Source organism: Anabrus simplex, chromosome 5 (genome assembly GCF_040414725.1).
Source record: "Anabrus simplex isolate iqAnaSimp1 chromosome 5, ASM4041472v1, whole genome shotgun sequence".
Taxonomy (NCBI): domain Eukaryota; kingdom Metazoa; phylum Arthropoda; class Insecta; order Orthoptera; family Tettigoniidae; genus Anabrus; species Anabrus simplex.
Genome location: NC_090269.1, coordinates 138,705,791 through 138,777,879, shown reverse-complemented (window position 1 = coordinate 138,777,879; position 72,089 = coordinate 138,705,791).

Here is a 72,089-nt window from a genome sequence, read left to right as displayed (position 1 = left end):
TCACCACACTACCCAATAAAAAATAAACTCACTAGCGCATAACTATCAGATCTCATTATCAAGCCAACAAGCACCTCATTGCGAACACATTGCCAACATTTACGACAGCAAAACCAAAAAATAAAACTGGAAATGCGGCAATTTGCGGTATACAGCTTCCTGTCAGTGGGTAGACTAGTAGGCCAGCGCTCCAACGGCATTATGGTGAAACTTTCCAATTACAGCTTTATGCTGGGCTTCACGAGCGATTGTCAAGGCCGGTATAAGGAGCGCAGCGAGGTATCCAGTCGGCCGTGCTGTAATTGGAAAGTTTCACCATAATGCCGCTGGAGCGCTGGCCTCCTAGTCACTGACAGGAAGCTGTATAAGGTAACTTAGGGAGATACCGACATGAGGGAGAACTCGACACTTTTAAGCTTAGCGCCACTGGTAACCGCAGTACTCTACAGGTCAAACTTGTAACTACATTTAATGGAGCCATATGGTTTTTGTGCTCATGGTCATCCTGTTATCTGAAGATTATCACTATAAATACAAGGCATATGAGCACTTGAAGGTGAGTAAGTGATATATGATTTAAAAGTAACTTGTTATAATATAATGAGTAGGTTGTGTAACGAAAAAGGTAGATATGCGATAATTTTAAGATACTGTTTGAGGTTAGGTGCACAAAGCAAGTTTTGGAGGAGCGGTTATGTCATTTCCAAATCGCCAAACCTTCAGCTTAGTAATTTCTGCCACCTCTTGCCTGCCAATGAAACTCGGGAAGATCTAGACACGACAAGCTGGGAGATCTCGACACCCTGAATCTCTAAACCTGGAAACGTTTTTGGGGACAGGGTTTAATGATGCATTAATACTACAGTTTTAGGTTTGTTCAGAGGAATGGAGTTAAAAATCATATTTATTAAACAAAAGGCGATGGTTGGAAATGACTGGGTTTTGCAAGAGCCTTCTACTATTTTCAGTGCTGATGAAACTAGTGTTCAGCTCATATTTAAGGCAGGGAAGATTATCGGTGAGAAAGGAAAGGAAAAGGTGTTTCACAGCACCACGGCAGAAAAGGGATCTACGTTAACAGTAATGGCGTGTGCTAATGCTGTTGGATATGCTATCCCACCCTTTGTTACAATGAAAGGGGTAAGATAAAGAGACAGTGGATCAGTTGTTAAAATGTCCGAATCAGTGTATATGACCACTGAGGTCTTTTCATTATTCCTTGATCACCTAAACCGTTACAAACTACGGGGCAGGATTCGGTTGATAATCAACGTAGACTCGACGCACTGCAAAGATCCGAATGTGCTTGATAAGGCATCAGCTTTAGGAACAGAGATGTGGTGCCCCCCTCCCCCCCCCCCCCACACTGCTCAACGCTGCCACCCGCCAAATGTGTCTTTCTTCAAGAGCTTCATACAATTGTACAATGAGCCCACCAAGAATTTTGCTCGCGCTCACCCGGGAAAAGGGATCACTAAAGATAATTTTGGAGACTTTCTAAAGCTGGCATAGGACAAGTCGGCAACGTCAGGAAATTTTACGGGCCGATTTCGCAAATGTGGCATTTATCCGTACAATCCCGATATCCTCCAAGACGACATATTTTAATATGACCTTGTGCTGGACGAAAATGGTTCAAATTATTTAAATGTTGGAGAAAATATTACTGTAGAATATAATACCAATAGTCCTACATTATCACAGGAACATGAAGGTTCACCTGCATTAACCCCTCTCAGTTGCTCAGTCCAGGAATTGTCTCCTGTTCCGATATTAAGACTCCCATCTGGAAAAGGAAGAGGAAAGAGAACGCAAGAAACTGCCACGGTGACTTGACAGGATTACCGGGAAAATTTTAAAAAGAGGAAACGCGAAAATGAAAAGAATCCTTCAAATCGAAGGACAACAATGACCTCGGCGCGTGCAATGTGTTCGCAATGAGGTGCTTGTTGGCTTGATATTGAGAGCTGATAGGTGTTGCGCTAGTGAGTTTACTTTTTATTGTGTAGTGTGGTGATTCTATTTTTTAAATTGTGTTTACAAATCTTGAAATTTTTGACATTAATGTGCGCCTTTTTGTGCTTCGAGCAGAAATTTTCCGCAAACAAGAACAAATGTAATGAGTGTAACTTCGTCCTAAACAAGAATTTTAATTTATGCGCTATTTCGTTTTTTTTAATGGTGTAGTGATTTGCTTTTTTTAAACTGTGTTTGGAAATATTCGAATATGTATTGCTGTGTGCCTATTTGTATTTCGAACAGGAAAACAAAAAACAAAGAGACACTATCATTTCACGAACTCTCTGTAGACCAGTACAAAACTACGGAGTGGCTCAAAGCAGTTAGTGTACCGGGCGGTACACCTCCGCGCCGCTAATTTAAAATTTGCGCCAGTTGAAACTCTCCTACTGGAGGAAGCCTGAACTTTAACTACAGTGCTAATTCTCAAGTTTTTCAGAAGATGTCACTACTTGTAAATTTTGAAGTTTCTGAACTGGGTCGTTTTCGATGTATTTTTGTTTTGCCTGTAGTAAGAAGTGTGAACATTCTCTTCTAGAGGACACTACTGAAGAACTACAATGGTGCACCCTAGTGCGAAGTGAAATAACTGTGTTTTTGGAGAAATTTTGAATTCATAAGTTTGTTCTTTGTTAAATTTCTTTCAGTCATTGTTTAAGTTGGCAATATTAACCCTTTCTTTCCCCTTGTTTTGAATTTACCAATCCCGAATTTCTCGAATTAATTTTCCACCAATAATGTGTTTCTTCTTCATCTTGTGTAGGGGTTCTCTTGGTTAGCCAATAAAATTCTTGTGGGTGGGTGTTCTCATTCTTGAAACGCCTCGAACTTTCCGCGAAAGTATATAAACTGCTGATTTTCGGGTCTCCGCGCCACTTCAGTAACATCTTTCAGTGTGTAAAGTACGTAGCAGGGGGCGGGAAGCGCCTCTTTTTCGGGCAGCAGTTCATCCACAAGGTAATGGCCGTTTAATAACTTCTTTTCTTGCTAGCTCAGCAGTTTAACTCTCGGGGCAGGTCCGAAGCCTTTTACCATGTAACTTTCCCTTAAAATGTAAAGACACTCGCTATCAATTCTATCTGTTTAAACTATAAATTGGGATAGAGAGTGCTTAACCCTCTCGAGTTCCCACTCATATTGCTTCGAGGTGAACTTATTTTCTCAACCGTTTCTTCTAGCGTAATGTAAATTGTCTTCTCATATAAGTCACCTCTTTAGTATGGGATTAGCCCTTGCATTAACGGCCTAGTGCCAAGTAGGTTTTAAACAAAAAGTATTAGGAGTGCAGCTTCGCCTCCTCTCAAACTGGTATTGTCGAGGCCATGTAATATTTCTGTTTCTTCACTTAATAGGCCTCAGTAGGTTGGGTATCTTTTTACCCCTGTGTCTATGTCCTTGGAGGACAGCTGGAAAGTCGAGTTTGGTGTGGCCTTTGATAGGCTTAAACTTTGAGAGCGGATTGCTCTTTTGAAATTGATTTTGGGTGCCTCGAGGAGGCTTTATTTTGTAATTGGGAGCAAGTGCTCCTGAACATGATTGGGGTCTTCTGCCCCTTGGTCGAAACTTGTTTTTGGCTAAAGTTGGGCTAACTGCTCAAGAATTGTGAGTCCGGGGCTCGAAGCCCAAATCTTGTGAATACCGTAATTGTACATTTGTTGCCTTGCTACTCTGTACCTGCCATTCTTGTTATTTCTTGATTTTGCTAAGAAAATATAACCTTGTTAAATTTTATCTTAACTTTAACTTCGTATTTTGAGACCTGTTCACCCCCGCACCTTCTTTCACCTCTGCAAATCCACGATACTCCGTAACAGTTAGCACTTTCATCTTAGGTTTCCGTTTCTATTTCGGGTATTTATCTTCTTCCTCCTTTCTTTCTTTCTTTCTTTCTTTCTTTCTTTCTTTCTTTCTTTCTTTCTTTCTTTCTCAATCTGTTTACCCCTCCAGGGTTGGATTTTCCCTCGGACTCAGCGAGGGATCCCTCACTACCACCTCAAGGGTAGTGTCCTGGAACGTGAGACTTCGGGTCGGGGGATACAACTGGAACGATGACCAGTACCTCGCTCAGGCGGCCGCAATTGCTATGCTGAACAGTGGACTTGTGTTGGGGTTGGGAAGATTGAAAGGGATAGACAATTAAGGGGGAAGGAAGCGCCCGTGGTTTTAAGTTAGGTACCATCCCCGCATTTGCATGGAGGAGAAGTGGGGAAACCATGGAACACCACTTCGACGATTGCTGAGGTGGGAATCGATATCCTCTCTACTCATTTGACCTCCCAAGGCTGAGTGGACCCCGTTCAAGCTCTCGTACAACTTTTCAAATTTCGTGGCAGAGCCGGGAATCGAACCAGGGCCTCCGGGGGTGGTAGCTAATCACGTTAATAAGATATGTTTTTACCCTTAATTTCCTTTAATTGAATAATCCTTTAGGCGGAGTCATATTTGCCCTATGACAGCAACACAACACATTTTTATCCAAGATAAACGGAACGTTAACATTTAAACACTGACAAGTAAGAACCTTTACTGTTATGACGGTAAGGCCAATGTATCAAGTGTTGTTACCTGAGCAATGAACAGTTTACAATGTATTTACTCAAAATACTTTTCTCTCACTGAATTTTTATATAAATTCTTCTTCTTCTGCTTTTTGCTGTTTGTTTTACGTCGCACCGATACAGATAGGTCTTATGGCGACGGCGGGATAGGAAAGGGCTAAGAGTGGAAAAGAATCAGCCGTGACCTTAACTGACGTACAGACTGATGTGAAAATATGAAACCACGGAAAACCACCTTCAGGGCTGCCGACAGTGGGGTTCGAACCCACTATCTCCCGGATGCAAGCTCACAGCTGCGCGTCCCTAACCGCACGGCCAACTCGACCGGTATTTAAAATTCTAGTGCAAGGTATTAATGAAATGCGTAGGTGGATCAAAAGGTTAGTTGCACTAACGCGCCGCAGCAGCACGTTGTGTGTCGCAAACGTGGGCACCGCGGAGAAAGGGACAGACACTGTCCACACTTCTGTTAGGCAGGTCGCTGTGGTGTCTCATCTAGTATTGTGTGAATAGCGGCCAAATGCAATGGCGCGTCAACTGGACGTTCACTGCAAATATGAGGTGCGTGCGACAATCCGATTCTTATGGGCCAAAAGGAAGAATTACACGGACATTCATCGTGAAATTAGTGCTGTGTATGGGGAACGGCCCATTTCCCGGCTAGGTATTGTAATGTTTTGTCAGCAATTCGAAGCCGTACAAACGGATATCACGGATGTCACCATCGCAAAGGCAGGCCCGCAACGTCTAGGACCCGTGCAAAGGTCAACAGTGTGAATGCGATCATTAGACAGAACCGAAGCATTAAACTGATAGAATCGCGACGCAGCTGAACATGTCGTATGGCAGTGTGTTCGCTATTGTTCACGAGGACCTTGGATATCGTAAACTGTGTCAAAGATGGGTCCCACGTCTTCTCACCGATGATCACAAGGGACAACGTTTCCAATCTTCCCTGGCATTTTTGCAACGCTATGCCACAGACGGCAACGGGTTTCTGTGGCGAATCGTCACAGGCGACGAAACGTGGGTCCACCACTCCACCCCCGAAACGAAGCGAACATCAAAGGAATGGGTGCACCCCTCATCACCACAACGAAAGAAGGCCAAGGTTCAACCTTCAGCCGGTAAGGTTATGGCGACAGTGTTCTTTGAAATAGAGGGTTTGCTGCACGTGGAATTCATGCCGAAAGGAACGACGATCAACGCGGCGTATTGTCAAACGTTGCACCGTTTGCGTAAAGCGATTAAAGAGAAGCGCCGGGGGAAGTTGAGCGCCGGTGTGATTTTGTTGCACGATAATGCAACACCTCACAAGCCCCGTCAAACGAGAGATTTGCTGCAGCGTTTCAAGTGAGAGGTCTGGCAACATCCACCCTACAGTCCCGATCTAGCGCTATGTGACTTTCATCTGTTCGGTAAGCTCAAAACGGAGCTCGGTGGTCGACGTTTCCAGATCGATGAGGAGGTGAAGGCCGCTGTCTCCGAGTGGTTGCAGAACGCTGGAGGAAATTTCTATGCATCCGGCACCGACAAGTTGGTTGTGCGTTCGCAGAAATGTTTGGAGTCTCTTGGAAACTATGTGGAAAAGTGACGTTACAGTGTATGTCGTTATAGTCGTGTTGTTGTATAGGTGGTGTAATGAATGGCCATAACTGGGAAGTGCAACTTATATTCTGATCTGCCCTCGTATAATCTGAAACTATATATATTGAAACTGAAATTTAAACATGTTTGAGTCAAAATATTTATCTTATCCATACAACGAATATCGAAAAAAGTAAGCATTTTATATTTCTGAGAGCAGCACTTGAAGAATTTTAAAACTCTAATTTAACAATGACTCCTAATCTCAAGATTAACATCAGAAGATAAAAGTATTGTGGTAAGTTCTGCTATGTATCTAAATGCCATGATAATAAAAGCGATTACTATTATTCCTCACAGTTAAGGAACGTCAGTTGGGCTACTCCGTCTCACCACAGTTTCATTTCACGACTTTATTTTGGCAAATATCAACGATAACCTGTAGGACTAATCATTTTAACAGTATTAACCTATGTAACATTCTCCATAACTCTAAATTGCGATAAATCGGCAATCAAAGTCAACATATTTTCCATTAAAAAAGGATGCATTCCTACCGCAAATAGTTAGGCCACCAGCGCCACGTGTCGAGCTGTGTAACTACTCCGATTACAGTGCGTGGAACCGATTGTCAAGGCCGGTAAGGAGCTAGCTAGAGCGACTCATCAAGTCGGCTGTGATAATAGCTATGGAGTTGTTTCTCTTCCCGGTAGATGGGGTAGTGTGCATTTCACTATTATCAGTTTCTGCCTGTAGTTTGTAACTCCTGGTGGAAGCTTCATGAGTGTGTCTGACAGATGTCGCAGCTTGTCCTGCATGGTAGCTTTTATTTCTGTTGTCGCCACTAGGTTTCATGTGGTGCATGGTTTTTGCCGTAAATGGTGCTGTGTGGTAGATTTCGGGAATCACGGCCGACTTGATGGCCGCTCTAGCCAGATTCTTGGATCCCTCGCTGCGCTCCTTGTACCAGCCTTGACAATCGGTTGTGAACTCCAGCATAAAGCTGTAATTGGAAAGTTTCACCATAATGCCGCTGAAGCGCTGGTCTCCTAGTCACTGACAGGAAGCTGTATACCTCAAATGACCGCTTTTCCAGTTTGTTTTGCTGTTGTAAATTTTGACAATGTGTTCGCAATGAGGTGTCTGTTGGCTTGATATTGAGAGCTGACAGGTATGCGCTAATCAGGTTATTTTTTTTATTGTGTAGTGTGGTGATTTGATTTTTTAAACTGTGTTTACAAATCTTGGAATATGTGATATTATTGTGAGCCTTCGAATTGAAATTTCGAACTGAAATTTTCTGCAAAAAAGAACATCTGTAATGTGTGGCTCAAAGTGATTTCTCGCCGTAATTTTAATTTATGCTCTCATTCTTTTTTTTAAATTGTGTACTGATTTACTTTTCTTTAACTGTGTTTGGAAATATTCGAATATGTATTGCTGTGTGCCTTTTTGCACTTCGAATAGGGAAAAAAGAGCAAAAGGACACTGTCATTTCATGAATTCTCTGTAGACAGGGACAAAACTACGGAGTGGCTCAAAGCAGTTAGCACTTTCATCATAGTTTTCCGTTTCTATTTCGGGTATTTGTCTTCTTTCTTTCTTAATCTGTTTATCCCTCCAGGGTTTTTTTCCCCTCGGACTCTGCGAGGCATACCACCTCTACCACCTCAACGGCAGTGTCCTGGTGTGTGAGACTTCGGGTCACGGAATACAACTGGGGAGGATGACTAGTACCTCGCCCAGGCGGCTGGAACTGCTATGCTGAACAGGGGCCTTGTGTTGGGGATGGGAAGATTGGAAGGAGTGGACAAGGAAGAGGTAAGGAAGCGGCCGTGGCTAGCTAGCTTGGAGCGACGCATCAAGTCGGCCGTGCTCTCACACATTAGTTTCGGGCTTTCCCCTCCAATGCAAAATATACATTAGAGCCATCTAACGATCGAAGAAAAACCTTTCTCAGTATTTCAAAAGTTCTTAGTTCTTAGCTGCTATCAGAGATGGCCATAGAAGAGAAGGCGCACAAAACAAACAGGAAGGTAATGTACCTCTGGTATAATGTTATCCAAAGTTTTCGTTACCTTTGGTTTTGAAGTTTGCCATGTTTGATGATTTGAATTATTTAATTGTAAGTCTATGACTCGATTCTGTCCGGCCCTGCGGTGTAGGGGGCAACGCGTCCGCCTGTCACCCGGCGGCCCCGGGTTCGATTTCCGGCCAGGTCAGGGCTTTTTAATTGTAAATGATTAATATCCCTGGCCTGGGGACTGGGGGTTTGTGTCATTCTTAACGTTCCTTTACTCACATTCAACACTTTACACTTCCCTTGCTTAATAATGTGAGCGCGTAGTGGTATACGTCATTTGTAAAATGTGCTTGGTGGTTTGATTCTGCCTGTGATTTGAAACTATTCTATTTTCGCATATGTGGAATCAATTTAGTGCTCGTACCTACGGGATCTTGGTTTTACGTTTTATGTTGTCTACTGTACACACCTAATTTCCACGCAAAGGTTGATTTGTGGGGTGTTAAGATGTGGCGGAGGCAAAAGGTTATTTCTGTGAGATCATAATATTTTCGTGAAAGGTTTTCCTCGAATGAATTTACACTGCAGTTAAGTTTCCTGACTTGGGTGTCGAACATTTGACTTCCTGGATGTGTTATTATGTTGACCGTGGTGTATTTGGTAATCGCTAAGTGTTACCCCAGTCAATTAATTTGGTACTGCGGGTCTCTGAACGTGTCCCTGTGTGAAAAATCGACTCTGTGTGCATGTTCTTGACGCAAGAAGAAATAATAGATATACAATCCACACTGTATACACTTTTAAAGAAATATATTCAAAGTCCACATTAAAGAGTTTAATGTGGAGAGCTTTAAGTTTCTTACAGACGAATGTCCATCTCTTCCAACCTAGAGAGTGCCTCACGGATCACACGATGCATGTCCTCGATAGAACTAGCCAAAGCTCGCAGAGGGCATTCCTTCAGCATGTGCACGATGGTTTGCACTCAGCACCACAGTCACAAGCTGGAGAGTCTTTCCAGACCCACTGATGTAGAGCAGAAGCACTTCTTCCGACGTCGCAATGTATCCTGTTAAGTGTGGTCCAGGTGGAGGGAGGAAGGTTGAACCCAAGCAACTTTGTAGTAGGATATTTGATGTTGCCAATGCCGTGAGGGTGTGATTGAGACCATTCGCATTTCCGTGTTTGATCAGGTTTTAAATGTGAATTGACTAATTCCTTTGTCATCTTCAAGGCAGGTTTCCGTGATTTCAGTCTCGTTACGGCATTTTCATCTGTATCCTGATGTATTGGGAGGTAACTGTTCTTCATTGTCCTGGTCCACAGTCTAACAAGAGCGCTTTGCCGTCTGATGTGAGGAGACTGAATGTTCCTCAGTAATGGTAACCATTGAATAGAAGAAGAACGCAATGAACCAGATATAATTCTCATTGTTTGGTGCAGTGGGACATCAACCAGACTGGTGTGGGTGCTATTGAGCCATACAGAGGAGCAATATTCAGCTGGTGAAAATATTATTGCTAGAGCAGTTGTTCGTAATGAACATGTGAAGTACCAGCTAGTCTACCCAGAACGTCGTTAAGTTCAGCAGCCAGCTTGTCAAGATGGCGTCGGTAGGTTAACATTTAAGTACCCTTCACGTGTCCTCTGGGTGGTGCTAATAGAACAACAACCAATAAGATGCCGCTGTACTGCACTACTGGGCCTCACGTCCATGGCAATCGAGAAATCAAATTAAATAATTTCGGACTGCTCCCTGGTGTTGTATTATATTATCCTGGAAGAATGTTGATATTCAGAATTTGGGCAAACTGATCACAGTCAGTTATTCCTTTTAATCATTCTGAAGTTGTCAATACTCTGCGCCTAACAAATGTAATAAAACAAAGCGATTGCCCAATCATTTTTCCCCTATCTAATATCCTGTAGTCCAATCAAACGAGTTGTAACTAATCCTTCTAGAAACATCAGTCGAGCCTCTATTTAAGGACAAGGTTTCTGAGTTAAGGTATCCTGTGTGGATTGACTTGTGTGTTAACAGCATCTGAAGGGAAGATAAGGGTGACCCCCAAGGGGGAGTGGATGCGGGGAAGCAGCATAGACATTGTATATAGATAAGGTATGGCAGCAACGTACAATGTTTAATTGAAATAAACTTGCGTGTGAAATTCGGGAAAATTTTAGGGTTTCTGTTAGTATGTAACTGCTAGGTGGTCCGTCCGTTTTCTAAAGTCATGTACAGCTTTAAATTTCCAAGCGTGAATTCATGTAGTGAGTTTGATGTACCTGAAGGTTATTCCCTCATGGGAACTTGTAAACTATAAGGAAGCACGGGTGTGGTACCCTCGTTTAACTTCCTACCTGCTAAAAAGTCGGTGACTAAATTTTTCTAGCAGCTAAATTTGGGTTTTCCTCTTTCGGAATATAAATTTCTACCTTTACTTAGTCACAATATAGTATGGATTAGCCTCTGCTTCGTAGGGCTGTAAGCCGAATTAGGTAACGTAAGCATTTGTTCATCTAGTTTTTCGGCCTTGTAAATTTAACCTTCTGTCTTTCGTTACTCTATCGGGAGCCACGGTTTCTTTACTAAATGGTTTTTATTTGCCTTGTCGAATGTGCGATCTGAACTAATTACTTCAATATCGAAGTGTAAGGACTAGAGTTTACTTTGTATAATTGTGAAAGAGGTTTGAGCTTTGGTGCTCGTATAGAGCAGGGTAGTTTGAGCCGTTCTGCCCTTTCCTAATAATGACCTGTAAGCTTTGGAACTCCATTGTAAAACTTAATTAAGAGCTAATGCTCACATCCTGCTGACAAACGTATGGTATTAATTTGCCTTGGGCATTTGTTGTTGTTGCAGAATCCTCCTGCTCCCTCACTTTTGCTGGGTTACTATGTTTATCTCGTGGTGAAAAGAAATAAAATATAGTATTCTCAAATGATATCAGATTTCTTGAACTCTAATTTGTGCTTGCCCAGTCTCTTATGCTCATGTTGATTAACTTACGAGGCCCAAATCCAGAATTTATGAAATTTTGGAACTGCTTTCGAAATGAAAAATCCTGTAGGAGACTACATCTTTCCAAATTTGACGAATCTTGTGAAGACAGTGCTCTGTTTACCACATTCTTCTGCTCCAACAGAACGGGCATTTCTCCTGCTGTTACTATTAAAAAGACCAAATTGTCCGGCTCCATAACTAAATGGTTAGCGTGCTGCCTTTGGTCGCAGGGGCCCCGGGTTCGATTTCCGGCGTTGTCGCGAATTTTAACCATAATTGGTTAATTGGTTAATTTTATCGTCATCTCACCGCCATCACGACGCGCAGGTCGCTTACCGGTGTCAAATCAAAAGACCTGCATCTGGCGAGCCGAACTTGTCCTCGGACACTCCCGGCACTAAAGGTCATACGCCATTTCATTTCATTTCAGACAAAATTGAGAAACAAACTCCTATCCTGTATGTTGAATGGACTCCTTCTAACAAAGGAGAGACTAAAACACTCTTCTGCCAACAAGTTTCACATTTCAAAACAGTTTATTGCTTTGGCAATGTGTTCCAAGGATTAAGAGAAAATAAAAATGTGAAATGCAATGTGAAATTTTGGGTAGTGTACGAAAACAAAAGGCGCTTGTGTGTGTGTGTGTAGTACGAATGTTGAACTGAAATGCGTGAGAATATTCATAGTGTTCATATTCTAAACATAAATAAATAACTCTCAACTCGTAGTCAGGTTGTAACTGGAAATGTTAGGATGGTGATGATTTAATCTGCAACATTGCTGCTTCCCACCATATATATCTAAACCGTAAGTTCTCATAATTACAAATTTCTCATTTAATGTGTAATTTTGAAAGGTATACTTTGTTTTCTACACTGCCTTTATAGATAATCCTACTCCATTGTAAAAGTAGATTTAATACTTTTTCCATAATCTAGTGCATTTTAGGGGAAAATTTAGTACGAATTTATTTTTCCCTGTAGCAACCCTGGTTTGAGCTCAGTCAGAGAGCGAAACAGTTCTGTTCTGTAACAGCGCTCTGGACTGAGTGCTTCGGAGCACTAGAGTACTGTTGTGAGTGAACAGACGGAATGCGAATAATGCAGCGGAACGACGTGGGACAGTGGTGAAGTGTGAGTGCAAACTTTGTGAGACTGTGTGCGGTCGCTATTGTAGGCAGTGACAGTTACAAGCGTGGCCGTAGTGTAATCGTTTTAGTTTGAAGTGTCAGAGCGAATCTTGTATGTATGGCTGAACATTGAGAACAGAGAGAGAGAGAGAGAGAGAGAGAGAGAGAGAGGGGGGGGATTTAATTGAACTGAATTTATTGATGATTTACATGCCACTGAGGCTGAAAAGGCCCTTTATGTAGTGTCTTCGTATAATACAATACAGGTTTATGAACACACTAAGTATATTTTTATAACTTAATTTTAAAATATGAAATTAAACTTATAAATTTAAAATATAGATACCAAAGCCAGTAAAATCAAAGCAAACGTTATAGTATAAGTAAGAAAGCAAATAATTAAGCCTATTTATTATTTTAGACTACAAGAATCTAAAGAATATAAAACTAAAACAGAGAAACAATTTTCTTAAAAATGAACATATTTGTGATTGTTGGTCACAAAAATGTCTGATCTCAGCCCCTTGCGTACTCCTCCAGGAATACAGATGTTAAGGACTGCTTTATTTGGGTACAGTTAGTGTTATTTGTGAAACGATGAAGATTAAGGACGTTAAAGATGGTGTAGTGCAGACAAAGGATTTGTTATATTTAGTGCTACAATCAAGGGGAATTTGCTAGTTGCCACAGATAGGTAAGGGGAATTTGAAGGTTTATATGCATTATAAAGGTAGGATGGGGATCTTCAGTTTGAGAATTTTGTGGGTAACAACAGCTACTGAGATTTCCCGACGTTGATTAAAATATATTTTGAAACTCACAACGGTTACCTCTGGAGTCGGACTGTATTCACAAAACTTTGGGGGGTCTTTATGAAATTGTATGGCAGTTAATTTATCTGTTTCGTTTTCAGAACTTGTGCCTAAACTTATGCAACCCTACAAGAGAAAGAGAGAGAACGCTAACTGAATGACTGTGTGATTGTAGGCTATAGAAATTAGTGTTAGCTTTCCTTGCTATGATGTACCTTCAGGACACTGAAAGATCTAGTACTTAACCGAATCAGTATCACCCTCGAAGAGACGTTCATCTCACAACAAGCAGCCTTTAGTGCTGGCAAATCATGTTGTAGCCATATCCTGAATCTCACCCAACACATTGAGGATGGTTTTGAGCATGGTGAGGTAACTGCACTCACCTTTGTTGAATTAACAGCTGCATATGACACTGTGAATCATAGGAAGCTGTTGAAGAAAGTGTTTGATCTTACCAAGGACCACCAACTAACATATCTTATCAGCACTTTCCTTCAGAACAGAAGATTCCAAGTCTCGCTACAGGTGAGAGGAGTGAATGGGGAACGGCTTCCCCCAGAGCAATGTGCTGGCTCCAGTGCTGTATAACATCTACACAAATGATCAGCCGATTCCAGCAAGCACCAGGCTTTTCATCTATGCCGACGACACAGCGGTAGCTGCTCAGGGATCATCCTTTGAAGAAGTAGAAAGGAAGCTGACTTCAGCGATGGATGAACTCTCCAAGTACTTTGATGCCAACTATCTGAAGTCGAACCCCAGTGAAAGACAAGTGTGTGCGTTTCATGAAACAAGGAGGCGCGGCGACAGTTGAACATCACATGACGAGGGGAACGACTGAAACATTGCCCAACAACAATTTATCTAGGTATCACAATAGACCGTGGTCTAACGTACAGGCAGCAATGTCTGAACGCGAAACAGAAGGTCAGTGCTCGCAATGGCACACTAAGGAAGCTGATCGACAACACCTGTGTAGCCAGTCCGCACATCTTGAGGAGTTCTGCATTTGCGCTGTGTGTGTCTGCCGCTGAATAGGCCTCACCTGTGTAGAGCGCTTCAGTACATGCTAAGCAGGTTGATACTGCGGTCAACGATACTGCAAAGATAATCTCGGGATGCCTAAATCCAACGCTAGTGCAGAAACTGCACCCGATTATCGGAATAGCCCCACTCAACATCCGTAGGCCCACTGCTGCAGACGCCGAGAGAGCAAACCAGGAGAACGACATCCACTCCATGATCACCAAACTGCTAGGTATCGCCTCAGATCCCCCAGGAGCTTCCTTGCTAGGACTCTGCTGTTGGAGGGAACACCAGAGACAGCAGATGGAGGAGCTCACTGCCCACAGACATGTCACCAAAGTAAGAACTAGCTCCTGGCACCGACCTACCTTACCCTGTATGGAGGTCCCTCAACCGATTAAGGGTGGTTGTCCCTCGATACAAGACCAACCTGAAGAAATGGGGGATACTTCCAGCAAACGCAGATACCTAGTGTGAATGTCTTGCTCAACAAGACCCCAAACACCTACTCATCTGTCCCCTCCTGGACAACCCATGCACAGCACAAGATGCTTTTGAGGGAATAACAAGGACATCGCAGCTGCAGTTTTTTGAAAATTCTGATCGGACACGGAAATGAATGAATGAATGAGTGTTAGAGTAAACGCTACCAGTCTTGTATGTGTTTACCTGTTACCCACCCACGCGTTACAATATCTATATCAGGTGAGTCAAAATATGACCTCATTCAATGTTCTGTCCTTCAGGATAACTGAAATACAGGCCTCAGAAGTCATGAAAAATAAAATTATTCAACAAATTTAACGTGAGTGTTGCTACAGTTAATTTTATACCATGACGTAATTGCCTTCTGCCCGTACTCGAAAGAGTACGGAAAATGACACGTCACTGTACTGTGATTGCTTTCCGTAGTGTTTAATTAGAAATCGTATCTGACTGGTTGAACTCCGCTTCACAGTAATGTAAACACGGAAAGTCAAACGGATTATGAATGAACGAACACCAAACTCGATCCTGTTGAATTGTTTCTCTGCCTGATTGCAACACTATGGATCTATACCCATTCACACTCAAAATAGCGTCTCCACATTTCCAGCTCAAGTAACCTGCCTCCACACACTACTGACTAATGTCAAATACAGTAGAAACAATACGCGACACTTCCGGAGTTTGCCTTATTAAAATGGGAGACAATTCGCAAGTGGCGCTCCTAGTGGCGTGACCTGAAAATTCGCGCTAAATTCGAATACCAATGAAAATGTATATACGGAAATGGATAAATAAATTACGTCTAGAAAGAAAGTGTTGCTAAAATATTAACGTAAAAGTTGCTGAAGCAATTCTGGATACATGTATGAAGAATTGTTTAACAGGTTATTATTTAAAGACTGAAATTAGACATATAATCAAGATGTGAAATGGACTGCTGTGAAAGGGCTTGATCTTTCATTTATGCATTACTTTTTTAGCTTTAGCATTCCTGCCTGAACGTTCACGGATATATTTCTCTTTTTTTTCTCATTTAAAAGCATTGTACATCACATTAGGACACTTGTTAATAAAAATATCGGCACATTCCTTAAACATGTGATTCAATGAATTTACATTTAAGAGCTGGACAATTAATCCTTTTAACTTGAAGCCTACTAACAGAAAGAAAATCTATAAATTTAGCCGCAAAATCATTCAAAATTTCCCTATAAGCAATACTTGCTATTACATTAGGGTAAAGCAAATTTGCATCATCATCACATTTGTTAAATCACCCATATTTTCTTCATTGCTTGACAACGCATTACGGCATTCAAAATGGGGTAACTTGGAACACAACCAGTCACACACATATACATATGCATTTTCCTGAATTAAATCAAAACCCACAGATCACACCTACAACAATACATCGGTATTGAAGATTAACTGCTGCACTAATACAATAAAGTAAAATTATATTTTAAGCCAGTTAAAATATGAGTCGCTCAGGTCAGAAGTTTAGGAAGTAGGCCATCTATAAAAGTATCTTTATGACTGAAAGAATATATATGCAAACACAGTATTTACTTACTTTTCTTGTCACGAGAGAAACGGAAAAAGACTGCGAATCCTTCTGCACTTCATAGTTATTGCAGCCAAACGCAGCACATATCTTTCCACTCATATTGACAGGAGATATAAAGAAATGACACACGCTACTATTTACCTATGTGAACTTAATGCAAACCCATAAATAACTCCAAAAACTTCAACAACAAATACACGTGCTCTTATGACAGAATCAGTAACTCTCCGGTCATTCCGCTAGATAGAGCTCTAATCGGTGTCCATCGATATCTCGCTGAGTGACATGTATTGTCTCTACTGTATTTGCTAATGTATAGGTTAATCCATTTCCATCAGATAAATATCACATGCGTCACAGTATATAATAAAGATTGTATTACCTTCATTAATCCAGGTGCAGAGGAGCATGTGTACAACTCTGGTAGCTTAGTTGACTGCTTCAAATAACATTAATTTGTGTGTGTTATTACAACATAATCACATGTACACACCTCATACCTTTCATAGCAAAACACGAACAACATTTGTAATTAAATTAGTTTAATTATTTTACGTTACGAGTGAGATGTTTACAGAATTTCGAATTGAGTGACGTTCACTTATCACTTCAGTGGCTTCTGCGTACAATAGTTTACTTGATACTATGGTGAATTTAGTTTAAAATAACATTTTCCGTGGCAGTTGCGTTTTTATAAATATACTCGTGTCTTGATTATTGCCATTACAGGTGAGCTGCATACGACTGTTTATGCTCGACGATCATTATAACTCTATTTTCTTTTAAATATTCACAAATTTCTGTCGAGATGTCGCTTGACAGTTGAGTTTACTGAACAGAGCGCATGCACTGGGTTAGTGATTTTCCGTGAGTGGATCAGAGACCTTGACAATGTCATATGTTTTCAAAGCTTTGTTAGAAGGCTATCATAACCTAGCTTTATTTCAAATACAAATTGTTTATTGTACAGTTGGTGAAGTGAATGTGCCGTGTGGTTTTGGAATTTTGGAAGAAGAAGTTGCATTGATGTTAATATTTGTGTCCGACATGTTTGATTTTGCTATCGTTACCTGACTGGTCAAATAGTTGCATCATAATGAAACTCAGAACTCTGATTGGTGGAGAACCTGTATCATAATGAAAATATGAACTCTGATTGGTGGAGAATCTGTATCATAATGAAACTTGAACTATAATGAGCCTCATTAAAGTTCATTTTTCTGGCATATAATATTTATATTCGGCATCGTCGAGCATAAATAACTATTACATAATCTTAATTTTGAAGCTTTCTTACATCCTTTTCAAAAATTCAGTAATTTAAAAAAAGCTGAAGTTCATTTTTGCCGTATATTGTCCGTATTGAACGTGGATAGTCTCGTATATTAAAACGCCGCCTTTTAGGATTACTCGTGTAATTTAAACTTTTTTATCTGTAAACATCGCTTACAGAACTCAAATGGCTGGTTATGGGACATTTTTGCTTCCCAAGTCTTCTGAAATGAGCTCCATAACCAACGTGACTCATGCTGTATAATGGACAAGCTTGCACAAACTATGTTCAGATAATTTTGAATCTGAAGGTTAAAAAAAAAAAACTGTGAAAACTCGAAGCCAATTCGCTGGAACAAGCCTCTCAGAAGGGTTGTGATGCGGGCGAAGCAGGATTCATCTCGTACCAGACTTACCTTGGCGTAACTGGATCAGCACAACCAAGTACGTCAGCACCGTGGAGAGATACTGAAACATGGAAATAAGATAGGCCTGTGAATCTCAGATTTGGTTTTCCTTTTCACAATTTGCTTTACGTCGCACCGACACAGATAAGTCTTATGGCGACAGTGAAATAGAAAAGGGCTGAGAGTGGGAAGGAAGCGACCGTGGCCTTAATTAAGGTACAGACAAAGTATTTGCCTGGTGTGAAGATGGGAAACCACAGAAAACCATCTTCAGGACTGCCGACATTCGGGTTCGAACCCCGAATACTGGATACTGGCCTCATTTAAGCGACCACGGAGAACCATTTTGAGGGCTTCCGACACTGGTGTTCGAACCCACTATACACCGAATGCAAGCTCACAGCTAGGGGACCCTAACCGCACGGCCAACTTGCTGGGTAATTTATTTCCCACGCCATACCAGACCACCCACAGTATTACCAACATCTTGCTTCAATATAAAACCGGTCGGCAAATTTTCAATTCAAGTGAGGCAAAAGTAACTGTGCCAGGCTGAGTGCTCAGACGGTTGAGGCGCTGTCCTTCTGACCCCAACGTGGCAGGTTCGAACCTGGCTCAGTGGTCACCCTGTGTCAGTAGATTTACTGGCATGTAAATTAAGTCCAGCACCTCTGCGTCTCCGAAAACCGTAAGAAGTCGTTAGTGGAACGTAAAGCCAATAACGTTAATATTAAGAGTAACTGTAGTTACAGTGTATAATTAGCCTATTATTTCCTGGGTTGTAATTGCATGATATGTTACAGTTTTAGTAGAAATGTAGTTCATTACTTAACGATAATACGTTTCTTGTTATTTCTGTAAGCTATAAAAATGTGACACTGAAGATTTTGGTGCAACACCCAGCTTCAGATACCACCAGCCGCCACTGCTGTACATAATCTCTTCCTTCGAGAGAGTTGGCTGCGTGTTGTGAGTCACGAAGCTCTGAGCTTCCATTCGGGAAACATTGGGTTCGAGTTCCATTGTCGACAGCCGTGAAGATCTTTTTACGTGGTTACCCGTTTTCAAACGAGGAAAACCCCTTATAGGATTATGGCTAAGTATTTAGCCATTCTATATATTAGATTATACTGGCTACAGTTTACGCTGAATGGTGCATCTGAGGCAATGCGTAGTGACAATGTTAGAAGACATAATGAGATTTAAAAGGTAGTAGTGCATCGGTAGGAGAATATGGAGGTCAAGTTGGCTAAAAATTTAGCCACCATCCGTTTGGTACTGTTAAACGTGCATTTTCTTCACTACAATCGCTTTGAAAAGTGGCATATGGTCTACACATTCGTTACTCCAGCTGCAAAAATGTGTTTTTTGAATGCAAGCAATCGTAGTCCCACTACACTCTGTAAAGTCAACATCACCATTTCATAAGGCTGCACTTTTCGAGGAAAGGTCTACCTGTGAAAGGTCTTTCAAGAATATTTTCAACCACACACTGGCACATATTTCCAAATTGATATTCATGGCAATGACGACACCATCATAACTTAATCTATAGCAGATTTTAAAGAATGCACTTACTTACAGTTTCACCCGGTGATGCTTCGTGATTGTAAGTCATGGTTGTCACAAAAATAAACTTGGACTAATTATTTGTTTTTAACTTAAAAAGCCTAATCTAAACTGAATCAGCAAAATCACTTGCCTACTGAGTGTACGTGCATAAGAGGGAAAATATTCATCACGTCGTATAACACATGTTATATTCATGAAGAATGACACAGAACTTACGAAAACTTCATCTATAATCCAATAGGAACACCAAAAGAAATCAATATATACCACTATCACAGACAACCATTCGCGCTTAGCTCTGTGTTCATGCTGGGCAACCTAAATATTTTTCTGCGACTATCGGAAAACATACTCTACACGTGCCATCAACGAATTGCTCGGAAAAACTTTATACTGTACATGCCGAAATCCAAAAATAAAATATATTCTTCTATATTACATTTGATTTCATAAAGTGGCACTATTTTTACTAGCAAGACTATATACAAGTGGCTATACAGAATGTTGATACTTTTTTCTTGTAGTCTCTAGTGTGTGGTGCTGAGCACTTCGAATGAAAACCGACAACCTGTTTTCCAGTCAGTGACCGGGTCAGGGATGGAATGAATGAAGCTCCCATCTTTCGATGAGGTTAGGAATTGTACCGGCTGCCGAGGCCTGTCGCACTTCTGTGGGGCAATGATTAATAACTGACAGATGAAATGAAATGAAATGAAATGAAATGATAGTGGAGAGTGTTGCTGGAATGAAAGATGACAGGGAAAACCGGAGTACCCGGAGAAAAACCCATCCCGCCTACGCTTTGTTCAGCACAAGTCTTACATGAAGTGACCTGGATTTAAATCACGGAATCCAGCGGTGAAAGTCCGACGCACTGCCGCCTGAGCCACGGAGGATCGCTGAACACTTCGAATGTCAAGTGTTAAAACTAACATACCTTATCCAATTTAGCTGGCCTGTCGCCGTAAATTGCTGTCGGGGGAGGGCCCACAGCCCCGCCCCATTCCAAGGACATGGGAGCTTCAAGTGCATGCATCAACCAAGTGACTTAAATTTCGCTGGGGTAGCTCACTTTCGCGCCAGCAAGGAAACCCAGCTCGCTGGAGAAGCTGAACTGCGGTGGTGCAAGCGGATTGTCGAGACAGCTCTACTTGGCTTGGTTTAGATGTTCGCAGTTTTTTAAACTTTGTAATAAATCTTCTAAGGAATAATAAGAATACGTAAATACAAAGTTATTTACCCCAGCAGCGCACGCCAGTGCACGCCACTGGCTTTGAATCTGTGCCTTTGCTCTATGCGTCCGAATTATTGAGCTGTTTTTACGTGTGTATTATCGCCGAACATTCATCGAATATAAAAAGTCACAAATAGGCTGATCCACTACATATTTATTGTTTCATCGAAATATGATTTGACTTTGCAATGAATAGTTCGACGGTATGTAATCAATTACTTCATTTTGCTAAATGTGGTAACTTACGATTTTTTGTGAATTCACACTTGGGCAAATAATAAGGCACTAACTGGTGAATCAACCTTGATGTATTTCTGAAAAGGAATTTCAACCACGTAGATGATATTTTTAGTAATAAGAACTCTACTCTGATTGAGGAGCATGATCTCACATTTGCTTTCTCGGTATTTTCGTCTTTCGCGCAAAAATATTAAGTTAACAATGTAGGTGATCATATGCCTGTGAGAGGTGATAACAGACTCTGTGCTTGTGTTAGCACGAAAATGACTGAAAAGCGATCAAGTCTTGTCTCCTCAAAATGTGATGTCGCGTTCTCTTTGCTGTGATTTGTACCATTCCATACAAATTGAGATTGCATTGTTTGTGATACTTCAACAATCAACATTCTATTTTAACTTCGTTGTATTGCAAATTAAAATAAATAACACCCAATAATCTGTAATTGCAATGGTGGCTGAATAAATAGCACCATTCACATGCAAGGTACAGTGCGCTAGAATGAGGGTATCCAAATATACTCATGTTCATAAAAACCAGAACACCTTGAAAGACTAGAGATAGGAAGTTCATATTCACAGGACATATGCATTAGTATGTTCTGAAGAAATGATTAGTATTTGAACCATGTCGGCCATCAGATTCAAGGTCCATATTGTGCCTTTTTCAAGGCGTCCGATGCAGTATTCTTCTTGTTGGATTGATGCGCCGGCTGCTCCTGTAAAAAAATGACATCACATAATGCCTACCGCTCATGTAGACTCTTATCTTCTCAGGGATGGTCACGTCCGTCAGCTTTCCTCGGGGTTGACAAGCCACACACGATCGGGGGTGAGGAAATGAAAGACGAGGGGTCAACTAACTACTAAAATGACAGTACCCAGAGACTGAATTAAATTTAAATAATAAAAATGGTTTATTAACAAAATCGGCAAAATATGTAAATAAATGAAATTTAAAATGAAATGAAGTGAGGTTAAATTAAAATGCAATAAGGTTACTGGAAAATATTACAACTCAAAATCTCCTTAACCAAAAATAAAACATCTGCCTTGAATGAATTCGACTGAAGGTCAATAACATTTGAATAGGCCTAACACACATCACCATCGAACTGGTGCCTTTTATGTTCGAGACCCAACCACAACAGACTACTGGTCCACTAATATACAGCCTTTGAATAAGACACCATGAAATGCATTTAAATCAAAATCTCAAACAACTGGACTCGCGTAACATTAATTAATTAATTAATTAATTAATTACACAGATTTCAAAATGTGGATGTCCTAAGCTTGTTGACTCCAAGTTCAAATTAAGTTGAATACTACCCAACTGTAAAAACATTATTGTGTAAAATAACCATGGTTAATAAAGGAAAATCCATGAGCACGGTATCTCATTACCATATTATTTCTTAGCCACAAACTTAATAAACATTGCCTGAACCAAGAAGAGTTATCAAATCAAACGTTGATGAAGAACAGTTACTTATTTAGTTAATTTACACATTACTAGCTGTGATAGCCTGGACACTTTACAAAAATAGATCAAATTAGGCCAAAATACCTTAGTTTTACCTTATTAAATGAATTCGACCCTTTTTACAATATTAATTTTATTTACCTTGCCGCTGTCTGTATTTGCACAGAGAATGATTAAAATTATATGGCATCACCATCGATGGAGGCAGATTCCATCTTGTCTACTTATTTTACGGCACTTATGACACAGCTTTTTATCAAAGGTCGAACCATTTATCTAATTAAATTTTTGTAGTGGGGTTCAACGGTTCTTGTGATTTACGATGTCCTAGAGCATAAATGTTTACTTTGATTCTGGCTATGAACGATCTGTGGTCTTGCTAACCTAACACATGAATTTATTATTTACAAGATGTACATGACAATGGAGTAACCATAATGCTCCAAAAGAAAAGAAATAAATTCAAAATGACCTAACTACCCCTATCTTTTTTTTACATCAGTTTAATCATGAACAATCTTTCACGTACCTTCTGTCACTATAAAAAAATATTAGAACACGGTGACCAAAAATATCCACAAAAAAGAAAAGGAAGCGTTAAAGAAAAATCCCAACAATGGACGTGATCACATGCCTATCAAAATTTAAATAAAAATACGCACAAATCAAGATACAGAAAAATTGTAATCACGCAGGTTTTAAAGTAATAACTGGGTGGATTTGACAGCAATCTTGTGACATCAGACCTAAATGTCTGGGCATGACATCTCACAACTTTCAAGAATTCTAACTAAGAATATTACACGTATTCATGATTACAATTAACTTGCAAATTATACACATTGCTTGGTCAGTCTGTTCCATGTCTCAGCTCGGCCTTTGATTTGCATATTTCCGAGTGATATGTTCGTCCCTGGAAAATTTATAAATATGTAAGCCTTCTACCTACAAATGTCACATATATCGTCGAAGATTTAACTATGCTAGTTAAAATATTTACCTCTCAATTCACATTCATCTCATTATTCTCAAAGTGGCATTTATTTGCCAACTAGCTGATGTACCCGTGCTTCGCTACGGAATTCTGCATTGCATACGAAATTCTAGTGTACACGTTGTGAGTAAGATTGTATTAAATTGCATAGCTCTTAACATTACCCTAGGAACGCGACCGGGAAGTCACCGAACATCTTTTCTCATATGAAGACTGAGTTAGGGAATTTTCACTGTAATGGTAGACCCGCTTGTATACCATCAGTCACAATCGGGTTAGAGAGTTTTTATTATAATGGTAGACACTCACTCTCCACCTGACTTTTTACATCCTCAGAAATACTGTCTTAGTGGTTTTCAGAACTGAAATGAATATACATTACAATGACGTCAGTAGGAATGGCGCGATTAAAAGCAACGCTTTCATATGAAATACTCGATCAAATGAAACACCACATAGTTTCTCACTCTTAAAGAACAGGACTACACTGCCGATCTAACAGTCCAAAGTTTCAGAGCTGGAATGACCAAGCCGCAGACAGCCGTGATTCGTGAACACTCTTCGTCTTTTTTCGGCGGGGAGAGGGTCGAATAATGGAGACTCCCAGGGCATAAACTATGCCCTTTTACTAATCTGTTTCTTAGGAGTACCCGATGAGTAGGAAAATATCAATTCACTATACTGGCGGCGGAAAAATCTATCTGGCTTGGAGGCAAATTTTTCCTCCAAGCCAGAGGAGAAACCCCCTCTTCACTGATAATTTGGAATAAAATGAATACAGAATTGAATAAAAGTGAAGATGAAAAAGCTTTTCTTAAGAAATGGCTCTTTTCTCGGTTGAATTTTGAGTCATTTAGTGAATTGTGCTGCTATAATTTGGAATAGGCCTAAATTGTCATTCTACACAGGCCATACTACCACTACCACTACTAAGTCAGCTTCTGCCTTAAGTATGTACACTGCTCATTAAAAATAGCGCATCAGAATAGGGATCGAATAACTGGAATACTATGAAGAACCAGTGTGTTACGTACCAGCTGAATCAGAAAATGTACGAATCAGAGGATTTGCATGCTAAAGAAGAAAGTTTTCTAACTCCCCGGCTATTTCCCGCCAATATTCAGTCAGGCTATTATACTCGGTACACAGCAGTAATCCCGTCTGTCAGAGTCGAGAGGCAGCTTAAGAGACAAATAACATTGCAACAAACAATGGTCAATGTAGGCTAATGTTATTGTTGATCAATGTTATGCGCTTTCGATATTGTAGGCCTCCACATTTAGTTTTCTTCCGACTCAGAAATACCACTCTTATCATAGTCGGTACGATAAAACTGAGTAAGACACAAAGGATCGGAAATTGCATTCTCTGTAAGTTTTGTTATGTAGTACTTTTCGATAGGACCAAATACATAGTATTTAAAAATACAATTTTACGCGCCTTCCCCTAAACTACAATTTCATCCAGGGTGAATAAAATTGTTTATATCTTAGACTGTAGTTTCTTATTCCCAGACTCTATATACCGATTTTCATTAAAACTGTTAACCCATTTTCTCGTGGCTCGGCGTCGATATGGACTTAGCAACCAAAATGCGAATTCATGAATATCTGTGTTATCATAGCCGGTACGGTAAAAGGTATGACATAAATAGTCGGATATTTAATTCTGTATAACTTTGGTTATGTAGTATTTATCGATACGACCACTAATAATATAAATATTTGAGCATTAAATTTTAAGCCTTCCCCTAAACTACTATTTCATTTAGGGTGAATAAAATGATTTGTAGCCTAGATCATAGCGACTCATTATCCGACTTTGTATACCAGTTTTCAATAAGATAGGACCACTAATAACTTAAATATTTAAGAATTAAATTTTAGGCCTTCCCCTAAACTACCATTTCACTCAGCGTGAACGGGTGTATAGAGAATGGTTCATAGAGGGACGTAGAACACGACAGGATGGGTCTGGTCGCACCACCCAGACCAACCTTCGAGAAGACCAACACCTCATGTTTTAAGGGGAAGGAGATTGCAGGCTAAGGGCTCCATTCAGGATCAAAATTCAGGACAGGTGTCGATGAGAAATCGGTACGAGTCACTGCAGGTAGAACAACCGAGGGAAGATGAGGAACAGGGAACTGTTGCCGAGAAGTCTGGAAGTAGAAGAAAGGGAACAGGTAGGAAAGGGAAATGTGGAGTAGTGGATAGGAAAAGACAGGTGGAACAGGGTCATGGGTTGGAGAAAAGGGAGGAGGAAGTAGCTTCTGCAGTTGTCAGGAAAGATAGGACTGACCAGGAGGGGAGGGGATCAAATGAGGTGGGTATGGTTGAGGCTCTAGTCATGGGGGATTCTATCGTTAGACATGTCGGGAAAGTGTGTGGAGAAAGGGTACCAGGATAGAGTGTTATCCAGGAATTAGGTTAAGGCAGATGTTGAGGAAAGTAGAAAAGAAGGAGGAGGGAAAGGAGAATGTGGTAGTGTTTCGCGTTGGTACTAACAACGTAAGACAAGCAGGTATAAGTACAAACATAGTTGGGGATGTGTGGGATCTGGTTAATGCAGCACGGATGAAGTTCAAGGAAGCGGAGACTGTTATCAGTGGAATACTGTGTAGGAGGGATACTGACTGGAAGGTGATTGGGGATTTAAATGAGACTATGGAGTAGGTATGTGGGAAACTGGGAGTGAAATTTCTAGATCCTAATGGGTGGGTAGGAGATAGGGATCTGCGCTCAGATGGCCTTCACTTAAACCGCAGTGGTACATATAAGTTAGTAAATTTGTTTGGAAGGGTTATAGGGAGGTACATTCAGGGAAACAGGGTGCGCTAGGGAGCGTTGTTAAGGGAACAGGGAACTGGAAATCAAGTAGGGATGACATAAAATTGTTAGTGCTCAACTGTAGAAGTATTGTAAAGAAAGGAATAGAATTAAGTATTTTAATAGATAATAGAAGTTGAATCATGGCTGAAAAATGATATAATGGATGCAGAAATTTTCTCACGCAACTGAAGGGTGTATCGTAGAGATAGGATAGGAATGGTAGGAGGGGGACTATTCATTCTCGTGAAAGAAAAATAAGTAAGCTACGAAAAAGTTAAAGATGACAAGCACGAAATTCTAGGGGTAAGGCTCATATCTAAAGATAATAGACAACTTGATGTCTTTGGAGAGTACAGGCCAGGAAAGGGTAGCGCAGATGCTGATTCAGAATTATTTGATAAGATGATCAGCTATGTGGGAAACGATAAGGAACGTGATCGTAGCGGGTGATCTCAATTTACCAAATGTCGATTGGGAAGGTAATGCGAACGACAGGAAGCATGACCAACAAATGGCAAATAAGTTAATTTGGGAAGGGCACCTGATTCAGAAAGTGATGGAACCAACTTGAGGGAAGAATATTCTGGATGTGGTGCTGGTAAAGCCTGATGAGCTCTATAGAGAAACCGAAATAATAGATGGTATTAGTGATCACGAAGCTGTTTTTGAGGTAATTAAAAAAATGTGAAAGAAAGGAAGGTCTTAAAAGTAGGCCTGTTAGGCAATACCATATGGCTGATAAAACAGGCATGAGGGAGTTTTTAATAAGTACCTAACTATGATCGGTGGAAAACAGTAAATAAAAATGTAAACAGACTCTGGGATGGGTTTAAAGTAATTGTTGAGGAATGTAAAAATAGGTTTGTACCTTTAAAGATGGTAAGGAATGGTAAAGATCCACTATATTATAACAGGGAAGTAAAGAGTCTAAGAAGGAGGTGCAGATTGGAAAGAAATAGAGTTAGAAATGGCTGTGGAAGTAAGGAGAAATTGGAGGAACTTACTAGGAATTTGAATCTAGCAAAGAAGTCAGCTAAGGATAACATGATGGCAAGCATAATTGGTGGCCACACTAATTTTAGTGAAAAATGGAAGAGTATGTATAGGTACTTTAAGGCAGAAACAGGTTCCAAGAAGGACATTCCAGGAAAAATTAATGAACAACGGAAGTGTGTACGCAAGGATCTTCAAAAGGCAGAAGTATTCAGTCAGCAGTATGTAAAGATTGTCGGTTACAAGGATAATGTCCAGATAGAGGAGGTGACTAATACTAAAGAAGTATTAAAATTTACCTATGACAGCAATGACATTTACAGTAAGATACACAATTTGAAAACTAGAAAAGCAGCTGGAATTGATAATTTTTCTGGGGATATACTAAAGGCAATGGGTTGGGATATAGTACAATATCTGAAGTACTTGTTTGTTTATTGTTTACATGAAGGAACTTTGCCAACTGAATGGAGAGTTGCTATAGTAGCCCCTGTTTATAAAGGAAAGAGTGATAAACATAAACATAAAACATAAAGGCCAGTCAGTTTGACATGCATTGTATGTAAGCTTTGGTAAAGAATTATTTCTGATTACATTATACATGTTTGCAAAATTAATAACTGGTTTGATGGAAGGCAGTTTGGGTTTAGGAAAAGTTATTCCACTGAAGCTCAACTTGTAGGATTCCAGCAAGATATAGCAGATATCCTGGATTCAGGAGGTCAATTGGACTGTATTGCGATTGACTTATCTAAGGCATTTGATAGGGTAGATCATGGGAGACTACTGGCTAAAATGAGTCCAATTGGACTAGAAAAAAGAGTGACTGAATGGGTGACTCTGTTTCTAGAAATTTGAACTTAGAAAATTAGAGTACCGGTAGGTGAAGCTTTATCTGTCCCTGTAAAAATTAAGAGGGGAACTCCTCAAGGCAGTATTATTGGACCTTTACGTTTTCTTATATATATGAATGATATGTGTAAAGAAGTGGAATCAGAGATAAGGCTTTTCACAGATGATGTTATACTGTACACAGTAATAAATAAGTTACAAGATTGTGAGCAACTGCAAAATGACCTCGATAATGTTGTGAGATGGACAGTAGGCAATGGTATGATGATAAACGGGGATAAAAGTCAGGTTGTGAGTTTCACCAATAGGAAAAGTCCTCTCAGTTTTAACTACTGTGTTGATGGAGTGAAAGTTCCCTTTGGGGATCATTGTAAATACCTAGGTATTAATATAATGAAAGATCTTCATTGTGGTAATCACATAAATATGATTGTAAATAAAGGGTACAGCTCTCTGCACATGGTTATGAGAGTATTTAGGGGTTGTAGTAAGGATGTACAGGAGAGAGCATATTTGTCTCTGGTGAGACCCCAACTAGAGTATGGTTCCAGTGTATGGGACCCTTACCAGGATTACTTGATTCAGGAACTGGAACAAATCCAAAGAAAGGCAGCTCGATTTGTTCTGGGCGATTTCCGACAAAAGAGTAGCGTTACAAAAATGTTGCAAAGTTTGGGCTGGGAGGACTTGGGAGAAAGGAGACGAGCTGCTCGACTAAGTGATATGTTCCAAGCTGTCAGTAGAGAGATGGCGTGGGAGGACATCAGTAGACGAATAAGTTTGGATGGTGTCTTTAAAAGTAGGAAAGATCACAATATGAAGATAAAGTTGAATTCAAGAGGACAAATTGGGGCAAATATTCCTTTAGAGGAAGGGGAGTTAGGGATTGTAATAACTTACCAAGGGAGATGTTCAATAAATTTCCAATTTCTTTGCAATCATTTAAGAGAGGGCTAGGAAAACAACAGATAGGGAATCTGCCACCTGGGCGACTGCTCTAAATGCAGATCAGTAGGAAATGATTGATTGAATGGTATTGCAGGACAGATCTGCGTCCTCCTCGACTCTGGCGCAACAGTGGAACAGTGTAACACATCGTGCACTATCAGGGGTGACAGTCCGTCGTCGCTTATTACGGTCTGGGTTACCGGCGCGTCATCTGCTTCTCCGCCTACTTTTGACTAATGTCCATAAATATGCTAGACCGCAATGGTGTATGGAACGACGTCACTTGGGACAGGAATGGCAGTATATAGTGTTTTCGGACGAATCCAGGTTCTGTTTGTTTCAAAATGATGGCCACATTTTGGTTCGCCACAGACAGGGAGAGAGGCATCACATTGACTGCATTCGCACAAGACATACAGCGCCAACTCAAGGCCCTATAGTGTGGGGTGCTATTGGGTATAACCACAAATCACATTTGGTGCGTGTCCAGGGCACTGTGACCAGTTTGACCTACATGAATGACCTCCTGCAACCCATAATCATACCCTTTGTTTCACGACACCCCAGACGGCGTATTTCAGCAGGACAATGCGTGATCACACTTTGCTGCACGAACACGTGCCTTCTTGTTGTCACAGGATAACAGACTGTTGCCCTGGCCCGCCCGATCACCGGACTTGTCGCCAATCGATAATGTATGGGATATGGTGAAACGGCGAGTGCGGCGCTGTGACATAATTCCAACTAAAGATGAACTGTGGAACCAGGTGTATGCAACATGTTGGCCATACGCCAGGATGCCATTCGCGCGTTATACGCGTCGATACCATCACTCATGGAACAAGTTATCAGTACCTATGGAGGATCCAACGCCTACTAGGCAACAGGATACATGCTGAAACTACGTGATTGAAATGCTAATCATTTCTGCAGAGCATACCAATGAACAAGTCGTGTGAATACGAACTTTCTATCTCTAGTCTTTCACGGTGTTATGTTTTTTTTTTTTATGGAGGTGAGTGTATTTAGCTACCTTACTAACTGCATTTTCAAAATTAAAATAACAAGTAATCCATTCCAAAAACAATATCGACCCAAAAATCATATAAATATTTTTAAGATAAAGAAACCTCCCTCAAGGTCAACCCCTTGTCCATGTCATGGGAGGTGGGCACAGCATGACGCAAGGGATTGCCTGTGGGAGTGATGTAAAGCAGGGAAGACCCTACAGGAACCCTGAATATTTAGTCACCCTATATATTAGCTTTTACTGGCTACAGATTACGCTGAATGGTGAATCTGTAGGCTATACAGAGGGCATAATGAGGTTTAGAAGGTAGTGCCGAATCTTTAGGAGAATAAGGAGATCAAGGTGGCTAAGAACGGAAGCAACGGTGGGGAAGGAGTCCTTTTGTACGGCGAAGCTGGCGTATGAGGCAGCCCATTCTTCTTGGGGTTAAACAAAGAAGAAACCACTGCCTTGTGGTAAAGAGCGATCTTTAAAGACTAAGGGAGATTACCCCTACAGAAATATTCTGCGGTCTAGCGCAGACAGGAGGGAGCCCATCCACAGGAATAGGGTGTTGTTGGCTAATAACTCGCACACCTGAAACCAACTTATTACAGAAACCAGACAAAATTTATGTCGGCCGTATTTTATGGAGATGAACTTTGCAATGAAATACAGGACACGAACTGGTTTCTGAAATTTGAAAACTGTATGAAACTGGTAGACCGAGAGAAGTATTGGCAGAAATGAGATGAGTAAAACAAGATGGACAGGCTACGGAGATGTGAGGACGGAAGATGGTGGTGTGCTCATTTACTCCGGAAGGGCAACAAATGAACATCATTCAAGTAGAGTGTCTTACTCACAAAGAAAGCAAAATAATAGTATAATGGAATGTGCCCCTGTATCACACAGGATAATTACTGCACGGATAAGAACCAAAGTTAGACCTGTGACCATAGTGCAGTGCTACGCAACAACAGAGGTAGCAGAAGAGGAAGAGAAGGAGTTTTATGATAGGATGACATCAACACTGGCAGGGATAATGGGAGACCTAAATGTAAAAATTGGTAGTGAAAATCAAGGAATGGGTAGACATGGAAGAGGAGGAGAAATAAACCTCAACTTGTTAAAAAGTAGACATGTACCCCTAATTATTTTAAATAACATTGTCGTGCCCTATTGTACGTCAGTAAGAAACTTAGGCGTTATAATGACTGAGACCCTCAACTGGACTGAACAAGTGACAAATACATGCCGTAAAGTGCAGAAATCCCTTTTTCCTCTCAAACGCTACTCTACTATATTTCCAAAAAATCTTAAAATACAACTGGTAAAATCCCTAATCTTACCAATTCTAGACTACTGCGACACTGTACTTACGGACATATCTCAAGACAGTAACAAGATGCTTGAACGGAGTTTGAACACCTGTATTCGATTCATATTTAAGCTGCGATATGGTTCTCACATTTCACCTTATTACAGGGAGTTGTCATGGCTTCGTGTTCATGAGCGTCGCAGTCTCCATATGGTGTCTCTTCTGCATGGAGTTCTAAACACAGGTGTACCGAATTATCTCTCTTCAAAATTTAATTACCTCTCCTCCTATCATAACCCCGATACACGATCTGGCTCCTGTTTAACAATGTCTCTCAGTCACTCCAGGACCTACAACCGCTCCTTTGTAGTCACTGCCGCGAGGCTGTGGAATACCCTACCTGCTACCATTAGGGATTTGCGTTCTCGTAGGAGATTTAAGATGGATTGCCGAAATCACTTTCTGAATACCTCTAGCTGACTTTTCGATGTGTGTAGTGTGAATGAGTGCGTGAATGAGCATATATTCATAAAAATTAGAAATATATTTGCCAGTTATAGGTTTTTTTTCTGTGTTTCCGTCTCTTATTATCACTAGTGTTAGTTTTATATTTATTATCATGTACACTTAGATTGTAGTGTTGTACATTCTATAATAGTTTTTTATTACAATCTCCAAATTTTCTATTAGTACCATATTATTTTAAAAGATCTGTTGTATTTAAATATTATATGTAAGTTAATCATTTTAAATATTGTGGTTAAGTGTAAGAGAGGGCCTTGAGCCCTAACTTCGCCACGAATAAAGACGAATTACTTACTTACTTACTTACTTACTTACTTACTGTGCAGTAATTTTGGATATTTTGGACATTTGGGTAAGAAATGCCACAAGATCTCGTGGGTGTCACTTGATCTCCGGACAGAAAACCAAACTGATCACTTAACAATAAGTAAAATATGGGCACATTCACTCCTAGATTTGAGCAATAAACGTGGAGCAGATGTGGGGAGTGACCATCAGCTTATGATTGCTGACATTAGACTGAAGGTAAAACAGGCAACAGTAGTACCATATCTGAAGTATTTATTTGATTATTGTTTTCATGAAGGAGATACGAGGTACCTACTGAATGGTGAGTTGCTACAGTAGCCCCTGTGTATAAAGGAAAGGCTGATAGACATAAAGCTGAAAATTACAAGCAAGTCAGTTTGACATGCATTGCATGTAAGTTTCGGGAAAGCATTCATTCTGATTATATTAGACATGTTTGCGAAATTAATAACTGGTTCGATAGAAGGAAGTTCGGGCTTAAGAAAGGTTATTCCACTGAAGTTCAACTTGTAGGATTCCAGCAAGATATAGCTGATATTCTGGATTCAGGAGGTAAAAATGGATTGTATCGCGATTGATCTGTCTAAGGCATTTGATAGGGTAGATCATGGGAGACTACTGGAAAAAAAGAGTGCAATTGGACTAGACAAAAGAGTGACTGAATGGGTGGCTATATTTCTAGAAAGAAAGAAATCAGAAAATTAGAGTAGGCGAAGCTTTATCTGACCCTGTAATAATTAAGAGGGGAATTCCCCAAAGCAGTATCATTGGACCTTTATGTTTTCTTAAATATATCAATGATATGAGTGAAGAAGTGGAATCAGAGATAAGGTTTTTGCAGATGATGTAATTCTGTACAGAGTAATAAATAAGTTACAAGATTGTTAGCAACTGCAAAATGACCTCGATAATGTTGTGAGATGGACAATAGGCAATGGTATGATGATAAACGAGGTTAAAAGTCAGGTTGTGAGTTTCAAAAAAAACCAAACCCCATAGCACTACAGCCCTTGAAGAGCCCTGGCCTACCACGCGACCGCTGCTCAGCCCGAAGGCCTGCAGATTACGAGGTGTCGTGTGGTCAGCACGACGAATCCTCTCGGCCGTTATTCTTGGCTTGCTTGTGAGTTTCACAAATAGGAAAAGTCCTCTCAGTTTTAATTACTGCGTTGACGGGGTGAAAGGACCTTTTGGGGATCATTGTAAGTACCTAGGTGTTAATATAAAGGAAGATGTTCGTTGGGGTAATCACGTAAATGGGATTGCAAATAACGGGTACAGATATCTGCACATGGTTATGAGGGTGTTTAGGGGTTGTAGTAATGCTATTGGCTTTACGTCGCACCGACACAGATAGGTCTTGTGGGCGACGATGGGATAGGAAAGGCCTAGGAGTCGGAAGGAAGCTGCCGTGGCCTTAATTAAGGTACAGCCCAGCATTTGCCTGGTGTGAAAATGGGAAACCACGGAAAACCGTCTTCAGGGTTGCCGACAGTGTGATTCGAACCAACTATCTCCCTTGTAGTAATGATGACCGAGCTGGATAGCTGCAATCGCTTAAGTGCAGCCAGTATGCAGTATTCGGGGGATAGTAGGTTCGAACCCCACTGTCGGCAGCCCTGAAAATGGTTTTCCGTGGTTTCCCCATTTTCACACCAGGCAAATGCTGGGGCTGTACCTTCATTAAGGCCACGGCCAGTTCCTTCCCACTCCTAGCTCTTTCCTGTCCCATCGTCGCCATAAGACCTATCTGTGTCGGTGGCGACGTAAAGCAACTAGCAAAAAAAAAGGTAGTAATGATGTAAAGGAGAGGGCTTATATGTCTTTGGTAAGAACCCAAATAGAGTATGGTTCCAATGTATAGAACCCTCACCAGGATTACTTGATTCAAGAATTGGGAAGATTCCAAAGAAAAGGAGCTCGATTTGTTCTGTGTGATTTCCGACAAAAGGGTAGCGTTACAAAAATGTTGCAAAGTTTGGACTGGTATGACTTGGGAGAAAGGAGACGAACTGCTCGACTAAGTGGTATGTTCCTGGCTATCAGTGGAGAGATGGCATAGAATGACATCAGTAGACGAATTTGAGTGGTGCCTTTAAAAGTAGGAAAGATCACAATATGAATATACAGCTGGAATTCAAGAAGACAAATTGGGGCAAATATTCGTTTATCGGATGGTGAGTTAAGGATTAGAATAAATTACCAAGGGAGATCTTCAGTAAATTTCCAAGTTCCTTGCTACCATTTACTAAAAGGGTAGGAAAACAACAGATAGGGTATCTGCCACCTGCGCGACTGCCCTGAATGCAGATCAGTAGTGACTGATTGATTGACTGAAACATTTCAACTCAGGTAATTTGGAAAACTTGAAGTGAAAAATGTGCTTAAGATGCAGCTGAAGAACTGGTTTGAGGCCCTCGCTGAACAACCAGACGAAGAGGTAAATACTAAATGAAACACAGTCAAGGAACTCTTTCTAGACATATGTGAAGGGCAAGTGTGTTACAGAGAACCAGGTAGGAAAGAATGAATATCGAATGATCGGATGACACTTGAGATTCAATCCAAAGATGAATAGAGTGCAAGGCACTGTTCAATTCAGTAGAAAAAGAAACCAGAAAGCATCAGCAATAACAAAATACAGGGAGTCCAACAAGGAGGTTAAGAAGAAAGTGCGGATAAACAAGTCTTTACAGACCAACTAGCAACACAAGCAGAAGAAGCAGCAAGAGTCGGCAACAGCAAAGAATTATGTAATTACCGGGCGAGTTGGCCGTGCGGTTAGGGGCGCGCAGCTGTAAGCTCGCATCCGGGAGATAGTGGGTTCGAATGCCACTGTCGGCAGCCCTGAAGATGGTTTTCCGTGGTTTCCCATTTTCATACCAGGCAAATGCTGGGGCCACGGCCGCTTCTTTCCCATTCCTAGGCCTTTCCTGTCCCGTCGTCGCCTTAAGACCTATCTGTGTCGGTGCGACGTAAAAAAACTAGCAAAAAAAAGTTATGTCATTACGAAAAAAGTTTTCTAGGGGGAACTTTTCGGGGGATAAACTAGTCAGAAATGCAAACGGAAAAGCCTTGACACTTGCGACACAACAATTGGAAAGATGGAGACAGCACTTCATGGAAATACTCAATAATCTAAATGAAGAAACAAGAACTGAAGAAACTGAAACAATTCCGGAGGATCCAGGTATCTCGGTAGAACCACCAACACGACGAGAGATTTTACAAGAAGTGAAACAAATGAAAAGTGGCAAAGCACCCGATGTAGGGAACTTTGTCCCAGAAGACCTAAAGGTAGATCCATATTTAACAGCAGAAATCATGGAGCTACTTCTAACATTAATATGGAACGAAGAACACCTTTCGGAGAAATGGAAGAAGGATACCCTCATCAGGATGCGGAAGAAATGTGACCTCTCAGGTTGTAATAATTGGAAGGGAATACTATTGCTCTCCTATGGCGGAAACGTGATGTCTAGCGTTTTAGTGAACAGAATAAGCAGTGCCGTTGACAGGAGACTCCGACAAGAACAAGCAAGTGTCAGAGAAGGTCCATCTACTGTGGATCAGATTAAAACACTAAGGCTAATCATTGAACAATTTGCTGAGTAGCCGACATCTTTGTATATAATTTCTTTGATTTTGAAAATGCCTTTGATTCTGTCAACCGGAGGAAAATGTTGAGGTAGGAATCCCACAAAAGACAGTCCCTCTTACACAGACAATGTATGATCGATTGTCTCAGAATATACTAATACCTGGGCATTAAAAATAAATTTTAACAAGACTAAGGTGTTAGTAGGCCCGAAAAATACAGCTAGAAAGAGCAAGAGGAAGTGGATAGTGCAGGGCGATTTAATTGAGGAGGTGGATAAATTGGAATATCTGGGGGGTTTTATTAATAAAAAGGGGGATGGGAGGACCAGATAAAAAGAGTAAGTGGTAAGAATTAGCAGCTGTATCAGTCATAGATAACTTGGAAAGCAAATTCCCGGGAATAAGGTATGAAACACAAAGGATGGTATATACAACGGTGGTCCTAAGCAGAGTTCTTTATGGTTCTGAGGTGTGGGGGGTTGAAATGGACAGAGGTAAGCTGAATAAGAGAGCTAGTAGATTCGTAACGCTGTGATAATCGTTCCGCTTTGGCAGGCAGTTCTGGGGCGATAGTAATTTCCGGGGAGTGTATGGAAGTAGAGATTGTGAAGAGGGTACCGAGATATTGGTGGAAATTAGGGAGAGGGGAAGGTGGCTTACTGTTGCAAGCAGCTCTCCAATATCAGATTGCAAGTAGGTAGAGTGAATGCTAGGCAAATAAGGTAAAAAGGCACATGGAAGGTCTGGGAATAGGGTACTTGTGGTCTAAGACTAGAGTACAAGTGGCAGAGGCTTATGGCAGATTGTCATAAGGAGAGTAAAGGATTTACAACTGCAAACTTGGAGCGAGGAATGCCGGGAAAGACCGACACTAGACATACGAGTATTTAATAAGATTAGTTTAGTTAATAGAATAAGTATTAGCAACGTAGACAGATAGTAGGTTTTTTTATGCTGGTTGTTGGGCTTGTATAAGAATAAAGGGTGAATAAGAAATAAAGATACAATGGTGTGTATTTTGTGTGGTGAAGTGAGGGCGGACTAACATCTGATATTTGAGTGTAAGGAAACAAAAGGAGTGAGATGAAAGTTATTGAGTGAGAATCAGATAAACAAGTTAAGTCGGGAGACTGACAACGGACAAAAAATTATTGTGTGGCTTGTGAAAGAATGGAAATGTGTGGGTGGTGTATGTAAATATTTGGGTGCAGTGAGGAAATTGTGTATTAAGAAATTAAGAGTAGGGAATATTTATAGGAGTGAAGGGTTCAACAGGGGTAATCAATGATGGGGTCTTTTTACGTCTGCTTTTTATTGTGATGTTAGGTAATGGTAAACATACGGTGGCTTTCCGTGGTGTTTGAATACATAAAATGAACTGAGTGGGAGACAGAAGGACGTGTTGTGAAGGTGTTTCGCAAGATAATTCTCTTAACTAAGTCAACGAAATGGTCAGAGAGAGTGACCTAACTCAAGCAATGTAGGTCACGTCCGAATTTACAAGGGAAATGGGGAGGTAGAAGATGAGATATCCTACGTTTGTGTCCCGACGGCGAAGCCTGGGAGTTGTTCCCCTCTCTCAGCCTACAGAAAGAAGTGGGGAAAGAGAGGAAAGGAAAGGAATCGGTGGTGGAGCACCCCCCCCCCCCAACTGCCTAACACAGGTTAGCCGTTTGGAGGTGAATGGGGGGGGACTATCCTAGAGAGGGAATATCGCGCTGACTCAGCTAAAGTTCATTGTCATAGGTTCAACACGTGCAACCTTTTCATGTTTATTGTTGTTTATATTTCCTCTCTGTAGCTGGTGGAGAAATCTGTAGTGTTGTAGAAGGAAATAAAGGTATGATATGTATGATGGATACACTTGTCAAGTAGAACGTAAAGGGAAGCTTGTCTGAACCTTTTGATGCGAAATCTGGAGTAAGACAAGAATGTCTACGGTCGCCAATCTTGTTTATCATGGCACTGGATTGTATGTTGAGAGAGGCATTCAGTGGGGACTAAATAACCGATTGGAAGAACTGAATTATGCGGATGATCTCTGTCTTATTGCATGATGTTTTTGGACATGTGTATCAAACTAAATGACTTAAAAATAGAAGCTAAAGAAGTAGGCTTAAAGATAAACAACTAAAAGGCTAAGGAAATGCGCATAAACCATCGTAACATTTCTAGCTTGACTCTAGATGGAATGGCTATAGAAAGAGTAGAGGAATTTTTGCTACTTAGGAAGCATGGTAAGCCAGGATGGAGGCGCTTTTAGATATATGGTTGAGTCGTATTGTAAATATAGCCAAAGGAGCTTTCTCACAGTCACGAACAATATGGACATACCCTCACATTAGCAAAGAAACGAAGGTGAGAATATTCAACTCAAATGTTAAATCTGTGCTACTGGCCTGGATTGTGACCAAAGACATTACCACAAGATTCCAAACCTTTATAAATAGTCGCTTGAATACATTATGAGAAAATGGTTGCCAAAGACAATCACAAACAAAAACCTTTGGGAGTCCCATACAGCAATAGATAATGAGAAGAGAATAAAGATGGATTGGGCCCACCCTGAGAAGACCACAAGAAAGTATCAACAAGACAGGTGTTGAGCTGGAATCCGCAAGGTAGTCGCAGACAAGGTAGACCGAGGATTAGCTGGAAGAAAACCATACACGGGGAGATAACTGGAGTCAACAAGACACGGAGAGAGGTGAACGCATTTGCGGCAGATAGAACAAGCTGGAAAAATTTCGACGAGGCCCCAAATTTCAACGAGGAATTAAAGTAAATAAGTAAGGTTAAAAAAATCGTGTCCTATAAAGGGTTACTTAAAACCCTGGTCGATTCCTTCTAGCCCTTTCCTGTCCCTTCGGAATGACGTAAAATAAATATCAAAATCTTTCCTTTCCACGTGTTGATGATATTGTTTTACTTGCTTAATCTCTCATGTTCTTTTATGGCTGTCAGCTGAGTTTCATTTATCAATATTCTAAACAAAATCAAACTCGCAGTTTTATAAGACTACTGATACTGTGAACATAGCCACGAGACCTCCAATTTTATGTAGAATCCTAACCAAGGGGACGTGACATTATCATTTTAAAACTCAAAAATTGCAACGTGCACTAGCCGCAATTCGAACCAAAGCAGCCTTGCTGAGATGCCACTCTGCTACGAGCCCCCTCCTCCCCTCGTAGTATTGTATTCGTCGATAAGAATGATCTTTCTCTTCAGAATTCTTCGTACGCTTGATCGCCTGACCTCCCGTGGTGAAGCTGTATATTGCTAGAACACCATATCCAGGGGTGCGGGACTTCTTGTTGAGTGACGTAGTGTGGATCACACCTGGTGCCATCGGTTTCAAATCTATCACGAATGCGTGAGTTTGTTAGGCATGTTGGAGGCTCGGTCCCAAACTCCTGTCGCCACTATACACGTGTGCTCTACTTGGAAATATAAATTCAAAATGGTCTTATGCTGTCAAGGTTGCGTGCGCCAGCTTGTTTGACTCTCGTGGTGGTCACATGATGGCGTAGATGTACAAGTTACACAACACTGTGCCGCCATAATGCCACTGAATAAATATCAGCCACGAGAAGGTGTACTCATTTTGTGGATACCTTTGTACAATGTCAGTTAGGACAGGAAAGTAGTTGATAAGGACGTCAAATTGACTACAGTAGGTAAATACCATACTGGATACTTACAGCACAAAGCAATCTTCTATTGACGACTCCAAATCCTCCAAGACATACTTCAGGAACGTTTCTGGCTATGGTGTTCAAAAAACGTTTTACCTGTAAGAGAAACAAGTTTCGTAACCATGTGTAAGAACAGGTGAATCATGAGACATTGATATTCTGTTCATGGAATATGTAAATTAATTCTTTTTAAATCTCTCCTATAGATCTGCATGTCTCAAGACCTAAACCTGGTCTCTTTACATGTATGTATCAAAGCTAGGGACTTTAAGGAAGGAGAAACTCACCTAAGATAAGTCCCTACTTATCTTAAATATGTTATTTATCAGAGATATAATCATATCCGCTTACGTATTAAATACATAATCGGAATTAAAAACCCTTCTTTAACGTACAACAACAGGCATTCCTCTGGTTAGATTATCTATTGTATACTCCCTGTTAACACTTGCCTTCGAAATTAAATATACTTTTGCTCGGGAAAAAATAAAACTCAAATTCATCAGTAATCCATCTATTCATGGTCATGCAACACGGCAATCTGGAAACTTACATATCCCTAGAATGAATACAGTGAAGTATGGAACTAATGGTATATTGTATAGGGCTATAATAGCATTTAATTCCATTCCAGACTCGATATAAGTTTGTCAGAATGGATCTGTTTATCATCATCATCATCATCATCATCATCTGTTTACCCTCCAGGTTCGGTTTTTCCCTCGGACTTAGCGAGGGATCCTACCTCTACCACCTCAAGGGGGATACAACTGGGGAGTATGACCAGTACCTCGCCCAGGCGGCCTCACTTGCTGTGCTGAACAGGGGCCTTGTGGAGATGTGGGAAGATTGGAAGGAATAGGCAAGGAAGAGGGAAGGAAGCGGTCGTGGCCTTAAGTTAGGTACCATCCCGGCATTCGCCCGGAGGAGAAGTGGGAAACCAGGATGGCTGAGGTGGGAATCGAACCCACCTCTACTCAGTTGACCTCCCGAGGCTGAGTGGACCCCGTTCCAGCCCTCGTACCACTTTTCAAATTTCGTGGCAGAGCCGGGAATCGAATCCGGGCCTCCGGGGGTGGCAGCTAATCACGCTAACCACTACACCACAGAGGCGGACATCTGTTTATGTACACTTTTAAACACATAATTGTATCCTTGAAAAATGTTGTATTTTAGATTTAAATTATTATAAATTTTTATCAGCTCTGTATTATAAATAATTTAATTTGTCTTTAGTATGGCAAATGTTCCAACTCTTTAATGTACTGTCCCAATACGAGCATCAGATCATGGCATCTTAGAAACAATAAAATAATAAGTAAATTAATGAAATAAATAAATAAATAAATAAATAAATAAATAAATAAATAAATAAATAAATAAATAAATAAATAAATAAATAAATAAATAAATAAATAAATAAATAAATAAATAAATAAATAAATGTAATATAACATACTTCCTGAGGCTGAGTAGACCCCGTTCCTGTCCTCGTACCACTTTTCAAATTTCGTGGTACAGCGGAGAATCAACCCCGGGTCTCAGGGAACGGAGACTGCACCTGCAGAGGTGAACTGCATTGCATTTGCTCAAAAGAACTGAACAAATAACAGCAATGCAACGGAAATTCATATCTCATTACAAGAAACCATATTAGGAATTCTATAATAATAAAATATGTAAATATGTATCGAACATTGTTGATAGTAGAGTTTACTTATTGGTAACAGACATAAAAGCTGTCCACTTCCTTGAGATATTTCTCTTGCAATCTCCTCGTACGCTGTAGTTTTATTAACAGTCTCATTGTTTTCCTCTTTATAACAGGACTAAATGTTTAATCAAAACTAAGGTTCATCTGTCTCTTAAAACCTTGAGCAACCAATCTGGCCTTATATTTCTGAATGTTACCCTCACTGTCATATTTCAATGAAAACACCCACTTAGAACTAATTATCTTGACATTTTCTGGTCTTTTTACAATTTCCCAAACATCCTTCTTTCTCATCTCATTGATCTCCACTTTCATGGCTTCCATCCAGTTAGCAGACTCTTGGCTTGACATAGCCTCCTCAACTGTTCTAGGTTCCACTACATTTGCATGTCTAACTTCCATCACTGCCTTACAATCTGCACAAGTCTTACCTTTCCTCTGTCTTATAGACCTTCTCAGACTATTACATGGCTCTTGTATTGCTATAGACTCAACCTCTAGTTGTTCCTCTCCGGTTGTTGGCTCAACAGCCAATGTTTCCTCTCCGTCCTCCTCTGTGCCTAACTCAGTCCCTAATTGTATCTCTGGATCTTCAGTGCACAGTATGTCAAAGTATGTTTCACTATCCTCTGCCTTTGGTACATTTATCTTTTCCTTGATATCAATTCCAGGACTTTTCACCTTAAAGGGAAATATCTGCTCCTCAAATACCACACTTCTCCTCACTATTACCTTTTTCCTTTCAAGACTCCATAACCTATATCCATCTTTAGTACCTGCCTCGTACCCTATCATAACGCATGACTCTGCTCTGGGATCTAACTTCCTGCTGTCTGCCCTCATAGCCCACGCCTGACATCCAAATACTTTCAATCTACCTATTTCTTCCTGATCCAACTTCCTATTGAACCACAGTTCATACGGTATCTGAAAATTTATTGCTTAGGATGGGCACCTATTTCTTAAGTACACTGCTGTCATTACCGCTTCTCCCCAGAATTCCTTTGGTAACCCTGATTGGATCAATAGACATCTGACAGTATCAAACATCGTTCTATTCTGCCTCTCTGCTAATCCATTTTGTTGTGGAGTGTACGGTACTGACCTCCTATGAGTAATACCACATTTTTGCAATTGTGCTTGAAACCCGCTACATGTATACTCTGTACCATTGTCAGATTGCACTACCTTAATTCCTACACCATGTAACTTTTCTGCATTTGCCTGATATCTATTAAACACCTCTAATACTTCATCCTTATTTTTCATACTTACAGCCACATTAAATCTGGAGTATTCATCAATCATAGTTACAACATATTGAGCTTTCCCAAGTGATGGTGGACTAATTTTTCCAACTACATCAGTGTGCACAACATCAAGTGGTTTTTCTGCCTTACGCTCACAAGACTTAGGTACTCCCTTGTTACTTAGTTTCCCCTGAATGCATACAGAACATGTATTAATATCATTACTCCTTTACAATTCTAACATAGGCAATTTAAATAAAGCTTTAGAATGTGCATGTCCGTATCTCTCATTCCACAACCTATCCTGCCCAACACTTTTAAATGCTACATTGCTATTACATTCTTGATCTATTATTTGATCACAGTCACTCACAGCTACAATATCATTTCTCCCCTCTATTTGTACTACATACACATCATTCCTTCTGTTTGCAACAAACTGTTTCATCTCCATTCTTATCTACAACCACTGCTTTCTCACCTGCAAATCCTACTTTGAAACCTTTGCTGGTTAACTTACCAACTGATATTACATTTGCACCTAAGTTTGGAACATACAACACATCCGTAAATGTAATTGTCCATCCTGTGGACATTTTTACTTTCACCTTACCTATACCTTTGATATCCGGCTTACTGTTAGCTCCTATTTCTACATTCCCGGTTACATTTGTTAACATGTCTGTAAACATCTCCTTTGTTGGACACATATGATGGGACCCACCTGAATCGAACAGCCAATCTTGAATTTTCTCAGTTCCTACAGAAACTATCCTGCTCATCGCCTTATCTACTACATGTATAATTTCTGAGCTTACCAGTTTTCCACTCGCATTCACTGATTTACACTCCTGTAATGATTCGTCACTCTTCATTTTTGGACATACTTTTGAATAATGCCCTGGCTTACCACAACTGAAGCACTTTTGGGTACTGCGACAATATTTAGATATATGTCCCGGTTTACCGCAATTGTAGCAACTATATTTTCCTCGTCCCACGTCTTCTTTCTTGATATCTCGCTTCTGTTGAACAACCATGGATTGAGCTTCATCCTCCTCACGTTTTCCAGTGTCGTAAGCCTTTCCTCCATTTTGATGAAGTTTCCTTCTGCTTTCCTCCGTGAGTAGTCTCGCCTTCACCTTCGAGATGGTCAGTTTCGCCAAATCAGCTTCCAAGGAAGGTATACAAACTGCATATTCTTCTGTAAGATTTCCGATGATCATTCCTGCAACTTGTTGATCTGTGAATTCATATCCGGCTTTACTAGTTCTCCTCCACAGTTGATTTATTTTTGCGAAGTATTCTTGAACACTCATGTCCTTAGGTTTCACAAAATGAGTTAACTGTTTCAGGGTCATAGCACCATTCACTAACCCTCCGTCATTGCACAACTCGTCCAGTTTTTCCCATGCCTTTTTCGCTGATTCAATATCTGCAATGTCACTTTCAAAATCTTCTCCCACATATTTGAAAATAACCGCTAACGCGATCACATTGTTTCGCGCTCGTCGTCTCGTTTCTGTCTGAGGCAGTTGACAACCTGGCGTATCCTCATACCCTATTACTGATTCCCATAGGCCTACATCTTTCAACAACAGCTCTTGTTTCACCTTCAATGCCCACGAAAAATAGTTCTCCACTGTAAGCTTGGCCACATTCTTATTCAGTGTTTCTTCACCGGACCACGAGGTCGCCATTTTTACCGTCAATAATGTCACAACTTGCTTCGTCCGACGTTAATTCTCGTTACTCCATTTCCACTTATATTGTCCGAAATTTACTGCGGCGTTTTGGCGCTCTGGAGCTCTGCGCCCATAACCTGTTGAAATATATTCAATTTCTGCTCGCTTACACCGCGTTTAGGACAACAACTTATACCACTGAAACACCAGCTTCATGACACATCCATTTATTACGAGCTGTTGGCTACAACTGACTTTCACACACACACACACACACACACACACACACACACACACACACACACACATGGCAATTCAAAAACGTCCAAAGAGTAAAACAAACAAAGATGAACCACTCGACTAAATTAATATGGATTACCAACACATAACCTCAATGTTGTTTTTCCTTAAAACTATATACAAGACATGATACATGACATTTTATTTTTATGAGAAAACCATAATATTCCAACAGGCAAGATCTATCGAACTATTGTTTCTTATGGTAAAGGAGATCACAATTCTTTCACTACTGTAGGGTGTTCGAAGTTCCACGCTTGTCGCGGCAACGACTCCATTCCCTAAAGGCCTAACCCAACTTTCGCTCTACCTTGTCTTTCTCTTGATTCATTTTTGTACTTCTTAGAGCAGCAATACAATAATTAATTGTATACAGTCTTGGCTAACAACCGTACGTGTTTCCACACTGCCTTCGTAATATACAGGCCGTACTGCAGAAAGCGCGCCAAGTCCATCTACTGATTAATTGAGGCGAGGAAAGCGATTGTTACAAATTGTACTTGTGAATGTAATTCAAAAGATTGGGAGAATTCTTTGGGTAATTGCGACTGTTGAAAGACAGAACTTTATATTTAACGATGTTGCATTTTTGTTCTTTAAATTTATCACATCAGGATGTACGTAAACGGCTATTATGAAGATAACGAGAGTACTAGAGGAATGGGGATTGAGAGAAATTTATATCTACGCCACTGCCACCCCTAGTAGTATACCTATGCGGGTTCTGACCTGAGGTCATTGACCCCTGGTATAGTAGTAGGGCTATGCCAATTCGCGGATTTTGCATAGGAGAGCGAGTCTAACCTCACAGACCACATCTTGGAGGGGCTTAACCTTACTATTTACGCGCAAGAGAGCAAGCCTAACCTCAGAGTCGTCATCTTGGATCGGCCTAAACTCCGTTTTATGGCTAATTGCCCGTCCCGACGTGGGTTTTGCATACGAGAGCATGCCTAACCTAACAGTCGCCATCTTGGTGGGGCCTAACTTCAGTTTTACGGGTAGATGCCCTTCCCGACGTGAACAGTCACCATCCTGGATGGGCCTAACCTACTTTAACGGCTAGATGCCTTTCCCGACGCCATCATGAGTAGTAGGGCAATGGGGATTCTCGTGACGCCATCTTAAGTAGTGGGGCAATGTGGATTCGCGTAAGAGAGCAAGCCTAACCTCATGGAGGAGCCTAACCTCACTTTTACGGCTAGTTGACCGTCCCGACGTGGATTTTGCATAAGAGAGCATGCCTAACCTAACAGTCGCCATCTTGGAGGGGCCTAACTTCCGTTTCACGGGCAGATGCACTTCCCGACGTGAACAGTCGCCATACTGGATGGGCCTAACCTACCTTAAAGGCTAGATGCCTTTCCCGACGCCATCTTGAGTAGTAGGGCAATGGGAATTCTCGCGACGCTATCTTAAGTAGTAGGGCAATGGGGATTCGCATAAGAGAGCACACCTAACTACATGGAGGAGGCTAACTACACAGGGCCTAGTTTTATGGTCAGATGCCTTTCCCGACGTCATCTTGAGTAGTAGGGCAATGGGGATTCTCGCGACGCCATCTTGAGTAGTAGGGCAATGGAGATTCACGTAAGAGAGCAAGCAGGGAGGAGCCTGGCCTCAGTTTTACAGGCAGATGCCCTTCCCGATGTGGAGAGTCGCCATCTTGGTGGGGCCTAACCTCAGTTTTATGGGCAGATGTCCTTCCCAACGTAATGTGGCGGCTATACATAGGCTCTTACGGAGAAAGCTGATCTAGAGGAGACATGGGGCTTAAGGAGACGGCCTATGGGCGATTGCGCCTCCTCCATGTGGTTAGGTGTGCTCTCTAATGCGAATTCCCATTGCCCTACTACTCAAGATGGCGTCAAGAAGGGCATCTAGCCGTAAAAGTTAGGTTAAGCTGCTCCATAAGGTTAGGCTTGCTTTATTAAGCGAATCCACATTGCCCTGCTACTTAAAATGGCGTCGCCAGAATCCCCATTGCCTTAATACTCAAGATGGCGCCGGTAAGAGCATCTAGCCGTCAAGTGAGGTTAGACCTCTCCAAGATGGAGACTTTGAAGGTAGGCATGATCTCTTATTCAAAATTCACGTCGGTAAGGGCAACTAGCCGTAAAAGTGAGGTTAGGCCCCTCCAAAATGGCGGCTTTGAGGATAGGCTCGCTCTTTTTAGCAAAATTCGCGAATCGGCGTAGTCATATTACTAGGGGTCAATGACATCGGGGTCAGAAACCTCATAGGTATACTACTAGGGGTGGCAGTGGCGAAGATAAAAATTGGCTCTCAATCACCATTGCTCTACTACTAACGAGACCTCATAGTTTAGGTTAGGTGTGGTATCTTCACATGGTAAGTAATGTAAATTCAAGGGACGTAATGTTTCTCGTGGAATTTATTCATTTAATTGTTATCGTATAACAGGATTTCGTGGAAATATAATGGGCTGCGAATTTGCATACAGTGTGTGAAATTTCACAGTTGCCATAATGCTAAGAACTTGTACATACCAAGGCGAAAATACAACTATACAATTAAATATACTCTAATATTTTCATTTTTTCGTATGGGGGCAGGATGATGATGAGTTCTGCTTTTGACTTTATTGTTACACAGATTTACAGCAGGACGCTTTATAATGCACCTTAATAATTAAGTAATTAATAGTATGTTAAGTAATAATTAAGGAATTATTCCTCGGAAATTTCCGTGAATATGAGAAGTGACTAACAGATCTTGCAGAACGGTGCATTAATATTTGGAAAAACGCGGGCTATTCCTAAAAAAAAACAGGAAGATTCAAATGTTTGCATGGAAGAAAGAGTCTCCAGAATGTCTTCGAAGGATAGTGCCAGAAGTGTCAAGGAAAAAACTACAACAAGAAAGCCACTGTATTTATGGCCATCTAGAATTATGGATGTAAAAATTAGTACATTATTATTATTATTATTATTATTATTATTATTATTATTATTATTATTATTATTATTATTATTATTATTCCGCTTCTGTGCTGTAGTGATTAGCATTATTACCTGCCACCCCTCGGAGGCCCGGGTTCGATTACCGGCTCTGCCACGAAATTTTAAAAGTGGTACGAGGGCTGGAACGGGTCCAGTCAGACTCGGGAGGTCAACTGAGTAAAGAGGATGGGGGTCGATTCCCTCCTCAATCAATCAATCAATCAATCAATCAATCAATACTGATCTGCATTTAGGGCAGTCGCCCAGGTGGCAGATTCCCTATCTGTTGCTTTCCTAGCCTTTTCCGAAATGATTTCAAAGAAATTGGAAATTTATTGAACATCTCCCTTGGTAAGTTATTCCAATCCCTAACTCCCCTTCCTATAAATGAATATTTGCCCCAGTTTGTCCTCTTGAATTCCAACTCAGCAATCCTGGAAGTGGTTTTCCGTGGTTTCTCACTTCTCCAGGCAAATGCCGGGGTGGTACCTTACTTGAGTCCACGGCCGCTTCCTTTCCCTCTTCCTTGTATATCTCTTCCGATCTCCCCATCCCCCCACAAGGCCCCTGTCCAGCATAGCAGGTGGGGCCACCTGGACGAAGTTCTGGTCCTCCTCTTCAGATGTATCTCACCGACCCAATGTCTCACGCTCCAGGACACTGCCCTTGAGGCGGTAGAGGTTGGATCCCTCGCTGAGTCCGAGGGAAGAACCAACCCTGGAGGGTAAACATACTAGGAAAGAAGGAAAAGATTATTATTATATGGCTATTATAATAATACATCATTGAAATACATTTTCAAAATTTAGATATTAACTAGCTGATGTACTCGTGGTTATCTACGGAATTCTACATTGTATACAGAATTCTAGGTCAGTTAGTGTACACGTTGTGAGCAAGATTGTATTAAATTGAATAGCTCTTATTAACGTTACCAAACGCGACGGATAAGTAATCAAACATCTCTTCTCATATGAAGACTGGGTAAGGGAATATTCATTGGCCTGCTTGTCTACGATCAGTCACAATCGAGTTCGGGAGCATTATAATTGTTACGGGGTTACCCGTGGACCAGCAGAGGTGAAAGAAGGTGCCGGGATAAATGGGTCTAACTACCAAATCAAAGTTAATTTAAAACTGTAAGAAAGGTTATATTTTTTCTCTTAAAAAAACAAGTAACAATGTAACAGGTACCAGTAGCGATAAACAAGTCTAGGAAAGACGAGATTGGTGGTATAAACAGATCTTGTGCTTCAAGCCCTCACTCTACAATTTACCAAGATCATAACCTACTTAAGGGCAGAAATCCCCTAATACCTGGAGCGCTGGCTCCCAAATCACAATATCAAGCCTTCAGAAGGCATTCAGTAACTTTACATCGAAAAAGAGCTAACAGGCTCTCAGTTTTCAAACCTATTCAAGGCAACACCAAAAATATCTTACACCTTTTGGCCTTCCATGGCCCAGTTTACAACATTGAAACAGGGGTATCTAGTACCCAACCTATAGGGCCTTCAAGTAAAAGAAATAACAGTTAAATTAATGGCCCGAACACAAAATGAAAGGAGGCAAATACTTGCACTCCTCAATGTGACTTCTAAAACCTAAAGGGCACTAGGCCGATGAAACATAGGCTACTCGTATAAGAATAATTTAAGAAATTACGGAAAAGAAGAAAACCAGTTACAAAGCGTAGTCACCTCCAACCAAGATGAAGAGGAGCTCGAGAGGGTAAATCACTCTCTATCCCCGAATTACAGTTAGAGATTTTATGAAATTTTCACATTAGACGGCAGAACTTACATTTTAGAGAAATTGGTTACATATTAAAGTTTCGGACCTATCCCTCGGGTTAAACTGAGGAGCTAGCAAAAGTTGAAGATGTTAAGTGGCCATACCTTGTCGCAGTACTGCTGCCTGATGAAAGAGGCACCTCCCGCCTCCTGCTTCACACACACAAACACTTAGTTAGATTTAAATCAAATGGCCAAGTGACGTGAAAATCCGCAGTTTATAAACCCTCGGGGAAGGTTGGAGCCCTTTCATGAATAATCAAGACACACCCACAGAATTTTATTGGAGGATACAAAAGTTACACACAAAATCGAAGAAGAAACCTATGATAGGACGAAAATTAATTACAGAAATTCTTGATCGGTTGGATTCAAAACAAGCGGAAAGAAAAGATAAATATTGCCAACCTAAGTATGAATGAACAAAATTTAGTTAAAAAAACTTAAGAATACAAAACTTCTTCAAAAAGTTATTTCACTTCGCACCAGGGTGCATGATCATAGTTTTTTGTAGTGACCTCTATGAAAGAATGTCCAAATTTCTTGATGAACGGAAAACAAAAACAAGTTGAAATTCACACAATACTGGCAACTTCATAATCACAAAATTACGGTAGTGACATCTTCTGAGGAAACGTTTAAATAGGTCTAGTTCCAAGTTTAGTATTTCTCCCGTAGGGGAGTTTTAATTGACGCAAGATTTAAATGTGCGGCGTAGAGGTGTACCTCCCGGTACAATAATGACAGGCACTCAATCTCCACCTGCCCTTTTACATCCTCAGGAAGACTGTCTTTGTAATTTTCCCAACTGAAATGAGCATAGGTCAATACAATGACGTCAGTAGGAATGACACGATTAAAATAAATGTGTTCAAATAAAATGTCCGGCTCCATGGCTAAATGGTTAGCGTGCTGGCCTTTGGTCACAGGAGTCCCGGGTTCGATTCCCGGCGGGGTCGGGAATTTTAACCATAATTGGTTAATTTCGCTGACACGGGGGCTGGGTGTATGTGTCGTCTTCATTATCATTTCATCCTCATCACGACGCGCAGGTCGCCTACGGAAGTCAAGTCAAAAGACCTGCATCTGGCGAGCCGAACTTGTCCTCGGACACTCCCGATACTTCTCCCGCTAGATTGTGCTGCTATCTTTGCATAACTTATGTAAGCGAACTTAAAGCACAAAGAATAGCTATGCTTAAAAATCTTGTGAACATAGCAGCAGTAAGAATAGCGAAGTTTAAAAGCGTGTACACATCACCTATCAATAATGCATGCATTAACTATTGTACTAAACTTATTCCGCTAGAGCGTACAATGTTCGCATGTGTTTGTGCTGCTAATTTAGCATGACCTATGTGCACAAACTTAAAGCATAAAGAATAGTGATATTTAAAAATCTTGTGAACATACTAGCAGTAAGAATAGCGATGTTTAAAAATCTTTCGAACATAGCAGCGGTAAGAATAGCAAGCTATAAAAGCGTGTGCACATCGCCTATCAATAATGCATGCATTTTCTACTAGAGCGTGCGACAATCGCTTTTGTGTGCTGCTATCTTAACTTAACGTATGTACACGAACTTAAAGCATAAAGAATAACTACGTGTAAAAATCTTGTGAACATAGCAGAGTGTTAACCACGTAGGTGTAGACATTGAACTTTGCATGCTGGCGTAGCATACCGCGTAACCGTGACGTCACAACCACGTGCTCTTGGTGGTAAACAAAGCCACGTGCTTTTAGACAGCTGTCATCTTGACGGACCCTAACCTCAATTTGAGGGACAATAGAGCATCGCTAACCTCACTGTTGCCATCTTTATGGCGCTAAACCTCAAGGCTGCCACCTTATGCATGTTGTAGCGCGAAATTTAAAATCCAACAACAGAACATCTTTAACCTCACTGCTGTCATCTTTACGCCGCTAAACCTCAAGTCTGCCACCTTATGCACGTCGTAGCGCGGAATTTAAAATCCAGCAACAGAACATCGCTAATCTCATTGCTGCCTTCTTGAAAAGTTCAGTGTTCCAAACACTAAAAACTATCGAGCAGATACTGATTTCTGTTAGAAAAACGCAACTCATTGCACCTCGGGATTTTATTAGGTAATTCTGATAAGACGTGACCCCTAGGTTCCATTCCTTGTTCTGAACATAAAACCATTTACCAATAAAGATTAATTTGCTACACTTAACAAAGTAGAAGCGATCTTGCTGATAGCGATCGATGAGGGTGTTGCTGCTGTTAAAAATGTACCTACATCAGCTAACTCCTTCTAGGAGAAGGGGCGTGGTAAGGTAGTGGAGGAGCCCTTTTGCCCTTTAGCTCTTTAGCCCACTAGCTCTTCAGCCCTTTAGCCCATTAGCCCTTTAGCCTATTAGCCCTTTAGCCTATTAGCCTTTAGCTCTACAAAGAATGTGCGGTAGGGAGGAGGGAGAGTCCTTTCATCCTTTTTTGCCCTTCTGATAAGACGTAACCCCTGGGTTCCATTCCCTATCACGGTTATTTTTCGGTTCAGTATTTTGCACAGTAGCCCTCGCCTGCACAAGCTAACCCATGCCAACAGATTGAAACAATAATATGTTACCGAACCGATATTTTATGTTACATGTTTGTTAGGGTGGACCGAAAGAAGTCGAAGTCTTTTTTCCAAGTCGTAATACCGCGGAAAATTTGCGAATTGGGGAGAATAAAACGGGGTAGAAAAAGAATCAAAATAGGTTCATTTCTTCCGGTCCGCACGTGCTCTAAAGTTTGCCGACACTGGGAAAAATGTATATTTTTATGATAATTTTCTACCTTGCTTAACTTGTCAATATTTAAATGTAATAGTTCTAGCCGACTCTTACTCCAACCAATAATGATTTAGAAAAAAGAATGGTTCAAATCGGTTAAGGTCTTCCGCTCTCGCAGCAGCCGTCAACAATATAACAAATTCTCGCGCTCGTCGTAACTCGATCGGGTCAAAGACATTGACGCTCAGCCCAGCTACCACTTTCGCCACCACGCCGTGCCATTGTTGTGTCAGTCTGCACTTATCCCTCGTGTTTGGTGTGTGTTTCATTCGCTCTTCCAGTTACTACTGTGGCTTATGCATCTACTGTATTTCGATGTTTGTTTTGTGTTATGACATTTTTGTGTAACTTCGTGACTTAACGGTGGTATACTATGGCTGTACCTCAGAAACTCATCACAAGACAGGTATTTGATTGCACTTTGGGGCACCTAAAGACGTTTCATCAAACAAGCTAAAGTTAAAGTTAAATCTGTTATCCTTCTAGTAAAGGTAGTGATAGCGACCAAGATCAGTTTCAACAATATTTACATTTGAATACCAGCACGAGGGTTTCAGATGAGATTCAGATTTATCATCCAGAGTTTAATGGCTGTCACGCGATCTCCTTTCCAATGATTTAATACGTTTCTTTGTTTCAGACACGTCCAACCCTCCCATTTTTCCTATACCGTGTGCTCGTAATAAGTAAACAAATCTTAGCTCAATAGCAGTTATTTTGTTTGATTTTGCACACAGTTGACAGTTATATCGCATTTACATAAATCAGGGGTTCTGTAACAAATGCAATTAACAACAATGGGACATTTGCAAGCCGATACGTCAAAAAGCAGTGAGCATTTTTGCTTGAACTCCTCAATTTTCTGCTTAAACGAATCTTTATTCTTATCCCGGGTATATAATTTTCGAATGTTGTAATATTTATCATGCAACGCTTTTATAAGTTGCATAATTCTCTTATCTGTAACCGTTGGTATGGATGATTTCTGATACAAACCAATTATTATTTTAGCTACTGTACTGGCAATGTGTGAAAAACTGACGCTCTTCTTATATTATCATTTAGACTTTCACGGCCCGTGTAACTATTCATGAGTTCTATTTTTGGGCTTATGCCGTGTAAATAATTATAAAACACACTCAACGTTTCAAAAGGAACCTTGCCTTTCTTCATCAGGAGACCAAAGAGAAGAGAAACGACGTATTGATGGTTGCTAGGAGAAAGCAACAAGGAAGCTACAAATGGTGCCCAAAGATGTAAAGGGGACGCCATTTTAGCCCAAGAGACAATGAATAGTGGCAGCAGAGCATTACTCTCTAATGGTTCTGATTATAGGTAGCCATGATTCACTGAGGTTGTAACCTGTATCGCGGTTGAAATTATCTGGATGTTTACGTATTTCAACCGCCTCCCTGATAATTCTTGGGCGATATTGCTTTATACGGGCAAGAACATCCACTTCTTGGAACAAGACATCATGACCAGGTGTTAGGGCATGGTCAGCAACAGCTGATTTATCAGGTTGGTTGAGTCTGATACATCTAGTATGTTCTTTGATGCGAGTACACACCGTTCTCGAAGTCTGCCCAATATAAACCTTGCCACAAGTACAGGGAACTCTGTAGATACCAGGTTGTTGTAATTTAGGCAAACTATCCTTAGTTGGTCGCAGGAGTTGTCTAATCTTAACTGATGTTCCAAAAACAGTTCGTACATGGTACCTGCGTAAGATTTTAGCAATACGATCCGTCGTGTTATGTATGTAAGGTAGGTAAGCAGTTCCTTTTACATCTTTTTTCTTAACAGACGTCCGATTATGTGCCGATTTCAGAACCCTTGAGATCAAAGCTCTGCTGTAACCGTTGCTCTCAAAGGTGGTTCTCAAGGTGTTAATTTCCTCTTGTAGATCTGACGCTTCACAAATCCTCCTGGCCCTGGTAGTCAGAGTTCTAAGGATACCATGTTTCTGGGCAGGGTGATGGTGAGAATCTGCGTGGAGATATCTATTGGTGTGTGTGGGCTTACGATACACGCTGTGTCCTAGAGATCCATCCTCTTTCTTGGTGACGAGAACATCCAAAAAAGGTATCTTGCCGTCAGATTCCATTTCCAAGGTGAAACAAATGGAAGGGTGCTGGCGATTAAGGTGATCCAGAAAGTGACCAAGATTGTCTTCACCTTCCGTCCATACGACGAACGTATCATCCATAAATCGCCACCAGATCTTCGGTTTGCAAGGTGCCGACGACAAAGCTTTCTCTTCGAAGTTTTCCATGAAGAAATTGGCCACAACAGGAGAGAGAGGACTTCCCATGGCCACACCATCTGTCTGTTCATAATATTTCCCATTCCATAGAAAGTAGGAGGAGGTCATGCAGTGATAGAAAAGCCTTGCGATCTCTTCAGTAAAGATATCATTAATGAGAGACATGACACCGTCAACAGGTACTCTCGTAAACAGAGACACCACGTCGAGACTCACCAAGATATCGCCTGGCTGAAGTGATATAGTTTTTAACTTCTCAATGAAGTGTGTGGAATCCTTAATATATGAAGGGGTGTTACCTAGGCGTGGTTGAAGAAGACTACCTAAATATTTCGAAAGGGCATATGTCGGGGAACCAATCGTACTGACAATAGGCCTAAGAGGAACACCCTCCTTATGTATTTTGGGAAGGCCATACAGTCTCGGAGGAATAGCATCCCCTGGAAGGAGACTCTTTGCTGTATCTTCTGGAATAGAAGATTGCTTGACCAATTTGACGGTCATATTTGAGTAGCGAGTTGTGGGATCACGACTGTTAATCCTGTATATAGGATCAGCTAACAAGGACGAGATCTTGTTGTCATATTCATCTTTATCCATCACCACCGTCGCGTTACCCTTGTCAGCGGGGAGAACGATTACATCAGAATTGTCCCTTAGATCTTTTAGCGCCCGGATTTCACCTTGTTTTAAGTTGGACTTAGGTGGATTAGCGGTCTTGAGAACTTTGGAACATTCTTGTCTAACTTCCTCAGCCTCTTCAGGTGTGAGGTTATGTACCGAGGATTCTATAGATGTAATAAGTTCCTCAATTGGAATTCTTCTAGGCGCTACAGCAAAGTTGAGACCTTTAGCGAGAACTGCCTTTTGGGTTTCATTCAAAGGCATACTGGATAAATTTACGACAACTTTGTTGGAATCGTGTCTAATGGTATGTGGTTTCTGCTTCTGACATAACCTTTCATATTTGGAAATATGCCTGCCCCTAACCTGATCAAATATGTTGTTGGCTTGCACTGCAGTAATACGGTCAAACACCTTCCATAATTCCTCATCTACGAAGTTTGAGAGGCGTAGATGCAGCTGTAGTAACTCCCTCGAGACTGAATCCAACCGCTTACGAGTCTGCTGTATCCTCTCTATCAGTAGCGCCTTGCTAGTACGACGATAGATTCTCATAGCTTTTGGTGTTCTGAAAGTATGCTTCAACATAACAAAATTTGGTAGTATATCATGGTCCCGGCATCTTAGGAGAAAAGTGAGAGAGAGGCAGTTCTCGCTAAAGGTCTCAACTTTGCTGTAGCGCCTAGAAGAATTCCAATTGAGGAACTTATTACATCTATAGAATCCTCGGTACATAACCTCACACCTGAAGAGGCTGAGGAAGTTAGACAAGAATGTTCCAAAGTTCTCAAGACCGCTAATCCACCTAAGTCCAACTTAAAACAAGGTGAAATCCGGGCGCTAAAAGATCTAAGGGACAATTCTGATGTAATCGTTCTCCCCGCTGACAAGGGTAACGCGACGGTGGTGATGGATAAAGATGAATATGACAACAAGATCTCGTCCTTGTTAGCTGATCCTATATACAGGATTAACAGTCGTGATCCCACAACTCGCTACTCAAATATGACCGTCAAATTGGTCAAGCAATCTTCTATTCCAGAAGATACAGCAAAGAGTCTCCTTCCAGGGGATGCTATTCCTCCGAGACTGTATGGCCTTCCCAAAATACATAAGGAGGGTGTTCCTCTTAGGCCTATTGTCAGTACGATTGGTTCCCCGACATATGCCCTTTCGAAATATTTAGGTAGTCTTCTTCAACCACGCCTAGGTAACACCCCTTCATATATTAAGGATTCCACACACTTCATTGAGAAGTTAAAAACTATATCACTTCAGCCAGGCGATATCTTGGTGAGTCTCGACGTGGTGTCTCTGTTTACGAGAGTACCTGTTGACGGTGTCATGTCTCTCATTAATGATATCTTTACTGAAGAGATCGCAAGGCTTTTCTATCACTGCATGACCTCCTCCTACTTTCTATGGAATGGGAAATATTATGAACAGACAGATGGTGTGGCCATGGGAAGTCCTCTCTCTCCTGTTGTGGCCAATTTCTTCATGGAAAACTTCGAAGAGAAAGCTTTGTCGTCGGCACCTTGCAAACCGAAGATCTGGTGGCGATTTATGGATGATACGTTCGTCGTATGGACGGAAGGTGAAGACAATCTTGGTCACTTTCTGGATCACCTTAATCGCCAGCACCCTTCCATTTGTTTCACCTTGGAAATGGAATCTGACGGCAAGATACCTTTTTTGGATGTTCTCGTCACCAAGAAAGAGGATGGATCTCTAGGACACAGCGTGTATCGTAAGCCCACACACACCAATAGATATCTCCACGCAGATTCTCACCATCACCCTGCCCAGAAACATGGTATCCTTAGAACTCTGACTACCAGGGCCAGGAGGATTTGTGAAGCGTCAGATCTACAAGAGGAAATTAACACCTTGAGAACCACCTTTGAGAGCAACGGTTACAGCAGAGCTTTGATCTCAAGGGTTCTGAAATCGGCACATAATCGGACGTCTGTTAAGAAAAAAGATGTAAAAGGAACTGCTTACCTACCTTACATACATAACACGACGGATCGTATTGCTAAAATCTTACGCAGGTACCATGTACGAACTGTTTTTGGAACATCAGTTAAGATTAGACAACTCCTGCGACCAACTAAGGATAGTTTGCCTAAATTACAACAACCTGGTATCTACAGAGTTCCCTGTACTTGTGGCAAGGTTTATATTGGGCAGACTTCGAGAACGGTGTGTACTCGCATCAAAGAACATACTAGATGTATCAGACTCAACCAACCTGATAAATCAGCTGTTGCTGACCATGCCCTAACACCTGGTCATGATGTCTTGTTCCAAGAAGTGGATGTTCTTGCCCGTATAAAGCAATATCGCCCAAGAATTATCAGGGAGGCGGTTGAAATACGTAAACATCCAGATAATTTCAACCGCGATACAGGTTACAACCTCAGTGAATCATGGCTACCTATAATCAGAACCATTAGAGAGTAATGCTCTGCTGCCACTATTCATTGTCTCTTGGGCTAAAATGGCGTCCCCTTTACATCTTTGGGCACCATTTGTAGCTTCCTTGTTGCTTTCTCCTAGCAACCATCAATACGTCGTTTCTCTTCTCTTTGGTCTCCTGATGAAGAAAGGCAAGGTTCCTTTTGAAACGTTGAGTGTGTTTTATAATTATTTACACGGCATAAGCCCAAAAATAGAACTCATGAATAATGACGCTCTTCTTATTAACTTTAAGCGCCAAGCGGTATATCTCCTGTGAACAACGTGACGTCCTCACCAGTAGGAAGCTTGTTTGATGAAAAGTCTTTAGGTGCAACAAATATAGGGCAATCAAATACCTGTCTTGTGATGAGTTTCTGAGGTACAGCCATAGTATACCACCGTTAAGTCACAAAGTTGCACAAAAATGTCATAACACAAAACAAACATCGAAATAAAGTAGATGCAAATGCCACAACAGTAATTGGAAGAACGAATGAAACACGCATCAAACACGAGGGATAAGTGCATACTGACACAACAATGGCACGGCGTGGTGGCGAGAGTGGTAGGGGGCTGAGCGTCAGAGTCTTTGACCCGAGCGTGTTACGACAAGCACGAGAATTTGTTAGATTTTTGACGGCTCTGCGCGAGCGGAAGGCCTTAACCGATTTGAACCATTCTTTTTTCAAATTCATTATTGGTGCTAGTAATAGTCCACTAGAGCTATTATATTTAAATATTGACAAGTTAGGCAAGGTAGAAAATTATCGTAAAAATATACATTTTTTCCCAGTTTCGGCAAATTTTAGAGCACGTGTGCGACCGGAAGTAATGAACCTATTTTGATTATTCTTCTACCCCGTGTTATTCTTCCCAATTTGCAACTTTTCCGCGGTATTACGACTTGGAAAAATGAATTCGATTTTTTCTGCCCACCCTAATGTTTATGCGATAACTTGTTCAACTGCTAGGGACTTAAATGTAAGCGGTGTACTTCTTATAGCATTAAGCGGTCTGTTTAATTTTACTTTCTGCATGAGGTGCATGCTTGCAACCCATGCCATCAGATTGACTGATATTTCACGTTACATTTTTATGCGATACCTTGTTCGACTGCTTTTCGCACAAGACTAATAATTGAAGGCAAATCATTTGAAGTTGTACCTTTGCTCTATCGTTTACCGAGCGAGTTAGTTACGCAGAATGTGCACTGCCTTATGCATAAGATCGCGTTGTATGTTCGATTTTAGTGTTCTGAACACATCAATGAATGTTCAAATCTCATGTTGAAGTTAACGGCATCGAGTACAGTGTTCGATTCTATTCTTGTTATGTTTCAATCTAATCGTCTTAGAACAAAGGCATCCCCTGATATGTTCTAAACACATGTTGTATCGAGTACAGTGTTTAGTCTTGATCACTTATTTAGTGTTCTCAACACATCAGTCAATGTTCTGATCACATGTTGAAGTTAACGACATCGAGTATAGTGTTCGATTCAAGTCTTGTTATGTTTTAATCACTTCATTTATAATCTGATCTTCAGGTATCCCCTAACATGTTCGAAACACATGTTGTATCGAGTACAGTGTTCTATTCTAGTCTTAATCACTTATTTAGTGTTCTGAACACATCAAGCAATGTTCTAAACACATGTTGTATCGAGTACAGCGTCTGAATCTAGTCTTGTTATGTTTCTTTTGTCACCTGCAAGTCTAAACATGCATAATGATGTTGTTATCACTGCACACTCTTGCCTTCGTGATGCAGGTTTAAACTTGTTCGATAGAGCAATGCCTTGACATAAGAAGAGGCCTTAGCAGCTTATGTATAACCGCTATTGTTTAAAGATGACCGCTGATAGCTGTTAAAAAAGCACGAAGAATTTTTTTAATTACCCACCACCACATTTCAAAAGTATGAGATTTAGTGCTGTAAAAATAGCAGCACGATGCTCTGTTGATTAAAGATGAGAGATGTCACAAATTGTCTGCTAGCACATTTCAAAATTAAGTAGCTAAAGAAAGCAGCACGATGCTCTGTTGATTAAAGATGGCCGCTGTCAGAAAAACACGTGATTTTTTTTAAATTACCCGCTACCAAGTGCGTAAGGTAGTAGCTAAAGATGGCTGCACGGTGCTCTGTTGATTATGCACATAGAATTTTTCAAATTTCCCTCTACCGCATGCATAACAGCAGCCACCATCTTGCGCAGTAGCCTCTAAGCTAGCTTTCGTCATAAGAATAGCCGCCATCTTGTGCGAGCACCCCTAGTCTGTCTCATAAGGAGCTATGTACAGTCACCATTTTGTGTCCGCCATCTTGCGTGAGCATCCCTATGGCGTCTCATAAAAGCAGCAGTCATCTTGTGCAAGCACCCTAAGGTGTCTCATAAGAAGCTATGTATAGCCACCATCTTGTAGAATTAGATAGCCGTTAATGTCAAAGGGCCTAAGTAGGAATCGAACCGTTGATCTCATCATTAGAATATGTTTTTCTTACGCTATCATGTTCCTCATACTGCGAACCTAGGTATTGGGCAGAAAAATTTTGTCCGTTTCGCTCTACGACGTACCGTTTTCGAAATATTTAACATTTTGCATTTCAGCTCCAAATTTAATGAATCGAACCAGCACGGCACGTTATACTCTCTACCATAGCTAGACCTAATCATGTTACAAAAACTTGCTTCAATACAAGCTAAAACAGAGCAAGTGCCAAAGGCCTAAGTAGGAACCGAACCGTTGATCTCATCATTAGACTATGTTTTTCTTATGTTATCATGTTCCTGATACTGCGAACGCAAGTATTGGGCGGAAAACTTTTGTCCGTTTTGCTCTACGACGCACCGTTTTCGAGATATTTAACATTTTGCATTTAAGCCCCAAATTTAATGAATCGAACTAGCACGACACGTTAGCCTCTAAGCTAGCTTTCTTCATAACAGCAGCAGCCATCTTGCGCAAGAACCCTTAAGGCGTCTCAAAAGGAGTCGTGTATAGCCGCCATCTTATATACGCCATCTTGCGCAAGCATCCTTAGGTCGTCTCAAGCCATCTCGTGCAAGCACCCTTAAGCCGTCTCATAAGAGCAGCCGCCATCATAAACAAGCATCCCTAGGGCATCTCATAAGGAGCCATGTATAGCAGCCATCTTGCGCAAGCATCCCAAGGGAGTCTCATAAGAACCTATGTATAGCAGCCATCTTGCGTAAGCACCCTTAAGGAGTCATGTATAGCCGCCATCTTGTGCAATTAGCGTTGAGAGATGGCTGCTGTAGAACTTTTTAATTATCCGCCACCATATTTCAAAGGTAGTAGCTAAAGAGTGCTGCACTGAGGTTTGCGATGTAAGATGGCGGATGACAGCTGACGGAATTGTCCGCAAGATAACAGCACGGCGCTCTGTAGATTAAAGATGGCTGCTGTCAAAAAGATTTTTTCAAATTATCCGCCACTACATTTCAAAGGTATGTACCTAAAGAGTGCAGCACGGTGCTCTCTTGATTAAAGATGGTGGATGACAGCTGTCAAAAAAGCACGTGAATTTGTTTCCAAACAAGAGGCTGTGGAATTGCCGCCACCACATTTCAAAGGTATGTAGCCAAAGAGTGCAGCACGGCGCTCTGTTGATTCAAGATGGCGGATGGCAGCTAACCGAACTTTGCAAATTGTCTGCTACTACGTGCTTAAGGTAGTAGCCGTAAAGAGGGCAGCACGGTGTTCTGTTGATTAAAGATGGCGGATGACAGTTGCATGTAGAATTGCTCGCTACTATGATAAAGATAGCAGCACGGTGCTCTGTTGTTTAAAGATGGCGGATGACAGCTGTCAAAAAAGCACGTGGATTTGTTTAACGATACAAATCTAGCGCTAGTGAGCTTAAGTTGGCAGCACTGAGGTTTAGGCCCGTTAAGATGGCAGCACTGAGGTTAGCGATGCGTTGTTGTCTGTCAAAAAGCACGTGGCTGTCAAAACTGAACGTGGCTTTGTTTACCGATTCAAATTTCGCGCTAGTAAGGTTAAGTTGGCAGCACTGGAAGAGGCCCCTGGCTGCGGAGGAGGCCCCTGGGAAGGCCTCCCTGGCGGCGGCGGTGGAGCGGGCCACTGGGAGCCCGGAGGTGGAGGCGGCCGCCGAATCCCTGTATTGCCGGGCTGAGTGGCTCAGACGGTTAAGGCGCTGGCCTTCTAACCCCAACTTGGCAGGTTCGATCCTGGCTCAGTCCGGTGGTATTTGATGGTGCTCAAATACGACAGCCCCGTGTCGTTAGATTTACTGGCACGTAAAAGAACTCCTGCGGGACTAAATTCCGGCACCTCGGCGTTTCCGAAGGCCATAGAAAGTAGTTACTGGGACGTAAAACAAATAACATTATTATTATTATTAATCCCTGTATTATACTACTGCCGCGATCCGTGGACACTCTTCGTCCTTTCTCGACGGGGGGGGGGGTCGAATAGTGAAAAGTCCCAGAGCAAAAACTATGCCCTTTTACTAATATGTTTCCTCGGAGTACCCGATGAATAGAAAAATCTCAGTTCACTATAGTGGCGGCGGAAAGAACTATCTGACTTGGAGGCGAATTCTTCCTCCAAGCCAGAGAAGAAAGCCTCTCTTCACTACTAATTTGGAATGAAATGAATGCAGTTTTAATAAAAGTGAAGTGGAAGAAACTTTTCTTAAGAAACGGCTCTTTTCAGGGTTAAATTTTGAATTTTTTTTAGCGAATCGTGGTGCTATAATTTGGTATTGCACCCATAAGACGATTAGCCTGATGGATGTGTTCATTAAATTATTAAAAATCATACATGTGAATACTGCAGATAGCAAGGAAGAGCCAGCAATTTCACAAAGTTCCACGCAGAGACCACACAGGCTGGAAATATATCCCCAGAAACCATTTAAAATCACGAGCCGGAAATAGGTTCGGCTAAAAGCTTTCTCCTATAAACTTTAGGACACCGCTCAGTGTGAAACTTTCTACAAACTTTTCTCACGGGAAACGAGACAGCGGAATGCGCCACACCCAATCGTGTGACAGAGATAGAGGGAATACCTGTCACCCCTTGACGAAAAATGGTTTCATCCAAGCCAAGGCGAGCGGCAAGATTTTAGCCAATCAGAAATTCCAAAATTAAACCGCCCTGTTCCAGCGGGAATATTTATCCAGTGTTTCGTGATTTGGTGACGAGTGAAATAGAAATACATCGTGTCTTAACCCTCTTGGAGCCAAGAGCCGATCTAGTCGGCCGCTCCCCCTCAGCTGGTAGAGACCACAGCTCCGCCTCCACTCTACTACTGTAAAGTGCCAGGCCGTTTTCAGTGGAAATACATGTATTTTAAAATTCGCGTATATCTACCGGTGTATAGCAAATACCGGCATGAAATTTTCTACATATCGACTACGTAGAATAAGAAACTGGTTTGGAGAGAATTGTGATTTTAAATGGTTTCTGGGGATATATTTCCAGCCTGTGTGATCTCTGCGTGGAACTTTGTGAAATTGCTGGCTCTTCTACTTTGAAAAAATAATTTACGATACAAAAGAATATACGTAATTATGTATAATGTATTTCTAAATACAATTCTATAGAATAACTAATTTGAACGAGAAAAATAAAAACGTAAAAAATAAAAATTCAAACATATGTCACTAATAAAAACAAGACAAGTTTACTCACCGATAAAATTCGTGTATGTATCGATGTTTGGCAAATACTGACGACTAATTTTCTACGTGCGGACAACACAGTATTAAATAAGTAAAAATAGTAGTTGATATTATAGTTTTTGTTTTCAGAAAAAATAGTTTCTCGTTTTCGGTTGTAGTATATAATAGAAAAATAATTTTAGAATACAACAGAATTTACGAAATTAAGAAATGTATGGCACTAAATCCGTGATTTGCTTTGACGTACTAAACGACCGCTGCTCAGTTCGGTACCTGCAGTTTACGAGGTTAATCATGGTCAGTGAGACGGATCATCTCAGTAATTATTCTTGGTTTTCCAGAACGGGGTCCTCTCACTCTCAGATATCTCCTCAATTGCAATCACTTAGGGTCACTTAGATTGAGTGAAACTCGAACCAACCCTCAGGACCAGGCGAAAATTCTTGACCTGGGCGGGAATCGAACCCATGACCTCCGGGTGAGAGGCAGGCACGCTACACTTGGCCCGTGGAGACCGGCATTTAGGTAATGATAGAGGACTATATGTGACTATAAGGTTTAGCAGAGAGTAAGTGAAAATTAAACTGAAGTGTGATATGGGCGGAGAATCAGACAGTAGGGCATGTTTAGGTCCAAGAACTTCCTTGAAGGAGACAGGAGGTTGAGGAATGTTGTCGGGTTCATTGCGACAAATTTCCACAAAATGTTCTCCAGAGACATCATCATCATCATCATCATCATCATCATCATCATCATCATCATCATCATATTCGTTATCACTAGTTTCATCTACCACCATATTCAGAGTAGCTTTAGTGCTGTTAGACACAATTAAACGTCTCTTCTTTAGCTGCGGTTATTCAGCGGACGTGTCCGGTATAATTTCGTCGCTACTCTCTGAACTAAATTCCCTATCGCTATCCGATAAATCATCAGCGTTAACTTCGCACTGTTCCAAATACTGCATGAATTTATTGTCATCAATACCTGCTGAAAAATTATCACGTGAATAACATACCATTTTTCTGTCACAAATCCACTCACTGCAAGGAGCAATCACATACTGACCGGTTAGTGGTATTTGTAAACATAGGAAACGACTCTTGTGAAAGGTATAACACCCTCTTAGAACTGCCAAAGCAAGGCCAGGCACACAATAACGTGTAGCCCCTCTACTACAGGTTGTAACAGAAGTATGCACTTCACTATAGGTTGCCTCAAAATTACGTATATCACAGAATTTTAAGCCGGCCGATGTAATCGGCTCAGGCAACTTCCGACTGGATTGTTAACGGCCGACCAGATCGGTTCTGGCAATTTAAAGGGCGGATGCTAGCACTACCGCCTGACACCAAGAGAGTTAATCTGGAAATAATATTTGGGGGATCATTTATATGAATATGTGATTAATTATTCCGAAAATAATAAGTTATCAGCATTGTTTGGAAGAATGGTTTCACCCATGAAACTGAGTCTCATGGCGGGAAAGCGCCATGCTGTGAGAGTAAATAGGCCCTATGACGCGTTTCAATTTATAAAGAAATCAACGATCTTTTCTGATACTGGAGTGCAACATTAGAATGCAGTTACTGAACATTAAATCTACGGGCAGTTGAAAACTAAATCCAAGCTGTCATATCACTACGCCGCACCCCTCCAGGAGGGCCAGTCGGAAGGCAGAGTCTACAGAATTTATAAAACAGGTGGTGACACTGTGCCGATCTCTCAGTCTTAGTTGCAATTTCTGAGCCTACAGTCAAGTCTTTAAAAGTGCAGCGCAGGGTGATGGTATGTAAACCTGCTACTCATATCAGTCATCGCTTAGTGTGATTAGTGAGTTTAATGAGGCGACGAACATTTGGCAGAACTCTTATAATATTAGGAGATCAGGTCATAGCAAATGTGGACACACTTACTACAGTCAAAATATCGATGATATTTGTTTTGCTAGAATGTTTTATAAATGAACACTTAACGTGGTAAGCTTCACGGAAAACACAGATGAATTTTGGGATTTTTTAGAACATTTAGTTTCACAGCAATTTCCTAGCTCTCACGTAATTTACACACTAGTAATTGAGTGAAGAGGTCATTACATTCTGAAGGACAATTTTTTAATAGAGTTTTCCTCTGTGACTGATCAGAAAAACATTGCAATTAAATTTGCGCATTGTATAAAATTACTGTTTCATTTGAGACATTTGGAGCAAGCACTAGACGTGCTAATTTAGAGGAAGAGACTTGGTTACTATTGGAAGGTAACGGGAGAAGGATTGGACGTACACATTCTATTTCCGAGCGAGGTGAATGACTCTTAATCCCTTGTACAAACAACGGAAGAGGCGAGCTTTGCAGACCCAGGGCGAAGGACACAAGCGAGCTATAGAGCATCCAGAGTTAAGAAAAGACTACAGGCCTTATGGGCCAGCTGCCTTCCACTGTTGCCATACTCGCTCACTCACCGCGGCTCGGACACTGCTTGTGAAATACAGTGATGACATAAAATTATACATCGCTTGGTACAGCTGTTGCAAGACTAATAATAATATAAATGCCAGATTATCTCCAGTCATTAATGAAATTACAGTCATGAAATTTCGTTTTGCCATAACGTTTCTAAGGATAATAGCCCACTAACTGTAACATTCGAAATAGAGTAAGAGTTTGAACATGCAGGGATGCGGACAACATGCATGTCCAGAAACCGAAATGATTGTCTTGTTTCTTATATCTGAGAAAGTTTCATGATCGTTGTTGCTTTACGGGAGCCCCCAGAAACATTTTATTATTAAGGCAAATACTGTGGGGTTACAACACAGGAAGCTGACGGCGAGATATCTCTACCTCGGTGATGTATCCTTCAGGTCATTTCAGATAAATTTACTCATAAGTGACAACAGATGCAAGGGCTTCATGTTTATTACAAAATACGAAGTGATGATTGTGTTCAGAGTTGGCGGTTCATCTCAAAAACAGAATTCATGAACAGTGCGCTGTATTCCACTTCTGACAAAATCATCGTATTTAATGAGTCTGGAATTACTGCTAATTGACCTTTTCCTTTCCCGCTTCTTGCTGGGACTCTGGAGTGGCCCTTCGCTGGCTTCCTTCCTTATTTTGAAGACGGAAGACCTCGAAATTCCTAAAAACTTCACGGCTTTATCTACTACCCAGTTTACACTTCGTCCTGGATGCTTTGTTTTCTAATATGAAAATGAATTAAGCACCATTTGCCGTTCCTTTCTCCTGACAAATTCACTACTTCTCCTTTTCACATGTTTAGCTATAATTTAAATGTATTACTCGCTGATCGATTATATAAAATACTAAACAGATAAAAACAATACACGATACACACAACCAAAAGCAATGCAATAAACGGAAAATGAAACACAATATACTGTATTTATAACAAAACACTATGCGCCCCAGGAAGACGATCACTTCACTCTGCCGAATATCTCCCTTACATAAGCAATCACTGTAATGAGTGACACACACAAAAAGGGAAACATGCCGCGCTGACTTCACCAATGATGACTCGCAGTGGTTAAGCTGAGTTATTACACGTGTTGACTACTGTACACACTTCCGCACTACACGCTGAAATGTGGCGCGCAATGCGACAATCATGGCCGGCTGTTCCGTGTACTGAACCGCATATACGATATTTAAAAGGATAAACTCAAAGATATCAAAATGATTTTACGTCTTCTTCAGTATTGTATGGCAGAACCAATGCTTGTTTCATAAGAAAAATTATACATTTTGATAGGAATTAATTATAATTTTTATATACATGTAGAACTAAAGTGGGTAACATCAATTGAAGTAAAAGCCCATAAGGCCTGTAGTCTTTTCTTAACGCTGGACGCTCTATAGGTAGTTTGTTCCTGACAATGAACACCAACTCAATGTGTGCTAATTCCGTGTATGCTGTATCAATTATATTTATGTGTAAAATTCAAGAGTGCGTGTGCTTCGACAAATCTTACGAGTGCTACATAATTAAAATGGATCCAAACCGTGTGCGCGAAATGTCAGATATTTCCAGCAAGATGTGCAAGATGGAATAAACACCATATAACGGACGCTGATGAGGATCCAGCACACCTGCCGGCACCTAAGGAAAAGAGCATGTTGTATTTATGTGATATGTAATTGATGATGACGTGAATGATTCGTGGTCAATTTTAGGTTAGTGATATCAGGTATTCTTGTATATACACTGACTGACAGAGCAAATGCAACACCAAGAAGGAGTGGTCAGAACTTTATGCCAATTGCAGGGTAGACTGACGTCACTGAGGTATGCTCATGATGTGAAATGCGCCGCTGTGCTGCGCACGTAGCGAACGATAAATGGGACACGGCGTTGGCGAATGGCCCACTTCGTACCGTGATTTCTCAGCCGACAGTCATTGTAGAACGTGTTGTCGTGTGCCACAGGACACGTGTATAGCTAAGAATGCCAGGCCTCCGTCAACGGAGGCATCTCCAGCAGACAGACGACTTTACGAGGGGTATGGTGATCGGGCTGAGAAGGGCAGGTTGGTCGCTTCGTCAAATCGCAGCCGATACCCATAGGGATGTGTCCACGGTGCAGCGCCTGTGGCGAAGATGGTTGGCGCAGGGACATGTGGCACGTGCGAGGGATCCAGGCGCAGCCCGAGTGACGTCAGCACGCGAGGATCGGCGCATCCGCCGCCAAGCGGTGGCAGCTCCGCACGCCACGTCAACCGCCATTCTTCAGCATGTGCAAGACACCCTGGCTGTTCCAATATCGACCAGAACAATTTCCCGTCGATTGGTTGAAGGAGGCCTGCACTCCCGGCGTCCGCTCAGAAGACTACCATTGACTCCACAGCATAGACGTGCACGCCTGGCATGGTGCCGGGCTAGAGCGACTTGGATGAGGGAATGGCGGAACGTCGTGTTCTCCGATGAGTCACGCTTCTGTTCTGTCAGTGATAGTCACCGCAGACGAGTGTGGCGTCGGCGTGGAGAAAGGTCAAATCCGGCAGTAACTGTGGAGCGTCCTACCGCTAGAAAACGCGGCATCATTGTTTGGGGCGCTATTGCGTATGATTCCACGTCACCTCTAGTGCGTATTCAAGGCACGTTAAATGCCCACCGCTACGTGCAGCATGTGCTGCGGCCGGTGGCACTCCCGTACCTTCAGGGGCTGCCCAATGCTCTGTTTCAGCAGGATAATGCCCGCCCACACACTGCTCGCATCTCCCAACAGGCTCTACGTGGTGTACAGATGCTTCCGTGGCCAGCGTACTCTCCGGATCTCTCACCAATCGAACACGTGTGGGATCTCATTGGACGCCGCGCCGTTTGCAAACTCTGCCCCAGCCTCGTACGGACGACCAACTGTGACAAATGGTTGACAGAGAATGGAGAACCATCCCTCAGGACACCATCCGCACTCTTATTGACTCTGTACCTCGACGTGTTTCTGCGTGCATCGCCGCTCGCGGTTGTCCTACATCCTACTGAGTCGATGCCGTGCGCATTGTGTAACCTGCATATCGGTTTGAAATAAACATCAATTATTCGTCCGTGCCGTCTCTGTTTTTTCCCCAACTTTCATCCCTTTCGAACCACTCCTCCTTGGTGTTGCATTTGCTCTGTCAGTCAGTGTAAAAAAATTCACGTAACGAAGGGAGCGTAGTTTTTGTGGGAATGAGACCAGGGCAATTACATCTAACGATTCGGGATGTAAATGTCAGGATCTCAGTAAAATCATAATAATAATAAATAATAATCATTTTCTCTTAAGTTTCTCGTTAGTCTTATCTGAGTCATTTTTGGACATAAGTTTTATGTTGTTAATGTATGAAAAATTTTACTTTACAGTAGGTATTTCATGCACAGAGCATTTTCAAGTTTTAACATAACGAGAATAATAATAACAAGTATAAATAGTAATATTTTGAATCTTGTGGATGTTGCCGAGTTATTTTAAAATCAGCTGAGGTGTAATTACAGTGTATCTGAGTTAGTGTTATCTTACGTGATTACAGTTTGACAACCAGTTTTGGATTTTCTTTTCTTTGTTTTGATGGTGTACGTCGTTAAAGGCACGATTTTATTTCTTTGTGTGTACATGGTTATGAGTTTTCGATAGTTGAGTGTTTGGCAGGCAATCTTGTTTGTTATATTCAATTTTAAAGTTAGGAATCATGCCAGCCAGCTCTGAAATTCATGGCAGCTTGTGAATATAAATGAAAGATCGAAGTATGAGAATAAAGATGCAGTAATGTCCCTGATGGTAATAATTATGAGATGGAAAATAGAGTCTTGAAGACCATGTCGTATAATAATGTCGTATTTATGAATATGAGAACGACACGATGAACTAGTAAAGTTGTTGAGCCCGTGTGGAAATGAGCGAGGCTTTGTTGACAAATAAATGCTACGTTGAGAGTAATGAGATAAATATGAGAATTGAATGTAAACAGTTTAACTAGTAGAGTTAAATATACGACAGAACATATAACAATTATAGGCGGAAGGTTTATGTACGCAAATATTTTCCAGGGATGACATAACTCTCGGAGATATTCCAAAAAGAGGCCGAGTGGAGGCATGAAACAGAGCGAGCTAGCAATGTATAATTTTGAAAGTTAATTTGTGATCATGATGTCACATATTTCTCATTCATTGTTCTCTAAATTCGAGAATATCGATTTCAGACATTTACGTCCTGTGTTATTGGATTGCCGCCAAATTCAACTCAGTCGTAATGGAAGTTCATTTTTGATAGCGATGTTTTGCATTTTGAAATTTACGAGTTTTTTTAAATTTTTGATAGGCAGCGATCACGTTATTGTTGAGATATTTGTTCCTTTTCTTTTCTTTTCCTTTTGATATTTTTATTTACTGTGTTTAAAGCGTAAAGGCCGAAGGTACGTGAATATTGATTGTATTTGTTTGATTTAAATGTAGGTGTAGTTAGATTAATTTTGCATTTTGATTTCTTCTTTTGTTTGGAGCACATTTTTTTTCTCCAGTACCGTGGATATTTTTGTAAGTACGAATTTTAAGTATTAATTTAATAGGACCACGTGTTATTCACAGTCAGAATCAAATGAAACAAGTTCTTTACGCAGACATGAAGGCACCGTAACAAACAAATAAAATTGGACGCCACTACAAATTAATTATGCAAATGAATCGACCTTTGTTAATAGGTTATGTGACAAACACCGCAAACTGACTAAATAAGATGGAGTCTGCATCCATTAACGGTAGAATAACACAATTTCGTTATTCTCAGTACAAATGTAGACAGCGGCAACTAAGGTACATTAATGTTGTAAAAAGGCGATTTCATTTGATAAATGTTATGACTGAGGCACTTGGCTTAATTTATTTTGTTCTGAGTGTCCAGAACTATCACAGGAAGTTAGTAAAGGAGTCAAATGGCATAATATTTGATTTGATCATAATTAATATTTTGTTTTTGGTGATTTTCTTGGTTTAGCCACCAGTTATTTTTCTTTTGTGGCAAAGTCATATAAATATTAACGAGTTATGATCTTGCATAACGGGAAGTGTTCATGGATTTTTCTTGTCTTTTCCATTTATTTGTTCACATAATGATGGTTTAACAGTTGGGCAAATTGGCAAATTAATAAGTATTTGGAATCATGAATTTTAGATACCCGTTTGCGGTCTGTGAGTATTTGGTTAATTAATTAATTAATAATTTATAAAAGTCCATTTACTTGAAATTACAGTTGAAATGTAATTCATGAGATGCTTTCTGTGAGAGGTGAGTCTTGGAAGACCACTGGTTTATTTCATTGTAGTGTCATTGGACATTGGAGTCATTAGTTCGATGGTGATGATTGTTATTTTAATTAGTGACCTTCAGTCAAGTTTATGAAAGGTAGAGTTTGATTTTAGGAAGACTTGAGTTTTGTTACTTCCAGTTATTTTCTTTATTCTATTCCATTTTATTTTAATTCATCTAAACTTTGTTTTGTTTTCTCTTTTTGACCAATTTTGTTAATAAATTTTTGCTCATTTAAAATTAAATTCAGTCTTTGGGTACCGTTATTTGTAGTTAGCTGATCCACCGATATTTTACTTCCTCGCCCCTAATTCTGTGTGGCCCGACGAACTCGAGGAAAGCTGAGGGACGGTACCACGCCCAAGGAGATGGAGTCTACTTGAGCGGTACGTATTTTTTATGTTTTTATTTGCAGGAGCAGCCGGTGCAACAGTCGAGCAAGAGGAGTACCGCCACACATGCCTTAGGCCTAAATTATAATTCTATACCAGGTCATACTACTACGTACTACTACTACTAAGTGAGCCTCTGCCTTAAATGAAGACACTGCTCATTCAAAACAGTCCTTCAGAGTAGGGATCGAATAGCTGGAATAGGCTACTATGATGAACCCGTGTGTTACGTACTAGCAGTATCAGGAAATGCATGAACCAGAGGAATGGAATGCTAAAGAAGAAACTTTTCTAACTCCCAGCTATTTCCCGCCGATATTCAGTCAGGCTGTTATACTCGGCACGCAGCAATAATCCCATCTATCGGAGTTGAGTGGCAGCATAAGACAAATAACATCACAACAAACAATGCTCAATATAACGTTATTGTTGATGAGTGTTATGCGCTTTCGATATTGTAGGCGTTCACATTTAGTTTTCTTCCGACTCTGAAATACCACTCTTATCATAGTCGGTGCGGTAAAACTGAATAAAACATAAATGATTGGAAATTGTATGCTCTCTAACTTTTGTTTTGCAGCACTTTTCGATAGGTATTTAAAAATTAAATTTTAGGTGCCTTCCCCTAAACTACTATTCCATGCAGGATGAATAAAATTGTTTATAGCTTAGACTGTAGTTTCTTATTCCCCAACTCTATGTACCGAATTTCATTAACTTCTGTTAAACCGTTTTCCCCTGGCTCGGCGTTGATATGGACTTAGCAACAAAAATACAAATTCATGAATGTCTCTGTTAACATAGCCGGTACGGTAACATGTGTGAGACATAAATGTTCGGAAATTTAATTTTATATA